Here is a 72,089-nt window from a genome sequence, read left to right as displayed (position 1 = left end):
GTAGTTCGTAAAAATAGTTAGTAAATTGCTACAATTATAACTTTTTAATTCAAAACATTGGTTACATTTAGAAAAATCAAATATATGTTTTACTTTTTCAAATTAAAAACTTTATTCTTAAAAAATAATTTTAAATTTAAGTATAGTTGTTCTTTAGTTACAATACCATTATTCATTCCAAAACAAATCCAAAATATATAGTCATACCAGTAAAAAATAATTAATTCGTTTTTTCACCGGTGTCCAAGATAAATGTGAACTATTTGTTCAGACAGTTAACTAATAAATTTAAGTAGAAGAAATTTTGATAAATCTATATCAATGTTATTCAAATGTCTTTAACTTTTCAACAAAACACGTTTTTTTTTACAAGTACTTCCGTTTATTTACAAATAAAAACGGCTTTTTTTTCCAATAAATTCTCAGAAAAAAAAAAAATGTTTTGTAAATAAACGAAAGTACTTGTAACAAAAAACGTGTTTTATTCAGAATTTAAAGACAGTTTATTACAATATTATAATTTTAACAATTTGTCCTCTACTAGTAAAAAATGCATTCATTAAAAATACCTTTACCTACTAATTATTAACAGATATTTTCTACTTTTTTATGATTATTAAACAAAAAATATTTCTTAAAAATCATCATCCCAGCCAGAATGTTCAGGCTCTACATTTGTGAAGTCTTCATCGAACTTTTCAAAGTTATTTTTGTTAAAAGTAGAATTGATTTCTGGTATGACTGGAGCTATCATCTGTCTACATTGTAGCTTTTTCCAGTAAAAACCCTTAACAAAATATAAAAATGGTTAGAGTGCAATCAAGTTAGTTAAGGAAGTTTAATCAAAATAAAAACAATGACAGGGCATTTATTAAACAATTGACAGGACATTTATTGTGTCTCTTAGAATTTTTATAGAAGTAATGAAAAATATTAACATCATTACATATTGTTACTATTTAACAAACAAGCTAACTAGTTTTTAGAGACAAAGTAGTAAAATACGAAATAAAGAAAACCTAAACTTTTGTAAAACATGTATTTACTAGTTGTAGTAAAGTTGAAACTAATTAGTTATAATTTATAATAACGTTTAAATAAATAAGAAAATAATAAGTTGAACATTAACTAATTTTTAAACAAAAAATTATTAAAAAAGTGTTTATTTCTTTTAAACAACAAAGTGCATAGAAAATATACTCAAATAGTAAGAAACTAATTAAAAAACTAACTTAATACGAAACATTACTTATTTAAGAAATTAAATACTATAAAATTAGTTTACTATATTTTTAGAAGCTCTTATACTGCATTAAAATATTTTTTTGTTTTTTAAACTAGGTTACTGATTTCAAGTTTTCATTGCAAACAATATTTGTAACTTGACCTTACTTTTGATTTGCTATTAAAGTATTTTCTAGAAATAGATGTTTTTTATTAAATACTTAAAAAACTTTTAATGCTTAACTACCTTATATTCCTTAAAATCGCTTTTAAAAATAAAAACAAAATTGTAATTCTAAGAAAGATAAACAGTGGTCACCATAAAAGACTTAAATTTATGAACAAGCTTATAAAACCGAAAATTACGTTTTTGTAAAAATTTGTTCCAAGATTTTCGTTTAAAACGTTCTGCATTAAACAACTATAGTCATCAGATAAAAAACCTTAAAAATTTCAATTAGAAACTACATGAAAAGTAGCTTTAAAATTTAAGTGAAGCTTTCGTTCATAGTTTTTGAGTTTTATAATATGAATCTTAAAAGCTTAACTAAAAATATTAAAGACTTTGATTGTTTTGATTCAAAGTTAGATGATAGTTTGTTTATAAATTACTTTGAATGATTTATAAAAAAGTTGTTGTGGAACTTTAAGCTTGTATAAGTATTTACCTAGCTTTCATTATGTTTTCTTGTACAGATTTTATCATTCTTTTAATTAGTTTGTGAATAAACTCAACAAAGAAAGGTATATTTATTGATGATAAAATCTAGCTGAATTGAATCTACAATGCCTGTGAATAAATGCCCTCTTGAGTGTTGCACATATGAAACACCAGACGTTGATGCTTCTGTAGCTGCTTCTTTACTTATCATTCAAAACAACGTTCACATTAATGCAAATTCTTCAAAACCAAAGCCTCCAAAAATGGACCGTCCTCGAATAGGAAGAGACTGCAATGAAGAGGGTTGGAACATATTTTTGCAAAAGTGGACTAATTTTAAAGATAGTATGGAAATGACAGAAGTAGAAAAGCATCGTCAACTGTACCAGTGCTGTGAGGAAGATCTAGGCGATGCTATTTTGAAAGGACATAATGATGTAGTGAATTTAAGTGAGCAAGAGCTTTTAAGGATGATCAAGCAGCTTGCAGTTATTCCTGTTTCAGTTGTTGTACGACGATCAGACTTTCTTATTACAAGACAGGATTTGACTGAAAACACGAGATCATTTGCTGCCCGTTTAAAGGGAAAAGCTAGTACATGCTCGTACACATGTAAATGCCCAAAGGATGGCTGTAACCAAATGATAGACTTCACAGACATTATCCTTAAAGATCTCATGGTAACCGGTTTAGCTGATGAGGATATACGCAAAGAGGTGTTAGGATGGGGTAGTTTAGACGTGAAAGATGTCAATGAGACAATTGGTTTTATTGAAGCAAAAGAGATGGCACGTGATGCAATGACACAACCTGCTGTTACTGCCTCAGTTTCCTCGTACAAATCCTTTAGGAAAATTACAAAACGACCAAGTGGTAAAATAACTTGTAATATATGTAGTAAAACATCTACAAAGTTTATTTGGAGCAGGAAAAATAACAAGTATATTGAGTGTTCTACCTGTAAGCAATGCTGGATTAAATCCAGGAAAAAAGATTATCATGGTGACAAAAAATGTGCAGATGAGACGAATGCACTTCTAGTTGGTGGATCATATACACAAAATTTTGATGAGGCAGTTGATGTTAATGATAGTGTAGTAAAACTTGATCATTACGTCTTTGATTGTTTGAATGGATGGAAAGCATCAGTGTCACTGAAACATCCAACAATTCAATTAAAAGCTTCTATTGATGAACAAGCATACACTCAGATGAATATAAAATGCCCTAGACAAAATTATTGCAAAATTAACGTTGTTACAGATACGGGTGCACAGTCATGCTTATGGGACCTTAATAGTTACCTCAAACATGGTTTTAAGAAGTCAAGTTTTATACCAGTTAAAAGGAAAATGTTAGCGGCCAACAGAGAACAGATCAAAATAACTGGTGCTATATTTATGGAATTAATGGCTAAAGATGTACAAGGTAAAGTTCATGTTGCAAAAGAAATGGTATATATCAGCCCATGTACTGACAGGTTTTTTCTTTCAAGAAATGCCTGCATAACACTTGGCGTAATAAATCATGATTTTCCTCGTATTGGTGCGACCATTGAATCCTGCACTGTCCATGAAGAACTGCAAACTTGTGATTGTATACCTAGAACTCCTCCCCCTGATAGGCCAAAGGAGTTGCCATTTGCTTGCATTCCTGCAAACAATCAAAAGATGAGAGAATGGCTTTTAGATAGGTACGCATCATCTACATTTAATAAATGTACTCACCAATTTTTTAAGAAATCGAAAGTTTTTAAGAAAATATAATCCTCCTGTTTGCAAATCTCAAAATAGTATCCCTTATCTTAGAAAAGCAAACATACCAACGCAGAAGATGGTTTTTTCTGGCAACTATGAGAGAAAAGATTCCAAGGAAAGTTTTGATTGTGTGCGCTCCCATAAAGGAATACGTTTCAAAGCTGGAGATAACTTTGACAAAATTTGCAAAGAAAAACCAGCTACCTTCCTTTCACCTGAGGACTCAAATTGCACTGATGAAAGCAAATCCTCTACAAATCAGAAAAATGGTGTATTGTCTCGTTTGGACCCTAATGATAAATCTAGGGTATTTGAAAGAAATTTTAATGACGATGGAGTGTTTCTAGAAAATTAACTGCGTCGTTCCGGTCGTGTAAGAACCCGGAGAAAGATTTATGATGCCGAAAGCGGTACATACAAACCTGTTTAAACTGTTGTTAAAATTAATGTTTTTGTACAAATTGTAACTATGTTTGTTGTAACATTTTAGTGATTTACGTTCGTTTTGAGTGTTGTTTCGTTGATGTTAGCACAGAAAACTGTATTTAAGTTTGCAATTTTGTAAATAATTTCTTTTGTTAGCTAGACGTGTCGTTTAATCTCCTTGGTGATAAAATCTGGGGGGAGATGTATAAGTATTTACCTAGCTTTCATTATGTTTTCTAGTACAGATTTTATCATTCTTTTAATTAGTTTGTGAATAAACTCAACAAAGAAAGATATATTTATTTAAAGCTGTTAAAAATTTTGTGCATTTTTATTTGAAATATTTAAGTAACCTTTTTCAAAGCATAAATTGAATAGAACAATTAACACAACACATTGCATAATTTTAGGTATTTTTGTTGTGCAATCGATTAACTTTCGTCGGTAAGTTATCTTGGTAAATTAAATGAAACTAAAGAAGACTCTAAACAAAAACTTTAAATTTAAGTTCGAAAAATGACGTAATTTTGTTTTTACAACTTTGTTTTAATTTGAATTTAACTAAGAAGTAAGAACTTGGTTGATTTATTATTTACTGTTTGATAGTATTTAAATTTTGTATTTAAAATAATACTTCAGTAAATTAAAGGTAGTTTAAGAAAACTAAAATAGACTAAACAAAACTTAAAAAATAATTAAAAAAGCAGCCTAGAATATACGAATAAATATAGAAATTAAAAAATCTAGTCTAATATACAATTTTTTTTCTGTTTTTTTAAACTGGGCTTTATGAATTTCAAAAATAAAGATTCCAGAATATGTAGCTAAAAAGTCTTTTGCTTGTCGAAATATGATATGGTAAAACTTTTGATAACTAAAAGTCAACAAACATTTTTTTGAGGTTTTGATGGTCTTTTGATAGTTTAGAAATGAACACAGTATTCATAGCTTTAAAAATAAGTTTGGTTTTATTAAAATAATCCATAAACTGTTATAAAAAAGTATCTATTTTACCAAACTTTTGACAGTCTATACACAAAAAGAAAAGAAAAAAACTTCAGAAATAAAACAAAAAAAAATCGAAACAAGCAAGTCTATAGTGTACAATAAAATAAAATAAAATAAATTACATCACCTATAGCAAAGTTTATTTCTCTTTTTATTCAATGTAATTAAAACTACTTACTTCGAACCAAGCATGGTTTCTGATGTCGTTTGTTCCATTTTGGAGGTTTCCTAGTCTTTTACTTGGATTCCTATGGCATAATTTTTTTACAAGGTTTTTCGATCGATTTCTTACTTCTCGCTAAAAAGTTTAAAAAATAAAGAGTAGTTTAAACACAAGTTTAGTTAAAACTTTAAAAAGTAGTCTAAGCTAAAATTTTATTTGTATACTTCAAAAAATACAATTGTTTTCTTTAGTTTAGCTATCACAAGCATCATTATGATAAGTATTACAGTAGCTTTAATGCATAAATTGTTTTAATGACAATAATTCAAATTTTTTATAAAGTGTTTTGGTATTTTTGTGTTTTTTTCATGATCAATTAACTACTAAGTATGCAAAAACCAATTTTAAGTTGATTTAGGACGTCAATAAAATTCAAAACAATTTCTCAAATATTTTATCATTAAGGTTTAAGCAATAATATTAACAAATGACAATAATAATAAAAAGTGTTTATTATGGATAGTTGAATAAAGTCTTGTTATTACAAATTCATCTTTGTACTGTAAATTATTCTTAAAAATACTTTTTGATTTCAAAAGTATTTATAAACAGCCTAAAAACTAGAGTTTTGTACCACTTAATATTAAAAAATATATTATAAAATACTTTTTTAGACATATGAATACAAACTAGATAATATACATTTGAGTTAGCTTTATTTTTTGCAATGAAGCTAGTTAGCTAATAATTATTATGTAAGGTAAGCATAGAAATTGTATTTTTATTTTCTGAAAAAAAAAACTAGGTGTTTAATTTCAGTTAAAGATGAAAGACTGTTTTGAAAAAAAAAGAAGTAAAAGCTATTCTTACCCAGCTTTAGGGCATATTTTTTTACTAAATTTATTGAAAACTATAGACTATTTAAATTTGTTGTATACTAAATGTACGAACTGTAGAATATAATGCTTTACTACAAAGAAACTGTGTATCAACTAAACTAACTACTTTAATTTTTTATATTTTTCTCAAAAAACAATAAATGAGGTCTTTAGTTTTTCTTATTTTTATTTTTCAATTAAACTTTAATAACGAAGTTGAAGCTTTGAAAAAAAAAAACAGTTGAAAAGCAAAAACTTTGTAAAACAAGTTTGAATAAGCAAAAAAAAAAGTTATAACTAAAAACTAAAGACTTTTTTTGTGCGCTAATACTTAATTTAATGATTATAAGTTTTTTGTAGAACTGTTCAAATATATGGAAAATAAAAATTGTTAGTTAAATAAAGTGTTTTCGTATAAAAATATTGTTTAGATTTTCTGACGTGCATCGCTTGTCTGAATCTTCAGAGTTTAACACTCTTTTATGTTTTATCTAACACTTTGAACGGGACACGCTCAAAATCTACCCGCGATCAAAATACACCCGCGTTCAAAATCCATCCGATCAAAATCTACCCAGTCAAATTCGAGAACCGCTTACCAATCGAGGGTAAGGGTTAGGGGTAACAGTGTCAGTGAAAAATAAAAATTAATAAAAAGTATGCAAAAAATGTATAAAATAAATTAATAGATAAAGAAAATATAACAAAAACTCGGGTGGATTTTGAACGCGGGTGGATTTTGATAGTATACCCTTTGAACATAGTTTTACTCTTATTTTCTATTTTCTAAAGGGAAAATTTCAGCGACAAAGTAATTATTTTTAAATATGAAATATAAGATTTACCGGCCAGTCAATTTGATCGATTCCTCTTTGAACAAGTGAGTATATTTTTTCCTCATTAACACTATTAAAAGGAGGAGTTCCAACTAGCATTTCAAATATCAGAATTCCCAAAGCCCAATAATCAACCGAAATATCGTGTCCCTTAAAATATATGTATTGTTTATGAAACAAATCTAAATAAATTTCTGATTTAATTGTATTTGGTTATTTTTTAAGCGCATATTATAAAATGACAAAAACATCTTAACTTTGTAAATAATAACCGAAATACTGCCAATAAATGAAGTTTGAAATTACTATGTAATGTACAAGTTAAGTATGAAAATATTTTTGTTGATTGGCTTATCAATATTTAAACATACAGTAAAGTAACTGACTTTGATCCCAAGCAAAAGTGCGTACCTCACTATTTAAAAAAAAATTTCAGGTTTTTTTTTACCAAATAATAGCTAAAATTTACTCGATTTAATAGGAATACGGTACATTATAGTTTTTTAGAGTTAATAACTTTTTCCAAAAAAGTAATTAGTGATATTTCCATTAAGAATATAAAGATCATGATTTAGTTATTTTTCTAATATTATATTTTAATTATTATGAAAGATTAAATTTTCTCATTAATTTTTAAGACTTTGTGCGTACCTTACATTTGTGCATACCTCTGAAAAAGTACAGATTATCGAGTACTCTACTGTTTGTAAACTTAATTTCAATACTATTAAATCTTGCTAAATATTCGTTTACAAAACATATTTCTTAAATTGTTTTAAATTTTTTCATGTTTGCTTTTTCGGTGATGTAAGAACAACAAGCACTTTTTTAATGTATTTAAAACTATTACTATACTTACTTACTAAACTTTTTCGTAAGTTTAGTAATTTAATTATAATGTTATTGAGCTAATTGAAAAAGATATATTTGATAACAAATGAATAATTTTTAGCAATTTATAAAGTTTAACTTATTCAAGTGCAGCCGTCATTGAGTTTAAAATTAGATGATTTTAGATTGAAAATATTAATGTAGCATTATTGTTGTGTTATAAACAAAATATGTTTTTTAGTTCATAATTATAAAGAAGCTGTACAATAATAATAACTTTTTTAAGATTATCAATAATAGTTTAAAACTATTGATTAACATTGTTTTTACACCTGGTACAGCGTTATTTCCGGTGCGGTGTACTCAGGAGTGCCGCAAAACGTCCAAGTTTTGTCACCTTCACGAATTCTTTTGGAAAATCCGAAATCGACTAATTTTAAATATCCTTTGTGATCCAATAGCAAGTTTTCCGGCTAACAAAACTAAGTGTAAACTTTAGCCAACAAACAAATTATAGGAAATATTAAAATAAACAATTATTTTTTAAAAAATTTTTAAAGTTGACTTTTTTAAAAGTTTAATTTTTAAAAAATATAATTTTACGCCAACAATACAGTTTAATTAAATATTTTTTTTCAACAATACTGGTTATTTTGTTAGAGTGTAAAAATGTAATAGTTTAGTTTTAGTTTTCCAATAAAATAGTTTTACTTTGAGATCTCTGTGTGCGATTCTCCTTTGGTGAAGATAATCGAATGCTTCTACTACACAAGCTGAATAAAATCTTGCTTGGTCATTATTGAATTTATCTTGCTTCACAAGTTGGTCAAAGAGCTCTCCTCCTGGACAGAATTCAGTTAAAAGATAAACGAATCTGAAATAAAACAAAATTAAACTAAGGCAAAAAATAAACTGTAGCAAAGGTAAGCAAAACACTAGATATAAGTTAGACATTTTAAGAAAGTAAAGAAAACTACGGGACGTTTTCTAACGTTTGAAATAAAGCAAAAACATGATAAGGATTAAAATGAAACAAAAACTTAAACTTTATCTAATAAAAACGTTTTGTAGACTTATAAAAAATTTGTAAAAATTTCAACAAAAAATATTGAGTGTAATGTTAGTAATGACAAGTCATATGAAATAAATGATAATTCAAACTCTGATAGTTTAAATTATAAACCAAATTACGATTCAAATCCTAATTTTCAAACTTCGATCGAAAAATCAAACAACGATGACTCAAACTTCGAGAATTTAAACTGTTACAAAAAAAATTACGATATTTAGAATTTTGACATTTAAAGTTCTAAGAAATAAAATTACGACACTAAAAATTATGACAATTGAAACCACAACAAAAACACCTCTGACAAATAATATTACGAAATCCAAAATTCAGTCAATTCATATACAACATTTAAATTTAAACAAGTAAAATTATAAAGTTTCAAATTCCAATATTTTAAATTAATTTTTTTTAAATAATGCACGACTATTCAAATCTCCACATTTAAAATTACATCAATATGGTTATTCTAATGGTATTCATCAGTGTGATTTAATTTAGTTACACTTTCAATTCTTATTTGAATTAATTCACTGTTAATTAAAAGAAAGTTTTGTTTATTGACGAGTGATAAATCTATGATTTAATATTTTTCAGCTTGAATCCAGTTTTTGGTTTATTTTATTAACGTTACTTTAATTTACTTAGTAATAATTCTACTTGATGCCACATATATATTTTTTAATTACTAAAATTTAACATTTATAAGAATATTTCTTTTTTTACTAAACATGATTAAATTCATTTAATAACTTGTCTATTGTTTTAATTTTTAATATTTTAATTTTTTTTGCATACTTTAACGGCTCGTTAAATCTGTAAAATTTCAGTTGGAAATCAAGGTATCAATTTTGCTTATCATATCATATTTTTATTAAGTTTTGATAATGTATGTAAGATTCTTATGCTAGGGGTAGTTTTTTAGCAACGACATATTTATTTAAAGTTTTTGTAGTTTAAAAAACGGTCTTTTTTCAAAGCAAAGATAAAACAAACTTTTCATCTCTCCCAGTGTGTATTAGTTTCATTATAAAATCTGAATCAAGATCTCTCAAAAGATTTCTCTCATTCAAAACGTAGTTTTGTTTTTCGTTTTCGACAATAAATTTCTGTAAAATAAATTTTATTAAAGTTTATTATAGTAATTAAAATTAACAGTTGATAGAAAAACTTAAAAAAAAAATTGAAAGAGTATTATATTTTTTATTAATTGAAAAAATCTATCTTAGTTAAATAAATATCTGCTAAAAAAATACTTATATAAAGAGAAAAGTATACAAACACACTTTTTCAGAATGAGAAATAGTTTAAAACGGAATTTTGCATTAAAACAATATTAGAAGATCGTTTATTTAAGAAAAAACGAAACTTTTATTTTTTTGTTATTTTAGCTAACCAACTAAGTCTTTAATAAAAGCTCTAAATTTTCACGCGTTCCTTTGTAAAGCATTTCTTAAGTACAACAGTTACCCGTTAAGTTTTAATTTTTTAACTAAACACTATGAGTTCAAATGCAGTTAAAAAATAGCTTAAAGCAGCTTTTTACTTGAAGATAAATTATAATTACTAGTGATTTCTTCAACGATTTATAGTTCATGCAGAAAAACGAAAAGTATAAATGTTCATTACAAAATCAATGAACACAAGAAGTTTACTTTTCAAGCATATATTAAATTAAGCAATCTAGCATTAAACATTGACATTTCTACACTAAATATAATACTTTTAATTTTACATTAAATATTAGACTTAAATTTCAAATTTTGGCAGTAAAAATGAGCAACTGTGTCTTAACAGGCACAAGTGGAGTTTTAGATGTAGAGCACCAAAAGGCATAATAAAGTTAAAAACGCATTTTGTCGGCATCCAAGTGACGACAGAAACCAAAGTTAAATTTTTCTTATATTCCAAATTAACTTTTTTTTTTTTATGCTATATCATTTTAAAATAATCAAAATACAGTGAGATTGTATGAAATCAAAAGTATTAACAATAATACCAAACACACAAAAACAAATTATCACTATAAATAAATTCTAATTGTTACCTACAAATATTAATAACATAGTAGGCTGCAGATTTAATGTCCCGAAAATCAAAATTTTGCTAAGTTTTGACTTTTAGACTAAGTTTAAAAAATGTAAACTAAGAAGCAGACTACTCTACTAAAGTATTTTAATTGATAATTTTAGCATAACTAGTATTACCTTGCCAATTTGTTTAAGAGCATAAACTAAATTCTTGTTGTTGGTCATATGACATATGTATACTTGTCCATATCCTCCTTTCCCTAAAACTTTTCCTTTTTTAATATAGTCTAGAAGGTTACTCTTTCTTTTACTTTTTGCTTTTGGCAGTTCAGGAAGGGAATCGTACGAATCCCGGTGATTAATTTTTGGAACTTTTAGTTGTGAGCTGCTCGATTGTTGTGGACTATAAGTTTATTAGTTAATTAAGCTAAAGTTTTGAAAGTTAATGGAAATAGAAAATTTTAAAATATATTTAAAATAGCATCTTATATTTATCGTTGAAAAATATAGTCAAATAAAAATATATCAGATAAAGTTGAAAAGAGTATGCAAACTTAGGATCTTTGTTACCAGCTGTGCTTGGTCGAAACCTTGAATTTCCACTGACTCTTTTAGGTAGCGTTCCAATATATTTTTTAAATGTGTCTTTGTCTAATGTAAGACACGTTACTTTTGCTGTGCATCTATTTTGTTTATTTTTCGTTATTATTCAACCGTAAAAAATACATATTTAAGTTGTTTTTTGTAACATTTACGTGAAAGAATGAATATAGATATATTTTAAATAGAAATAAAGTTTAAACTTAATGCTTAGAGTTCTCGTTCCTGTTTCATTAACTAAAGCTTTTTCTCCAAAGCATTCACCAGATTCCATCTCTCTTATAAAGTTAACTTCTCCATTTTCATTTTTAATCGCATCAACAGTGCCACTAGTAATTATATAAAATGTCGACCCCTGCTCACCTTGTCTAACAATAAATTGGTCTGACTCGTATTTCTCCTCCTTCATTAAATCAAGCATCTTGTGTAATGTAGATCGCGGTAACTTCTCAAACAACTTAACTTTCAACAGCGCCTACAAGATTTAACAAGGTTAAAAGTTTTTATTTCTTTGTTTTGTTTAAAGTATTTAACGACTCTTTTTCTTACATAAAAAGTAATAATACTTCAAGTTTTGTACTATATGAAAGCATTATACTAACAACAACAAAAGATTTTGCTACCTGAATCGGTTTTATGATGTTCTTAAGTTTTCATTACACAAAATTTTTTTATTTTAATTTTTATTGTTTTCTATACCATAAGCAAAAGTAATTTATAGGTAAACTACTGTTTTTAAAACTTCAAAAAATATTTATACAACTTTTAATGATTTAAGAATGGAATACTAAAAATTTAAGATTAATTGTAAAAACTATTAAAGCCAAAAAACAAACCTGCATGCGGTATTTTCTTCTCTTCTTTTGGTTCCTCATTGCAATTATCATATAAGTTTTTCTTTCAACTTCCCATAAGTGTACCTCAGTAGCAGCTGTAACTGTTGCAGTTCGCTTGCAATTGTACAATAATGCAAGTTCGCCAAAAACAGACCTTTCTTCAATAGTTGTAAGTGGCTTACCTTCCTTAAAAAAGAATAGCGTTAAGTATAAAGTATTTTTATTTAGAATCGCGGTTATTATTTAAGCATACTTTTTTGAACTGCGTCGCCGTATAATCTATTGCTGTTGTATGATGGCTAAAACATCCCAGCTTTGCTGATAGTAGCAGAAAACGATGCTACTCTAATAAGTATACTTAAAAAGAATATAATTAAAAGAGCATCTCTATTGATTTTAAGTAATTTCAGAGCAGTAAAAAACTAAAACTGTTTAGGAGCACTGTTTTTGAGATAAAGAAAATAAGTGAGACAGTTATAAGTTTTCCTTATTTTTTGTATTTAGTCAAAGTAAAAAAGAAGTTTGAAACTTTAAACTCCCATAATGTAGTTAAATTTTTAATAATTAGGTTTTTTTTTTATTGGTAGATATTTAAAAACTTCTTTAATGCAGTTTTTTATTAAAAACAATTTACTCACAATATCTCTGATTAAGCAGTCTAAATTAAGTAGTTAAGCATACATAGTATTATTAACTTAGTTGTTAATAAATGCTATAAAAGATATAAGCTATACCATTAAATAAAAAATCTTATCTGTTTTTTTAGTTTTATTTTTTCAGATTTTCTTCTTCATTCTTCAAATAAACACAATTATTTAATAAAGTTGTACAAATTTTTAAAAGTTATTACTTATATGAAATAAAAAAAAAGTTAAAACTCTAAACCTTGTATTTAGGTTTTTAAGATTTTTAGCTTTTTAGGGTTCTTGACAAGTCAACAGCGTTAGATTAAAAAAAAAAAGGTATATCAAAAAAATTGTATATACAATTCATGTACCACATTTCAATACGAGTAGTTTGAAAGTAAAGTATCAGCACTTGAAATGATATGCGAAACTGCTTATAACAAAAGAAAAAAGTTCTAAGGCAGTGTTTATCAAAGTATAAGGTCGTTTCTGATTTATTTAAAATCAAACATGGGGTAAAGGGTGAGAATCGCTGCAGCTCTTTTCGGAATTTTTTATTTCAGTTTTTTTACAGCGCGCTTTTGGATCGTTAACTATAGGAGTTAGGCTTAATACACAAACTGATGGTCGCATTTTTAGCTTTTCACGTCAGAAAGCATAGCGAAGTGTTAAAAACTTCACAGTAAATAAATACCTTTGCATTTTTTGGTAATTTTACCAAACATTTTCGGAAACTACTGTATCAATTTTTGTCAGCATGCTCAGATTACAACTGTATTTATTGATAGTCAAGTTTGCGTAAAATTACTGTCATGTTGTGTAATTTTATTTAAAGCTATGTTTGTTATTTACATAATAATACATGTTTGTTTTGGTTTGGTTTTTTTTTTGTAAAACTTAAGTTGAATTAACTTTCAAGTAAAACTAAATTCGGTTATATAAAGTATGTATTATAAATATAATATAAATCAACAAAAACAAATTATACAGTAATCTTCCTTTATTGTACCAACATATGTTTCTGTGTGTTAACGGATTAACATACTTCAAATAGTTCTGTAAAAAAATAAATACTGTAATGAAAGAATAGAAGCTAAAGTAGGTGTATACATGTGCTCATTAAAATTAAAATAATTTCTACAGATTTTTAGAGGTTAATAGTTAATAATAAGTAAAATACTTAATGTTAAATCTGACTGTTATAAATCTATATAACATTTGTAATTATTAAGTCTAAATTAAGTAAAGTAAACTAAAATACACAACAAAACATCAAATCATAATATAAACCACTTACAATTTACAATTAATCACTTACAACAAATCTATTTAAATTTAAATCAGTTATTCTTTCCATTCATGTAAGTGGTTTTTATTATGATTTGTTGTTTTGTTGTGTGTTTTAGTTTACTTTACTTAAATTAGACTTAATAATTACAAATATTATATAGTTTTATAACAGTTGGATTTAACATTAAGTATTTTACCTATTATTAACTATCAACCTCTAAAAATCTGTAGAGATTATTTTAATTTTAATGAACACATGTATACACCTACTTTAGCTTCTATTCTTATATTACAGTATTTATTTTTTACAGAACCCAGTTGAAGTGTGTTAATCCGTTAACACACAGAAATATATGTTGGTACAATAAAGGAAGATTACTGTATAATTTGTTTTTGTTTTATACTCCGGTGAATTTGTTTCACTAGGATTTTTTGTTAACAAACACTTCAATTTATATTTTGAATAGTTATAATACATATCATTTATAAAACAAAAGTGTTAACTTTTATACTATTAATTTGTTTTGAACGGGTATTTCAAAAATATATGTTTTAATATTAATGAGTATTTTCTTCCTGTGTCAGTGTTTTGAATAGTAAACTAGATAATTTAAAACTTTATGATTAAAAGTAGGTATATTATGGTCTGATAAAACTATTTAGTCAATTTACAGTAAGAAAAAATGACTCAAGATAATATAAAAGACAAATTAAAAAAGTAGTCAAAACAAAAAAAAAATATTTATTCTTATAAAGCATACTAAAAAAATTAATATTCTAGCTAATGCTATCAATACTATGTTTAAGTTTAAACTTTTGTAACTTGTAGTTTTCCTCTCCCTAATACGTAAAGATGATTTCCGGTTTTACCCTCAGATATTATGACGTCGTTAGTGAATTTCTTTTTTGGAGACATATATTTGACAATCTCTTTCAAATTTTCTTCAGGCATGTTTTTAAGTAAATTGTTCCCCGACAGCACCTGGTAATTGTAATTTCTTGGTTAGTTTTAGATTCCTTTTTAAACTTATCGTAGTTTTATAACCCTGGTTTAGATTCAAGATAAACTGTTTCAATTTAATTTGCAAACTACTCGCTTTGTTGACGTTCAGATAATAAAAAGTCTGTAAAAAATGTAGTACAACTAATACTTTTCTAATCTAGTTGATTTTGAGCACTAATATAAAAGTATAAAAACGCTTTAAAAACAAAACCATTTATATTCCCTTATTTAGAATAAAAAAAAATTTCTATGAATATATAAAGATGATACCCTCTCATTTTTTACAAGTCTATATTCTAAACATTAGTTTTAGCTATTAAGATTATTTATAACTAAAAAATTCTACACTCATACTTAAGCTAAAAAAATGACATACGCTTTCTAAAAAAAGGTTCCTAATTTTAAATTTGATAACTGTTTATTGTTTTTATTAACTTGATTAAACCACTCTTATATAAACAATAAAAAAATTTAAGTCTAAGTAAATTAAAATGATTAAAATACATTTTTAACACCTTCTGGACTGCTAATTAAATAAATTTGTTCAATGAAATCTTTGTTTCAATAGATCATCAAACCTAATAAGATAGTTAAATTTTTGTAGAAAACTGTTTGAATAACTCGATAACTTTTTTGGTTATTTAAGGAAAAAAAAAATTGGCATATAAACTAATATTTAAGTTTTTGCTTTATATATATATGCATGTATTTTTAATATCTTTTATTTTCAGTGCTTTACGTTAGACTTTATAATATAGATTGTTATGTTATTTTTTCTATCAACTAAAAAAATTATAGACTAAAGAAATGGGGTAGGAGTCTAATATGTACGAAGGGTCAAATATGCACAAAGACGCTTTTGCTTGAAGCGAAGTTTTTGCAGGAAGACACTTTTGTACAGCGTCAATTTTGCACGAGGGGTCACTTTTGCACGGGTTGAAAATTTTAGTAACAATTTCTTTTTTAATTTAATTATTTTTTTTACTATCACTTTTACCTCTTACCCTTACGATTGGTCAGTTTTTTTTTTGTTTTTTATTAGTTTATTTACTTGTTTATTTTTTCTAGTTTATTTTAATACTTTTTAAAGTTATTTTTTGTTATTTATTTTTACTATCACTGTTACCCCTAAACCTTACCCTCGACAGTAATTTTGTTTTTAATTTAATTTATTTATTTATTTTTTTTATCGTTTTTTTTTAATACTTTTTTATGTTTTTATTATTTCTTTTTGATCCTGTGCAAAAATACCTTAGGTGCATAAGTGACCCTTCGTGCAAATGTGTCCCTTCGTGCATGTTTGACCCGTTCCCAAAGAAATTACGTTACTTCTACAATAAAAAAGCTAAAATACTAGAGAAAAATGGCAATTTTTATTAAAATAGTCTGCAGGAAAGCCAAACATAGCTATTTTTATTAGCAGAAACATTGTTTTCGGAAGTATAAAAAATAGCTGAAAATACCAAAGTTTATAAAGGACAAGATTATACTGAAAAAAAAAATCAGAAATTAATGCCTAACAGAAAAATAGTAGAGTAGTTTGGTGTCAATTGAACCAACTTAAAAAACTAGTAGAATTTATAGATTATTACAATATACTTTTAGTTACAGCCTTTTAAATGCTTACATTGGTCATTAATTAATATCAATTTTAAAAAACAAATAAGTTTAATTTAAATAGAATTAAGTTTTAAAATTATTTATTTTTGTAACAAAACAATGTAAAACTTCATAAAGCATTTCATTATCTTTCTTGCTTTTATCATATTTAACTTCAGGTAAGTTTGCGGAGCTAATTCTTATCGGTGAATCATTCATAACTGCTACTCTCGCTTTCTGTTAAAAATAGTTTAGTTAAAATTTACAGTTAAAAGGCTTAAAAAAAAAATTAGCAAAAGTGTAAAAAGTATTAATGAAAAATCACGAAAGGAATATAGTTAATTGTAAATAAACAATAAATGCTAAATAAAAATACTTCTAAATCTTTTTACTATGTCTTGCGTAAACTAAAAATCTTTAAAAAAATGTTGTAGAATGATGTAATAATTTAGAACTTTTTAAAAGTATTATAAAAAATTAACTAACATTGACATTGACTGGCTTAACTGATTCTAATATTTCATTTAGTTGTTTCGTTACTTTTTCTTTATTTTTTATTATTTCATTCAAACTCTGCAATCGCTTTTTGAGGTCCTGTTGGTTTTAAAAGATTATTTAAACAATAAATTTCAGATAATTAATTTGCGTAAAAAGTTAATTGTTGAAGGGGTTTTATATTCATTATTAACATAAATGATATACAATAGCTTAAACATAATTTTTAAAACCAGTTGATGTCGTTGTCAACACTTTGGAATTAGTATAAAGTTTTTTATCGACAAAAACGTACCATACAATATAAAAATTAAAAGTATTTAGTAATCAAATTTATCAAGTTAACACAACTTATTCAAAAACTTTAATATAGACTTAGAAATTAATAATAAGCACTAATTCTAAATTAAAGTTTTTGAAATTAATAATATACACTGTTTGCATTTAATATACTTTTGTACTTATGCTTTGTTTCATCATTCTTTAAACATGTTATTTAAAAATTTTCTATATTTAGTTTTCAAATGCCAATATTCAAAGTTATGATTATATTTAAAAGAGTTATTGCTACGATCACACAGTCTTGTGTATGAAACAAATATACCATTTTTAGAAATGACAATATGAAATTTTTTAGGGGTAAAATGTTTTTAATATTTTTAACAATTAAAACCCCCTACTTTAATAAAAGTTTTTACTAATGGTTATTTTAAAGTCTGATGAAATCTAACTTGAGTCGATACTTTATACTTTAGAATGAAATGAAAGACAAAAAAGTATTGAGAGGTATGATTTAAAATAAGTATAGTTTTTTAAATGATATCTATCAGTAATAGTTTCAAAATGCTAAGAAAACATAACGGTTGTGTCAAATAACGAAAAAAAATGCTATGTTTTGAAATAATTTCCTAAAACTACAAGTATATTATTAAAAAATAAAACTGTAGCATTTTTATTATTAGTAAAAATATTAAAAAGCATTGCTAGAAGTCAAGCAATTTTTCACTAAACATAGTTTTAGAACAAGGTTTTCAAAACTCATTTTCATAATCTAACCCTTGGCACAGATTTTAAACATGATCGCCTTATTTTACTAAATATCGCCCATTTACTGTTTAAATAACCGTTCACTTCTTTTGTCCTTCCTAGTTGTTGCCCTGATATTCAAAATCATTCCTAATAGGGACGATTTTTCCCACTTTAGGAAATTCTGGTTTAGAATCAAACATTTTTGTTTAATTCTGTACTTATACGTTTTCTTTATACAAGCTTTAAAACAACTTTAGTTAGATTCTAACAAATATCTGAACAAACATGGTTATTAAGCTAAAAGTGTAAAAATGATTAAATATGGACTTTTATAGATTTAAGAATTTTTTTTTGAATAATCTAAATTTATTAAAAATTTACAGGCAATCTAATTTTATAGTTACTTGTTTTTTCAATCGAGTACAGTCTAAACTTGAGATACTAAAAGAAATGTGTAAAATTTTTTGAAAAACTAACTCTTTTTTCAATCGAATAAACTATTACTTTTTTACCTAAACTTTAAATAATACGTTGTTTTCAATATTTTATTTTTTGACTCTATTTTGATAAAAATTCCATAAAGCAAAATCTGTACACCAAAAAAGAGTATGTAAAAATTAAGTTCGAATATTTTATAACTGTAATAAAATATAATTTAGATCAGTTTTTTCAATGTAGAATGTAAAAGTTCACCTTATACGAGTCAACTTGAGTAAATCTCATTACTACAGCTTATATAAATAAACAACTTTTTTCAACACAAGAGTTTTAGGTTTATATTTAACGTTAGCTACACTAAAAAAGTTCAAAGTAAAATTAGTTTAAATATTTGTTTGTACTACAGTAGACACATCACAACAAAAAAACTTATCAACTCTTGTTTCGAAACAACTTCATTTAAAGAATTTAATGTTTAATACAAAAAAAAAATCAGCATAAATAATCCAAAGCTCAAAACTAAAAAATAAAATTGCTGTGAAGTGCAATTTTTAACAACTAATCGATCATTCTAGAATGATTGAAAATTTGAAATAATTTAAAGAAAGGAAAAAAAGGCTAGAATTTAAAACTTTAAATAAGCATACTTTAGAACTTTTTGTACCATTGACAAAAGTTAAAGTTAAGAAAATATGTCAAGATTTTATTTTTTTTTAAAGAAAAGACTATTTTACTAATACCTAAAGAAGTTCATAGCAAATGTACTGTTGAAGCTCAAACAAAGAAGTATAAAAATTACAGTAATTATATATTTAAAACACAAAAAAAAAATCTAAAATTTAAGCTAACATTTGTTTCTTCGTAAAGGTTGTTTTTTTCATTTTTTAATTTTTTAATTTCTGCTACTGAACTTTCATCTTTTACTTTTTGTGCTTCCTTTTGTTCCTGAAAACAACTTTTTACTAAAAAATAATAATTAACATAAATTTATTTGTATTGTATATATTCAGTCGAAATGACTGAAAAAAGTATTTAGTTAAAATGAAATAATCAATAATCAAGTTTGTTTCCAAAAAGTTTTAGTAAATAGTATTTAAGACACAACTAAAGGCATTAGGTACAAACTTAGTTTAAACTTTATGCTAACATTTAAAAAAAGGAAAACGTTTGAACTGATTTTGAAACAGATTAATGTTCAGTTGTCGGAAGGTAAGTTGTTGTATTCAAAAACCATTTATAACTTAAAACTATTGCATTTTTTTTTGATTTATCTAATACTTATAGCTTTTCATTATCAAAAAAAAAAGTGAAACTGTTGTTAAGAAGACCTATTAATATTTTAATTGATTATGAAGTAATTACACAAGGTTATAAAAAGGTTCGAAGAGTTGCTGATCATATAGGACAATACAAGCCGGTAGACATTTCCGATTACTTGCATGAATCTCAACTTTGTTAAAACTGAAAAACAGAGAATAATATTATTTATCAAGTTTCTTAAGAGGTCATCTTTTTAGCTTGAAATCGATGCCAAACTTGAAGTTAAACACAGAAACAGCAGCAAACAAAAAATAGATTTATTGACAATTTATAAGCTTATTTTCGTTTTAAAATAACTTCCTTTTTATAACCTTGTATTAGTCTGTCATAAAGAACTTAACTTTTAACAACTTTCCTAAAGATTCGGTCTTATAATTGGTAACTTTTATAATATTTTTCAGTTTTAATGTACGTGACTTATTTTAGGACATGGTGCACAAAAAACTTTAGGTTATCTAATCGTTCACCACTTTGAAACAGCTTAACGTATTGTTCAGGACAAGAACGTAAATTGTTACAAATATTTTGTTTAGGGTTTTTTTCTTATTGTTCGTATTCTTAGTGTTTAACTTCAAGTTTAACTATATCCCTCAATTTACGTAAACAAAAAACTCAGGTAAAACTTGTATGGGTCATATATTTAAAAAATAATAATAAGCTTGGAAAAAAAACGTTATAAAACTTAATTATGTAAGTCTGTTAAAAATAAAAATCGTTTAAAAAATAATTTATTTTTTCTATAAAACCATGAAAAAAAGAACCAAAACCGTGCATATTTGGAAATTCTCTGAAAAACTTATTTAAGCATTTGTTATAAAAAGAATTTTTTTTGAAAAAAAAAATTAATAACGTTTTTAAACTCAATTTAATAAGGATGTGAAAAACAAAAAAATTTAAAAATAAAAATTATTTTTGGAGAAAAGCGTTGCAAAGTAATAATTGATAAAAAATATTAAACTTTTAAAGGGGCCCCACTACAAAAATAAAACCCCAGTTCAATGAAAATTATTGTGAAAAGCTTAGCAAAAGAACGTTCTTTAAAATTAAAAAAAAGTTTCAAGTTAGCACTAAAGAAATTGAAAATAATTGGTTTTAAAGTTTGGTTAAAATATAAAATTATAAAAAAAATCCATTCAAGCCAAGTTAACGCTCGTATTTTCACCTGATGTTATTTTTCTAACTTTATTGTATAATTTGTTTAATTAGTAAATTTATAAATTGCAAAAATAACATTATATACAGAAGAAAAAAACTTGATACAAATGAACAAAATGCTTCATAAAATTTAAAACATACTATTGATTACAATTTAATTGATGGACTGTTTCTAGATTTGTTACTGACACTTTGAAAAAAAAAACTTACATAAACAAATAATAAGTATAGATTTAAATTTCAAAAGAAGTATGTTTAATTTATTTGTAAACAATTTTTGATGTAATTAAATACTATAAAATGAAAATTCTACAACTAAAAAAAACCATTTTGTTAAAGAATTGCAAATGTTTTTAATTTGGAAAGTTGTACCATAGTTTATTTTAACAATCGAAAAATAAAAGTAGTTGTAACTTTGAAATATTTAATTAATTTTATAAGTGAAAGTCATTAAATTAATCATAAGTTTTTTTAACATAACATATTTGAAAAAAAAATTGCTTGGTAAAAAAGCTATAAAGTTATAAAAAGTTATTATATAGAAAGAAGCTACAACTATGAAAGAAACAAGAAAGTTGTAATGTAATTCAATAGGCTTTCACTTAAAAATTATTAACACTACTTCATATTTGTTTAGTAATTTACAACAGAATAAGACAATTTTTACGCTTCAAATTGAAATAGTTAATGAAATGCTTGCTTATATACAAATTTTACTTTTCAGGTGTAGGTATAAATAGTCCTACTGTCTACACAAAGCTTGAGAATAGCTTTAAATAAGCTGAAAGAATAATAAGTTATTTTTTAAAACTCTATTATTTTTTTGTTCAGAGTGTAATCTTTTTTTAGAATTTAAGCAAACAGTATAATTAAAATAAAGTATATATAAATAAACAAAAATTAAAAAATTTCAAACAAAAGTGTCTTAAATGATTTTTGTACTGTAAAAATACCCCTATTTTTGGCAAGAAATAATAAAATATTTTTGTTTAAATTTTTTGAAAATAACAATTTGTTTTTCTTTTACATGAAATACCTAACTGTTCTGTTAGTGGCACCCTATTTCAACTTAAAATAAGTTAAAACAAGGTGTAGGTATAAAAAACAGTGGTACTGTTTTAACAAGTATTTCTACTTATTAGGTAAGTTAAATAGAAATTACAAATATTAATAAAAAAAATTAGATTAAATTATTTACTAGGATAGTATAAAGATGTTTGAATTCATTTGAAAAAAACTTTCTGATTACAAGTTAAGTACTATTGTTTAGAAAATTTATTTTTGTTTTTAGTAATTACTTAAAATACTTACAATTAAGAATGATAATTAATGAATAGATAAACGTTTCATATATTTTATATAATTTTATTTAGTATTTTAAAACTCTTATAGTTTAAATGTATCTATTATAGTTTTATACATCTGGAAAATTTTTAAGAACTTTATTATGAATTAAAATAAAGCCAATATATTTCTTATACTTAATAATTAAAAACAACTAATTAAACAATAAGAACTTGCTGCTTATATTAGGAAGATGGTTGTAACCTTAAATCATTTATAGTAAGTTATTGAAGCAACTACTTTGTTTTGCTTTAGAGGATGGTATATTTAAAAAAGTATTTTGACGACTATGAAAAAAGTCAAACAGTTTTAGAGATTTGAAAATATTTAAAAAATACTGCTGCTACTAGGTCATATATAAAAAGACAAAAATGAAAAAGGTACAGATCTTTCAAACAATAGTTTTTGTTTAATTTAAGCTGAGTTAAAAAAAAAAATTAAGTATTCAACAAAACTATGAAATGAAGAATGTAGTGATTTCAAGTTGCAAATAATTTTTGAGTTTTTTTTGTTCTTTCTAACTAATAGGTTTTTTATTAGAGAATAGAAACATTGAGTGAAACGTATGAAAAAGTAGAAATATGACCTTTTCTAACATGGTATGTAAAATTAAAAAAATCTATACTCTACTAATGTTGTGATTTTATTCAAAAAATATTATATAATTTATTTAATAGCTAACTTTTAATTCTTTTTGCAGTTTATTAATTTCAGTTGTTAGTCTATCTATTTCTGCGGCGTGGTATTCATTTGTTATGCTGCTTTTTCCTTTTGATTTTCCAAATACCATTTTATTTAAAAAATACCTCGTATAAAAATTACAAATTTATTACCAATCAAAAATTACTATTGTTTCAGTATTTCAAGTAAAAATCAGTAAAAATTACGTATTTCAACTACAATTAAATTATTTTTGACATACAAAAAACAATAAATCTGTTTAGACTGGTTTACTAGAACAAAAACTTTACTTTGTTTTGCAACTGTACATATTAACTTTTAAGACGTTTGTATTTTTTGAATATTTACATTCTAATTAAAAAAATGCTTAATAAGAACAAAAATCAGTCTAGTAATTGTCGTAGCCTAATAAAATAAGTTAATGTTTAACTGGTAAACACAACAAAGGTCAACGTCTCACAATATTGATTATGTTTGTTTTATTTATTGTTTTATTAATACGTAGAACTTTAATGATTAAATATTTTGAAGACTGTTTAGTAATTAAATAAATGAATTTTATAAACTATACATACAGTTTTTTCTGGCAAGTTACGCACTCTCGTTTAGCTACGCCATTTGGAATTCAGTAAAAAAAAATAAAAATATTATTGTAAATTTGTTCAGTTAACAACATTTATAATATTTTAGATATAAAACTCATATAAAATTTGTGAAAAATTCAGTTTTTTATTTATTTTTCAAATTTTAGGTTTTGACAATTTGCTACCTCTCGTTTAGTTACGCATTTTTGCCGTTGACACAATGTGCGTAGATTCGCGAGAATTGACTGTACTTTGAATTTATACAGAAGAAACTTTTGCATTCTCAAGTTTTTAGTTAGAGCAAATTTTTTAGTTAAGAATGTTTAAAAAAATGTACAATTTATGTTAAGACCTTACTAAAAATGAATATAGTTTATATATATTTATATTTTGAGGTATAGTTTTAAAGCAATAAAAATTAAAAAAACACACGAAAAACTCTAAAAGTGAATAAGTATACTAATTACCAAAAAAAAACTAATGATTTTAAAATAAATAAAGAACTTAAGCTTATGATTTAACTTTTTCGACTATTTTAATAAAAAATAAATCAAGAATTAAATAAACATATACAAAGATAAATTGTAAATACATAATAAAGTACTTTACTACTAATCTAAAACATCATAAAAGTATAGTAAAAGTTCTACAATTCAAATTTGATCTGTGCCATTACTCAATAACAAACATCCTCAGATACAAAATAGTTGTAAGTACAGTCGGGAATAAAGTACGCACCTTGAACACAAACAAAAGTTGTACATAACCGTAAATGTATATCTTCAGTTTACAAAATATTTTGCTCGTTTCGCACAAATAAATAGCTGATATCTACTTAGTTTTACCAAAAATACTTTCTATTCCAGGTAATTTTAGAGATATGTTATTTTATCAAAAACGTGTCTTTTGTGCAATAATCCTACAAAGGTAGTATTTGTTTCTCGTTTAAGTTCTTTCGTTTAATATAGCTTCAAAAAAAATTGTTCACGATTTCCGATTCACTAATTTACGAAATTAAGTGCGTATTTAAAAAAATTAACCTTATCGATAGCATTAGTTACATGATAATTTAAATAAACAAAATTAAAATTCTTATAAAAACTACTGAGGGGTTACATCTCTAAAAATAAATTAAAAATTTCTTTTTGGTCTGACTATTTAGAACATGGTTGTGAAAAAAGTTTTTAAAATATATTTTCTAAATATAAACCTTTAAAATTACTAAAAATTACCACACTTTATTTATATTAAATTTTCTTTTAGCCATATCTCAAACAAAAAAAAAAACAAAAAAACCACTAATAAAATTCTTATGTAAGTATAATTAATATGATAAGAATTTTTTTTTTGGAAAAATATTTATCAATGTAGAGAATAAACAATAACTAACAATTATTAAAATTTTATTTGTCAGAATTAGAGTAGTCATACACCGTTGACATCACTACTGTACACTACTAAATATATTTAGATAACATCTCTATGCGAAGTTTTTATATTGCATTTGTTTGATTGGTGTTTTTAGTGAAACACCAATAAGCTCAAGCTGAAATCAACTTAGAAAGCTGACTTCAGACTATCAAGCCGATAGGTATTTTAGTCTACAGCTTTTCAACATGATAGTCTAACTAGGGACTTATGACTTTTATATGAATTTAAAGGATTTCACACTATTTTTTTAAACTTTGTAAGATATTTTTGAACTTTATCTTTTTTTTTTCAAATTCACAGTTGATTACATGTAGACACCGTTTCGACTTTTCCTCATTCATAACAAAAAAAAAACTGTGCAAAATAACTAAAATTAGTGTTAAACAACTAAATATATAAGAAAAATTAAGTAATAAGGTATATAAAACAGCTATACATTAAAGATTATAAACTACAGTAAAATTACAAGGTTAACAATGCTCATTAATACATGGTATTACCCACACATTAAGAATTTTAGATTAGTTGTACATATTTTTATTTTGTATACATTTTTTACCATCTATAAATACTAATGTGAATTGTTAACCTTGTAATTTTACTGTAGTTTAAAATTTTTAATATATAGCTATTACCACAGATGTTTTTGTGTTAAAACTTTATTCTGACTAACGGCGTTTCACTGCTCTCAAATAAATTTCAGAACAGATCTACGGAGTCTCAGAAAAGCTCTTATGAGACTCCGTAGATCTTTTCTTAAATTTACTTGAGAGCAGTAAAACGCCGATAGTCGGAATAAAGTTTTAACACAAGAACATCTGTGGTATATATTCCAATAAGCTTAGCTTATCAGGATCTCTAGGATTTAACGCCTTTTAATGTTACATCACATATAGCTACTTATATATTTTATTACTTTATCTGTCTTATATATTGAGTTTGTAACACTAACTTTTGGTTATTTTGCACAGTTTTGTTTTTGATAATGACTGAAGAAAAATCGAAACGGCGTCTATATGAAATAAAGGACTTTATTTTTATTAGAAAAAATATACTTGAAATTAACTGGTAAAAATTTGTTTTCAAATGTTCACATAAAACATTAGTTTACTAAACGTAAAACAAAAACGCTCAAAATATTTGGTCTTAGGACCTGGTGCACAAAGAACCTTTTGGTTATCTACTCGTTCACCACGACACCTTTTAACTACAAACTAGTTTTGTTTGAAACTTCACATCAGTGTTAAGTACTACTTTACCTAAATACGTAAAAATAATCTGAATGATCCCTTGTGTGTTTATGACGTAATATTCATTAGTAAATAATGAACTAAGTTGGTTCTTTTGCAGAAATTATTTTTCATTTCACTATAAACTTCTTCAGTACTATATTACCTTAATACATAAAAAAAACTGTAATATATATATAATGTTTTTTAAAGTTTTAGTCGAAATAAAAGATACTTTTGATGCAAAAAAAAAGTTTCGTGATTTTTACATATTTGATAGTTGTGTCTAAGTTGTACAGTATAAAATACACCAACTTGATTTTTGCCCTTAAAAGTTTTTAATTTTAATTATTATAAGTTTCAAAAGAGTCGAACAACTTTTTTTTCCAAATTTTTTTTTTAATGAAACTAATTCTTAATTGTATTACGTCATACAAGATATCAAACTGGTAAGTTGCACAAGTTGAGGTAAGGTTTAGAAAACAGAATTTGTTACTTTAAATTATTTACTAAAACTATTTTTTTATAAAGATTTATCGTTGTTGTTATAAGCATATAACATAATAAGTTAGTTATAGCTATCTAAAACGAATAATGTTAATAATAATAATAATAACAACAATAATAGTAATAATGATAGTATTAATAACAAATTACTGTAAATAAAAAAAAAAACTTTGAGAAAAATTTATATAAAACCAGATTGAATTTTGACATTGAATTTCTGCCCGCTATATACTATTAAGTCGTTGAAGTTGTTAAGAAATCTGAAGTTGTGGAGACTTTAAATCTTAGTTATAAATATTTAAATTATAAACTTTAAAATTGTTATACTAGACACTTAAGAGATGTTAAAAAAATATAATTACTGGTTTTAGATTCAAAGGCATGTAGTAGAATACTAAGTTTGTTAATTTTTTGTAATTAACTCTATTAATTTAACAGTAAAAACTCACGTCAAATGGAAGTTTTGAGCGTAAATTGTTCCAACTTCTACAAGAGAAACTTTTATTTAAATTATACAGAAACCAATTAAGATATGAAAATATTATATAAAAAACAGTAACTTTAGAAAAAACCTTGAATAGAAATCGATCGGTAGGGATGTGATTTAGACGATATGCAAATGATTAGATAAAAATTTATTTTGATGATAACTAAAAAAAAGTAAAACCTTTTCATTCGATCGGATGGGAAATATTTTTGGTAAACATTTATAATATTGGAAATGTTTAGGTGAAATTGATTTGGGTGGCAATTAGTTTGAGTGGAAATCAAATGGATTAAAATTGATTTGGTAGAAAAATATTTTGAGTAGGAAATCAACAGATTGAAACTATTCACGTTAGAATTGGCTTGGGTGGAAGTTGATCGGGCTGGACATGATTTTGGTAAAACAGATTTTATAAAAAACTTTTCAAATTGGAATTGATCGGGTTTAACTAATTTAGGTGGAATTTGGTCTTCTTAGTAATTGATAAGATTGTAAATGATCTTGAGATAATTGATCAGGAGGAGATGATTTGGGTGGGAACTGGACGTTTACCGACAAAGACTACGTACATAAATCAGTTTAATAGGCGTTATCTAATTCATAGTCGAACATTCCAAATTAAATTTAAATTGATTTTAATAAATCTTGATATAATGTAAATAGAATCTAAGATAAGAAAAACTTTATGCTTTAGAAATTATTAAACAGCATGTAGCCCCGGTATGGTGTTGGGTACTACTGTCAAGGACATTAAGGGGGGATGATTCCTTTTCTAAGCTAAACCCTTTAAGTATTTAAGTTCAATGCTACCTTTGAATTTACCTGATTTATTATGATTCTTTTAATTTACATATTATGCTGTTTAATTTATTTGTTGATAATATGTTAATATTATTTATACATAAATAACAAACAAAATTTTACTTAAAGTAATAATCAGTGAGTACAAAATAAATTAACTTTCTGTTATAATAAAAAGTTAACAACTCAATAATCAACAACATGTTCTAAAAATAAAAATAAACTTTCTACCGCCAATGGCGGGATTATATCATTAAAATAATAAAAGCCATATTGATATAAGTTTATATTATTCTTAAATTTTCTAAAAAAATTAGTTTAGCATTAAAAGTTTAATAAATATAAGTAATATTGAAGTTTATCATAGAATAGTATTAAAAGTCGACTTCTTAAAATTAGAATATAATTATTAAATTAACTGAATTTTCATTTCAAAGTCGGAGCTGTATGAATTATAATCAATCAGAAAAATAAAAAGTGGGAACTTACTCTGATCGGAATTGATGGGATTTAAACTTTGAATGAAAATAAGTAGTTCCCTAGTAAGCAAGAAATATAAAGTTTTTATCATTTCAAAAATTAAGCGTAAATTTTTAACTTTAAGTTTTTGGTATAAGTTAATTTTAAAAACTGAGACGGGAATAATATTTATTTTAAGTCTCTTAAACACCAAATAATGTCAATTGAAAAATGCCCATGTATATTGTAATTAACTTGACTTTAATTTGAAAAAAAGTAAGCACTTAAAACCAAATTGAAATATTTTATTGCTGATTTAAGTTTAGCGCTTAATTGGAAAGACGTAATTGTACCTCAGGTATACAATAAACACTGTTACTAGTTAACAAAACTCTTAAAAGTCAGAATATAGTTTTGAAAAACTAAGCTGTTTACAAAGTTATAATTTTATAATGCCTTCATGTTGATATCGGCCCCTTTTTTGGAAACCCAGCTTTAAAATGCTGCGCATTGTGCAAAGTTAATGACAAGTTTTAGGATTTTTTTTAGTATAAAAAGTACCGAACTAACTATACCATCATTTCAAAACCAAAACTAAAAAAGTAAAATAAGACACATACTCTCAAGTACGTTTACTGTTTATTAGTCAAGTCTAATTATGAAATTCAATATAAACAAAAAAGTTAACTTGTTAATTTAACTTGACGAGCTAATAACACTTTCTAATGACTTGTAAAAAAACTCAAACCTTTAATCTTCTCCTATAAACATTTTTTATTACTATACTCAAATTTAAAAAACGCCTTAGATGTAAGAAAAAGTTGCCCCGCATGAAAAGTTTCAGGAATAAAAACTACAGAGGTAAACTACTAGTTTAGAAAAGTTATATGGCTTAACTACACCACAATTTAACCAATGAAACAATTTTAAAAACCAAACCACAATCATCTAAGAAAAGTTAATTTGTATTAGTAACTAAATAAAAAATTATACGTCAAAAAGTTCTACAAAGCTTTTATTTTAAGCTCATTATTTTTCCTTTGAGTATTTTCAACAACTTCTTCAGCAAGCAAGTATGTTGACATACAAGAAAGATTTGATAATTTAAATATAAAAAATATTAAAATATTATGTCTGTACTTTGTACCGGTAAAAAAATAAGTTCTACTGAATGCAAAAAAAATTGAATACGCATACAAACGGGGTGCGAGTAAAAATATAGACCTCAGCAGGGGCGTGTTTTGACTGGTTTCCTAAAGCCTGTGAGAACTCAGAAAAAAAAGGTGAAACACCAAAAAACTATGTTTAAGAAGAAATTTTAAACATGTTAAGAGATTCGCTTGTTCTTTATAAGTAAATTTTTAAACATCAAATAACGAACTCACAAGTTTTATATATTATATAATTTAGGTGAAGTTTTATATATCATTAAAATTTCATTACTTGCTGGTACTGAGCTTGTTATCAGCTTAAACAGATTTTTTATTAAATGTATGTTAAGTCAATATCAAGTTATGCTTTTTTGGAGCCTACTCCTTGAAGGTGAGTAATTCTGACTAAACTTCATAAAATTTTCAGCTGAAAATGGAGTTAAATTTGTAACTTTTTACATTTTATTTACACAAAAAAACTTATAGTTGGTAATAAAATAAGCTTACGAAACAACTAATTGATGATAAATAACAAAACGTCTTTTTTAAACGTTTGCCTACACTTTTTTATTTGTAAAAATACGAGAAATTTTTTTTAAGTTATAAAAAATTAAGTTATTTTTATACTTTTAATAAATAGTTTATAAAATTTTCTAAGTACATAAGTACAGTAGACTACCGCTTAAGTGCGAAAATCCCGACCAAAAAGTGCGTACTTAGCATGGGTAGCGCGTACTTTTTGACGACATAGTATAATATGAAATTTAGTTGTTTGTTTTCTTTCTTACAACTAGCCACATACTTTGTTTAGTTAGAGGAAAAGTACCAAACTACATTGTGTTTACCAAACATTTTCAAAACATCAATGTGTGTACATTTGAATTAAATTATGACTTTACTATGTTGTATTTGTAGGTTTTTTAACTTTGTCATCTAGATTTATTTATTTTATAGCATTACAGCTCAAATATCATTATTCTTTTCACTTTTCTGCAACCACTACATAAGTATTTAGTTTATTATTTTATAACAGGACTGTCATAATCTTAGGCCACTTAGACTACTCAGGATTACTTACTTTAGTTTAAAAGTTGTTAAAGTCTCAGGCTAACTCAGCAGGTTGGCCATTCTACCTAAAAACATAAAATAATCTAAAAAAACTTGATGATTGAAAATTTAGGTAAAAAAACTGGAATTTCGTTAAAGTTCTAATACAACATCCATTATTTTGATAAATGAATTGTACATATGTCTCCCGTGATAATATAAGGGAACTTCTCAGGATTTTAAATGCTGAAATGATAATGGATTCTCGCAAAAAACCTGTGAATGCAATTAATCAAGTTAATTGTTTATTTAAACTTGATATGAATATATAAATATTTATAAAAAATATATAGAAAATTTAGAACTTTTTTTGTCTTTCTGGATAAGTTCGTACTTAAGGCGAGGTGCGTACCAAAAAAGTGCGTACTTAAGCAATAGTCTAATGTAATAATTACGGTAATTTTTTGTATAGGTTTTTCTTCAAAGTCTGCTTTAAAAGCATGCTCTGTAGTTTTTTGAAACTTATTTTACTTGTTTGATAATGATTAAAAAATTTGAAATATTTAAAATAATTTTTTTTTATACTACTTGTAGGTTTTAGTAAGTAAAATGTATAACAAAAAATAAAACTAGCTGACCTATCTTAAACTATTTAATATAGACTTTTGGGATTATTGTCTTTTTATACCGAAATGTAAATTTTATAAAAAAAAGAGGTGCAGTATTTTTGATAAAACTTGTGAACTTTGCTAACTTAGGTTTTAATAATTTATTATATCAAAGAAAAACAATTGTTGTGTTTCAACGAAAGCAAATTGTAGATCTGTGATAAAGTAATAACAGTAAAAATGACAAATAATTTAAAATTTGTTTAAATTAGATTTTTTGTTGAGAGAATTAAAACTTAAGAAAAGATAAAAAAATCATTTAAAAAAATATTAATGTTAAAAAACCTTTAGAAAAAAAAAATTAATTGTTAAGTAATAAATTATTGATTTTCAATCTCCCCTGTTGATCGGTTACTGTGTCTTATTTGTTTCAAATTCAATAGTTAAAACTTAAGTTTGATGCATATATTAATAATAAATACATTTAGCAGAGTTAAATGATCAGCTTTAATCTGGTTGAGTTTAAAATTTAACGAGTTTAATACGATAGAATTTGATATCATTAAGTTTAATATGATATACAGTCACTTTCCTTTTGAGTTCGAACTTTTTGAGCTAGCTTTACCACTTAAGTTCGCAATTTCTAACCAAAAAAGTTTTATTCAAAATGCAAACCTGTACTTGTTAAACTTACCTTTAAAAAACTCTTTTACTGCCTAAGTTTTATCAAAAATACAGTTTTATATTTAAGGTTTTTTAGCTTGGATGAAAAACTAAAGAAAAAATCAAAAAATAGTAATAAAAACGTACAAAAATTAATTAAAAAATAAAACGATACAGAGAACAGTGCAGTTTACGTCTAAATTTCATGATTAAATATAAGTTAAAAAAAAGTAATAAGTCCTATAAATCTTAAACATCAAAAAAACGAACAGTGTAGTATACATTAGCATCATTTATAACTGTAGTAAAATTCTCTAAAAAGCAATGTTTAAAACTAAATATTCACTAAAATCAAATTAAGGAGTTACAAAATACGTATACTACAAATTGTTTTCGTACTAAAAACTATTTATTCTACTTGTATTTTAATAGTAAAACATAATTAATAGCTTCAATAGAAAAAATGTTTTTAATGAATGTTTGTTTTCTATTTCTAGAGATTTTAACTCTTTTAATACTATTACTGGCTTTTAATGTATTGAAATAAGCCACTTTGTAAAAAACTGATCACGATTTCTTGTGTTCGTACTTCTCGTTGAGTTTTGTTCAAAGCGCAAACTTAAGACGAAGGTAACTTTAGTTTAATACTATTAGGTTTGAGATGATCGATTATAATATGAATAAGTTTGATATGATTTGTTTTGTATGATCAAGTTTAGTATGATCCAGTTTAATATGATACTTTTTAATACAATTGAAATGGACGTTTTTTATGGTCATGATTTAGAAATGAGAGTAAACGTATAACGTTATATTTTAATTGTAAAACTTTTTAAAATTGATGATTATTACAATTTTAACTATAATTTCTTATTTAAATTGCTTACTTTTTACTGAGTGTACTAGTTATCATAATGTCTGTACCAGTTTAAGAAATTTAAAAAGTTTCCTTTTTAAACCTAATATTTAAAGAAAAAAATATAATAAAGCTAAAAGTAAGAGCTACTCCAAACGTTAATCATTAGTTTTATAAAGTCATACAAATTTTTTATCTTTTGATTACTTTGATATTTCATTTTTAGTAAGTTTAAAAATTATTAACAAATTAAACTTAAAACAACTAATCTAAAAACTTTCAATTTTTATTAGTTTTTACTTGTATGCAAACTAAAAGTTAAAATATAGACTTTTTACCGTAATAACTTAACATTTAAAACTAACATTAAAAATATTACGTGTTCTTGTTACATATAAATTAGATTACATCAAATCGAGACAAAAAATGATAATAAATTAGTCATTCGTTACTGCAACACAAACTAGTAAAACTGTATAAACTTTTACTTAGAAAAATTTAAATAAAAAATTAAAATACTTGATACTAAAAAATAAATACCAAACAAAAAAGAACTAAAGTTTAAAATAATTGCAAGCACTAGACTGCATGACAATCAACAACAGTCCATGTTAAAATCTGCGAAATGCTTTTGTCCTTATTGGGGCTATTTAGGCAGACATAGTTAAGACGAACCGTATTTCAATTGAAAGCAAACGTGGTTTAGTACTTTCGCACTAAATCGTTTGTTTATGGTTACAAAAAAAATAAGTGACGAAATAAAATCGTTGACAACTCAACCTCTTAGATATGTTTTTTACGCCATAAATAAATAAAAATTTCGTTGCATCAACTAGTGGTTTAAAATCAAAAAATGTTTTTCGAAATAAGTAACCTTTAACAACTTTAATTAACCAAGTAAACTTTAAAACTTATTTAACTGGAATTACTTTTTTTAGATAGAGTGTTTCTTAAATGTGCCCATATACAAAAAATATAATCTTATGTTTAAAAAACTTTGAAAAAAAATGCAAATCAGTTTATTAACAGTGAATGATTTTATGAGTCTACTTAGTAAAACGTTAGTTAGTATAACAAGCTACATTATTTAAAACTTTTAAGGTATAGTAACACTTATGGGACTTACAGTAAAGTTTAAAATAACGCTACTTTAAAGAAGTTAAGATGTTAAAAAAGATGGTTATAGAAAAATCTTAAGCATTTTCATTATTAGTTGTATTATGTTTTAAAAAAATTAGTTATAAGCAAATTCGTACCTTGATTAATTCAGTAATGTGAAAAAATCAAATTGTCTACTCAAAATATAACAAAAATCAAATCTTAAGGTATTATTGACCGTTTTTGTATCGCTTTTAATTTCTAAGCTGTTGCACATACTAGACAACTACTTCTTTTTAAAATACTACTTATATAAAAATTTTAAAAGCTTTTAAGTACCTGGTAAAAAAGGTATTGTCAATATTAAGCAAAAATCATTTAAACTTTTGTTCTTATTGATTGATTAATAAAATAGTTTATGTAAGAGACTAAAAATTAAGTTTGTAGAGTAAATCAAAAAGAAAAATAAGGCAAATAAACATAGAAAGTATGTCAGTTTTGTTTTTCAACTGTACTAATAAAGATTTTTAATTCTATAAATAATAAAACTTGTTACTAGCTGATGTAGGTGGCAGAGCAAAAGATAGCATAAAAAGTTAAAAATACTATAAATAATCTCGATTAAAAAAGATATGTTAAGTTTTTTTATCATTGTTATACAGTGTTTATATAAACTATTTGATAACAAAACATTCACAAAAGTTGTTGTTATGGTTCTAAGAACGTAAGTTCCGTTCTGTTTCCTAGCTTAATTTTGTTTTTTACAGATAATCAAATATTTTTATATACATTTAAGTGGAAATCTTTTTTTAAACTTAGTACTTTATTTTATTTATAGTATGTTTTGAAACTTTAATAATCATTCTATAAAAAGAACAAACTAATAATTTTCTGCCCAACGTAATTTTTATTGGTTTTTATTTTTGATTTTCACGTTTCCAGCTTTTAATAAAAGAAGTTTAAAGTCATAGTAGAATCAGTTACATTGAAAAGTTTTTAACCACTATCAAAAAATCATTACTTGTACAAAAAACAACTCGCTAGTTTTTTTGTATGATTGTCATAGTAAATAAAATGTTGATCACATAAAATATATAAACTAACAAAATTGGGCAAATATTGTAAGCTTAGTGTAGCTTAAAATTATTTTTTTCGCTATTCAGCTTATAAACAGTTATTTTATTTAAATAAATTTACTGTAACACAATATTTAGATTAAAAATTTTCATTTTAGTTTCTAATAAAATAACTTTATAACATTTTTGTAAAGATGATGGTTTAATCTAAGTAACCAAAAGCTAATAAAGTTTAAAATCCATCATCCCAACCAGATAATTCAACAGGAACTTTTTCATCTTCTTTTTCAAAGTCATCAAAATTTCTAATATCTACATTACTCATAATTTCTGGCACCCAAGGCGCATCCAACTGCTGAAGTTTTAAACTATCCCAATCGAACCCCTGGTAGTTTAAATTATAAATATATTATATTTTTTACTTAAGTTGATATATTTTTGCACATTATCGGTAAAATAATTATATAGTTAGTATAACAAAACAACCACTATTTTGTTATATTTGTAATGTATTTTTTTCCTCCTTAAACTAGACTTAAAATTCTATCTTTTAAAGTTGCATAAAAGATTTTTTTTAAATTTAACAACAATGTTCTAATAAATGTCTAAACTTTTATACTTTGTTTTTTTTAACTACTAAATTGATATCAGCATGTTAGATAAAATATCAAAACCAGGGTTTTTTCTAAACTTTTTCAAGTGGCGTAGTACTTTTTTTTTTCTGTCTTAAAGAGAGTCTTTCCTGTATTATTTTTTCTTAAACTTTAATAAAACCCTTAAGAAAATATATTATATATCTAATATTATGCTATATAACTTTTTATCATAATGTAAACAAAAATATGTATATTTAACTAAATAATTAATAATTATCGTCAATGTTTATTAATTTTTGTTTTTGTATTTAATTTTCTCAAAAGTTTATTTAAAAAATAGTATTTCGCTCAATGACCTTATCATTATGAATAAATCCATTTTTTTAACAAGTTGAATTTTAACTTCCTTTACATGTTATAAACAGTTTTTTTAGCTAAATTATTGAGTATTAGGTAATTTTATTTATAGAAGTTGAAATGCCACTTTAAATGAAATGATTTTAGAATTAAACATTACTGATGCAATTAAGTATCTTTAAAAAAATATTTATTTTTAATTAAACATCCATATAAAGAAAAAATTTAACTGTCACTATACTAATGTCGTGGCCGAATAGTTTAAAGGGAATGATCAGTTTTTAGTGGATAACAAGCATTGAAACTAGATAAATAAAACTATAATATAAACAATTATTATCAAAGTACCTTACAACATTAATTAATCAAAATTTTATTTGTAAAACTCACTTTCACCCTTTACGGGATCTTCAGTTACAATTTAAATCTTATCCAGATAGAACAATAAATAGAATGATTCTATTTGAATAAGATTTAAATTGTAACTGAAGATCCCTTAAAGGGTGAAACTGAACTTTACAAATGGAATTTTGATTAATTAATGTTGTATATTTGTCTCCTTATTTTCAAATAAGTTGAGAACTACTTTTGTTCAGATTAGAACCTCAAATATAAATCTATAAAAATATCATGGTAAAATAGTTCAAAATTCATCATTTATTGACTTAGTAATTTTTATTAGATAAAAACTTTGATCAACTTAATAAAATGTCTGCTTTACAAATAGGCTATAATTAAAAATGACATCACAGTTAAATTTTAGTTTAAAAAGTTTCATCTTAAGATTGAGTTTAGCATCAGAAAATAGTGAAACTTTCTAATGTTTACATACTTAAATATCAATATTCGGCATTTAAAACTTAGCAAAAAAGCTCAACCTAATCTATTAACATATATAAAGTTTCTGGTTAAAAAAAGTTTTTAGTGAGTAATCTGTAATATTTTTTATCATTTTTTCACGAGTTGCACAGGCTCCAGAAAACCAGTCAAAACACGCCTCTCGTCGAGACTAATTATGATTTATTTAATTGTTTATTGTATTTTCTTTTTAAGAAACCTTAAACTAATTAAAAAAAAAACTAATGGCAGACTTTTTTGAATAGTTAAAAACTGTTTTAAATGTTTAAGGTATTTCTTTGTTATCAAGTTTCATAGAAGGATCTATATTGAATGATTTAGGTGTATCTCTTCCTATAGTCATTTAATAACTAAATCGTTGTTATTATAACTTTAGTGTAAAAAAGTACTTTTATATTGTTTTCTATTTTTCTGCAAAGAAAATAGTTACTTAAAAAAATTTTTAGCAACTTTTTTAGCTAACGAGTTCTTTTCCGTTTGGTAACTCAATTAAACTTCTAGTAATTTTTTAAAAATTCTTTTCATAAGACGAAAATACAAATGGTTATATAAGTAAAGGTATACTATTTTTTAGTTGCGATCATTTAAAGTTCGATTATTGGAAACTTATTTATTTTAAAGTTGATCATTTTAAACTTCATCATTTTAAACTTTTTATTGTTGAAAGGGTAACAATCTATTTTATACTTTCTTTATTAAAAGATATAGTACTTTTTAGAGAACTTATAGTTTTTGCTTATCATATATAATAAACATACAAATTTCCTAAAAAATACTATATATTTTTATAAAGAAAGTATAAAATAAGCTTTTTCTAATTTAGAATTTTTACTTTAACTTTATTTAGTAAGATATTAAATGCTTAATAAAAAAAAAATAAACTGTAGTACATCGAAATAAAATAAAAACTAAATTAAACAACTTTTAAGTAAATTTATTAAACAACCAAGCCTAGGTTAAATTCAATGCAAAATATTTTTTTTAAGTTATAGTTTAACTTAGATTATAAAACAACAAAATTTTGTAAATTAAAGCTTAAATACTATTAAATGAGTCATTTGCTAAGACTTATAACATCATAAAAAAAACTAAATATTGTTCCAAATGTAGTTAAGTAACATGTAAATTTATAAGGTATTCTGTAAAATAAAATAAACAAAGTAGGAAAAAGTTTCGAGGAAAACCATTTTTTAAGTAAAAACAAACACAAACTGTAATATTTTTGAGAGAAATTTAGTTTTAGTTTCAATAATTTGTTATGCATAAAAAGATAAAAAGTTTAAATAATAAAATATATAACTATCAAGTTTAAAATGATCGAACTTGAAATGATTGCGAGTTAGAAAAGATCGGCTCTAGGATATATTTGATTGATACTGATTTATAGAGACAAAACAAAAACTTAATAGAATATATGAAGAATTAAAAAAGATCGTGTTAAATTAAACAATGATAAAGCATGTTTTTATTTCATAAACTTTATAAGAAATTAAAAAAGTAACAGCGAAAAAAAGTATAACTAGCTTATACTTTCGTTGAATTTATTACTTTTATACGCATGTTTTAATACGTACTAACAAATTCTAAATAAAAACGTATTCATATTTTTTAACTTAAAACATTCAGAACTTAGAAACCATACTAAAACTTAAACAAACTGTTAACATATTTCTTGATAATACTTTAACTAAAAAAGTCTAATTGTCATAGCTATTCAATAGCATTTTAGATTTTTTAAATATGTTAGTTGTTGCAACAAATTACCAATAGAAATACCTCGCAAGTTTTAGTAAAGTTTTATGAACATTTTGCTAAACAAAAATATTTATTTATAAGATTCTATTTAAAAGCTGAAGCAGAAATCTAGCACCGGTTTGTTTAAAAGTGGAAAACGTCATATTTTGTAGAACTTTAAAATTGCAAATTTACAGGTTTTAAATATTATATAATTTCAAACAACTACAGCAGTTTTTACTCCATTTAAGCTAAGCTATAGATAAGAAAGGTTTACAACATTTTTACCCTAGTTGTATCAATGTTTTTTTATTTGTAACTATCATTAATTTAAAACATATATTATAAAAAATTAATTGTTAAAAAGTTATTTTTCTTGAGCATATTAAACTAATACTTTTCTAACTTAACTTATTTTTACTCGATACGCTTCTAACTTGATAATTTTTATCTTAGTACGTCTCTAATTAAACTTTTCTATCTCAATAAGTACCTAACTGTTTTTATTTTCTAATATTGTTTTTCTAAGCCCTTACGTTTAAAAAAAGTTTAAATATTTTAAAGATAAATAAAACTTAAATGAGATTAAAGTTAATTTAGTACTAGAGTAAATTTAAGTTAGAACTAAATTAGAAATTATTTTTGTTTTGAATATAGAGGCCTTGAATAAAAAAACGTTAGATTCATGATGAGCTACTAAAAAATGTATAAACGTATCGAGTAAGAAAAAATCAGTTTAAAAACGTACTAGTTAGAGAAGACAAAATTAAGAAGATCGAGTTAAAAGTTTATCGCACTAGAAATGATCGAGTTAGAAATTTACAAAAGTTGAAACGTGCAAGATAAAAGTTTTGAATTCTAAATGATTAAATTAGTGAAAAAAAGTTTTAAATGATCAAAAAAAAAGTTTTTAAATTTTGAAACAGCTTATTATTTAAAACATTTGTTTCAATTAAAAATGTCTTGAAACTTGTATAATATTCCATCTTTACTTAAATCCTAGTACGCCGTATATGGCATATTTGCATTATTATATTTCAGCTAAAAGGGTCTTCAGAGCTCTAATCAACAATTAAAATAACATGAAGCACACAAATATACAGTAAGATTAAGTAGTGAGAAAGTAGGTAGTAATTAATTAGACATAATAACTATATATTTTCAAAGTAAATTTAAGGATAATTAGCTGGAAAAGTATGTTTTAAAAAAGTTGGTAAAAACACTTGTCAAAATTAATTGTTAAAAATAAAAAAATACTCAATAGTAAATAAATAAATAAAAACTTATGGTAGTAAAATAAACATAAAAAAGGTTAAACAACAGTTCATAAATTAGAATTAACAAGATCTAAAATGGGGGCTAATGAAGTTAGTTCTTTTCTTATGTTAAGTGGTTATACTCTCTCTGCTTCAGCAATGGCCATTCTTTCAAGACGAAAAATGGAACAATTATCTGTCTTTCTTGGTACTAAGCGGTTAATTTTATATAGCAATTGCAATTTAATTTCAGAGAACTGGATGTTATTTGATATAGCAAGTTTAGACAAGGCTGTCGCTTGAGATTTCTCGAGAATAATATGTGCTGTTGCCATCTTGCTTCAAAAGAAACTCCGGTTAAACCTATATTTCCTTATCCCTGACGATAGCTTTTTATATACCCTTAAAAAGGCATTCACCATTAAATTGTCAATTGAGCTTAGTTCTACAATTGCACATTTTATCCGATTTGCTTGCTTCTCATAAAATCTTTAAATGGCATCTTTTTCTAAACTAAATGGCAATAGCTATATAAAATTAACAGCTTAGTACCAAGAAAGACAGATAATTGTTCCATTTTTAGTCTTGAAAGAATGGCCATTGCTGAAGCAGAGAGAGTTTAACCACTTAACATAAGAAAAGAACTAACTTCATTAGCCCCCATTTTAGATCTTGTTAATTCTAATTTATGAACTGTTGTTTAACCTTTTTTATGTTTATTTTACTACCATAAGTTTTTATTTATTTATTTACTGTTGAGTATTTTTTTATTTTTAACAATTAATTTTGACAAGTGTTTTTACCAACTTTTTTAAAACATACTTTTCCAGCTAATTATCCTTAAATTTACTTTGAAAATATATAGTTATTATGTCTAATTAATTACTACCTACTTTCTCACTACTTAATCTTACTGTATATTTGTGTGCTTCATGTTATTTTAATTGTTGATTAGAGCTCTGAAGATCCTTTTAGGTGAAACATTGTCAGCTGAATAACAATCTGTTGAATAAGCTTTTGATAATTAAGCTCTCTAGTATTAAGCACTTTAATCCATACAGTTTTTTAACTTATTTATTTGTATTATACAAGGTTTATAACTATATTTAATGTAATTACAAAAACTGATATTATATCTTATTGATCAGTGTACTAAAACAACATAAGGCTTACCGAAAACCAGCGATGATTTTTAATCTCATTGATCCCACCCCTCAAATTACCAATTCTTTCCGACGGGTTCGTTCTACACAACCGTCGAATTAAGTTTTGTGCAGGTTTTTTTACTTTCCACTGAAATTAAATAAACTTTTTAAATTATTATTGAAAGTTAACTTATAGAATATTAAATAGAATATTTTAGATTCATTTAAACTTATTTTTTTATATTTAAAGCTTGTCTCTAATATTTTTGGTTTGGTTTGTTATTTAAAAAAAAAAACACAATGTGCTTATTTTACTATATACTTTTCTAAAACTACTTTAACTTGTTTTAGTTAGGAGTTTTGTAATTCAAACATCTTTAAAAATTTCGTATACAGACTTTAATCATAATGTTTATTAAAATCCTTATGGTGACCAAAAATTTGTTCATCTTTTTAACAATAAAATGAAAAGTATAAAGTTTATACAGTTTTAATACACAACTGTGTGTCATTAAACATTTTTTTGCTTAAAATAACTTAGAATGACAGTTAGAGTTTAAAGGGAAAATATCGAGTATATTTGATTAAAACGTAAATTAATGATACTATATATTTTAAATCTTGTTTGTCTTTATAATAAACTAAAAAATATTTTTAATTTTCATTAATCAGTTATCTTGCTTTATTTTAAGTTAGGGCTTTATAAAAAGTTAAACAAAAGTTAGTTCTTAAGACTATGTCATTATATAAAACGCATCAACGTAACTAAAACTGCTATGCATTTATTATGTTTGTAAACATCATAAGTGTACTTATTTTGTTTAAAAAATTACTGGAAAGTCTATTGCATCAATCCCCTTTAATATCAATCTGTAAGTTCTCATTGGATCAGAAGAAGTAAAAGGAGGATTTCCAGTTAGCATCTCAAACATAAGAATTCCAAATGCCCAGTAGTCGACTGCAAAATCATGTCCCTGAAATGCAGAATACTAGTTTGCAAAACTATTCATACGGTTTATTTAAACCAATTCAAACAAAATTGTTACCGAAGTGTTTTTAAAACTAAATGATCATATAAACAATTTAAGTTATCAAATATAGGATATACCTTAATAACTAGAATGTATAAAACATTACAAACATAAATTACAATTAAAAATTTATTTAAAAACTAAAAAACTACTCAAGGACAAAATAACTTATACAGATCTATTGAAAAATGTTTTGGAGCTGAGAATTTAAAATTTGTATACTTTTTTCATACAAAGTATATAATTTTTTTTTGTAAGTTTAGCATTTTTCAAAGCTTTTAATTGAGCTAGTTAAGTCTTAAAACTATATTATTTAATTTTTAAACAAAAATTATGAGTAATTTTAATTTATTTATACATTTTAGTAAGAAAATTATAGTTTTGTTAAACAACATTGATTTTTTTGTCAGAAGTCTTAAAGCCATATGTATATTTAAGAGCAAAAGTTTATAAATGTGAGATTTTTTTTTGACTTGATAAAACAGTTACTTAAGTAATAAGCTTTTGGATTTTAATTTAACAAAGCGTTATTAAATAACAGTAAAAATAAAATTTAGAAAAAAATAGTTAAGCTCCCAGACTAACTTTGTTCAAAACAACTTCAGGTGCTACATATTCTGGTGTTCCACAGAATGTAAACGTTTTATGACCATGATTTATTTTTTTAGCAAATCCAAAATCTACTAGTTTTACATAGCCTCTACTGTCTAACAAGACATTTTCAGGCTGTAAGAAAAAAAAAAAGGAATATTATGTGAAAAAAAACGAATGAAAAAACAGAAGTGAGTAAAGATGAACATAACTATCTTAAATTTGTTTATTAATTTATTACTATTAACAGTTTCGTGAACTAAAATATTTATAAAGCAAATGTATTTTATAATACTTCTTTAAAACACTTCACTTAGTGTTTATTATATGTTTAAAATAACTTATAAAAATTCTAAGCAGTATTTTAGAACTTTTTTATTTATGTACACATTCTATTTTATTATGATAAATAAAAAATAGCATTTTACGTATGGTAAAAATAATAAGTTAAATTCATACAATTTCAAATTCAAACTCACATTTTTTATTTTCATAAAAAATAAGCTTAACTTATTAGTCAAACAACTTTTATAATATGAAAAATAAAACTTATTAGAAAAATATTCTTAGATTTAGAGATAAGAATAATTATCCTGGTCTTTAAATTTATTTTAAATTATGTATTCTATAAATATGATAACTAAAACATGATTAAATAAATTAAATTAAAATATAATCTTAATTAATATATAAAAATAGCTTACAAATGAATAAAAATTAAGAAAAACTTATGTAGAACATGAAACAATTTATAAGTTTTACTACACTTTATTAAGACAAAAAAGTAAGTTTATTGTTTTCTACCTGGTAAAGTCTGTTGCTGTTGTTTACGACAATAAAATGGTTATGTTTATTTTCAGTTCGATTCAATTAATTATTTTATTCAAAGTGAAAAACTCTATAGAGCTTTAACATATTTTTTGTGTTATTTAAACTTAACTGCTGTTTTGTCGTTATTTTTATGTAACATATATAATTTGACTTTTGTTTTAAACTTTAAATTAAAATCATTTGAAAATGATGCAGTAAATAGTTTATTAACTTTTAAATCTCGGTAAATGATCCCTCTAACGTGGAGATAGTCGACTGCTTCAATGACACAAGCAGAATAAAACTTAGTTCTTTCTTCATCGAAACTGCCTTCATCGCGTAGTTTTGCCCACAGCTCCCCTCCTAAACAAGCCTCAAGCAGCATGTAGACATATCTTTTAAATAATATTGAAACTTAAGATTTAATACGTTTTTGTCAATATAATTCCAGGTTATAATTAAAACTATGATAGAGTATAATTATAACATATTCATTTTCTACTATAAAACAGCGACGTAGTTTGAACGAATTTTTATTTCTGTACTTTTTTAAAAAGTGCATTTAATACATGACTTTTGTAAAAAAAATCCTAAGATTTAGTTATTCCGAACTAAATTAGATCGAAAATATAAAAAAAAAGCACTAAACATAGTAAACTAATAACTTTTCTAATTTTTATTTATTTTTTCTATTTGAATAAAAATTCTATTTAGACTAGCCTCAGCATCTTATAAATCACTCTGAATTAACGTAGGCTTGGCAAAAATCGAAAGATGACTAACTAGTGCATTTCAAAAGTTCCATTTATACTTTTTGTAGAGTTTTTATCGGAGACAAACAGAACATCTGTTGATTAGGCTACGTTTCAAAGACATTTGTAAGCTTGAAGCGATGGGTGTAAAGTAAACACTGACCTTAATATATACTGATGATTGAATAGTATAGTTTATAGAACGACAATAAAATATTCTCAAAATGTTTGGTTCTAGGACCTAGTGCACGAAGAACCTTTCGGTTATCGAGTCGCACACCTATTGGATACCTTTTAACGTCTTGTCCAGGAATAGAGCTTTTAGAGGATTTTACCAAACTACATTCCTCCTTTTGCTAAACGCTTTTGGAAAAAAAGCTTATAAGCAAAGTGCACACGGTGTACATAAAGCAAGTGAAGAAACAAAATATAAAGAAGTAGGGTCGAAAGAATGAAGCTTTTTATATTCATTACACTCCTGTTTTTATAGATTTGCTATACTTTCTATCTGCTTTGTAAATGCCGCTATTTTGGTCCTGTTAGTATGCTACGCTAAGCTGATTTCGACTACCGGCGGACTATTTTATACACTTTTGTTGTTTTTATACGAACAATAAAAGGTTGTAAGCTATTTTTTACTAAAAAAATAATGTTATACATACAAATATTTAAGTACGATTGTAGTGTTGGTGCTCAATCAAAAACATAACAACGTTCTTCATCAAAAAAAAAGTTACTTAGAATATTAACAGCTTGTTATAAAATTTATAATTTAGTAATTTTAGAAAACTTTATATTTTTAAAGTTTTATAAGTACAAATTTTTTAAATATTTAAGCAAATATCAGCAACAGTATAACTAGATAGGTGGTTTTTAGTTTTATTATTTATTAAAAATAGTTGCATTAGAAAAGAAAGGAATATTAAAGCTTTAATTTAAAAAAACTAAACTATTATAAAATGTAACACGCTTTAAAATATTGTCATTACTTAAAGATTTCTAGTAACAGCAAAAATACTTTATGCTCACTACCGTACCTATGTTATATTGGCTTGGACAAATAAACTTTTTAAAACATTACAAATTTTAAAAACTACTAAAAGTTTATTGTAACTATTATTAATAAAAACTAATCATAAGTAAAACAAAGAATTATTAAAAATCTAACGTAGTTATAACTACCTAAGAGGTGATCGTTAATAAAAAAATATTAAAGTAGTTTTAGAGTAGAGACAATGCTCAGATGAAAATAATTGAACGCAATAAATTCCACATAATAATAAACTTATTAGCATTTAGATCAGTAGTCGTCAAGCTAATCAAAATCTGTGTACACCAAAATTCAAAAAATAAAATCGGTGCACCCTAAGATCTAATTTTAATAAGTGCCGCTAGTGGTGTTACTACGTAAACACTTTAACTAAGCATTTCTCCTTTAAAGTAATAACTCATTTTACATTATTTCAGTTTATATTTACATGCAAACCTTTTAACAACAAAAACTAGAATTTAACATTTGATCCTGTTTTTAATGAACCTTTCTATTTGGTTTACCTTGTTTGCACAATGATATTTTATTTATATGGCTTTGTCTTATATACTTATTAACTGAACACATCTCCGCAATCACTACAAAATTCTCAGTACAGTACTCTTAAAATGTTTTATTTATAAATTTATTCTCGCTTAAACTAAATAAACATTATTAAAAAAACTGGATGTTTTTTTTGTAGTCTAAAAATTTTGTGCACCTCTAAATGAGTTTTGTGTACCCTAAAAGTTTTGTACACTTCAAAATAATTTTCATGCACACTAGTGTGCTCCAGTGTACACCTTGACGACCACTGATTTAGATAATGTATTTAAATTGATTGTGAAAATGATATTTTGGTTACAATTTGTTAAAAAGCAAGTGAAAAATTTTTAGCAATAAAAGATAAAACAATTTTATTTAATGCTACTGATATTTTAGTATAAATCTAACATCTCGTTTAAAAAATTGCTTGAGTTTATTTTTATTTCCTTTAATACAATAGTTTTAGTTTTTTACAGTTAAATATGGTAGTAAATACTACGTTTTATAAATATTTTGAATTATTTACAAAAAAAAATTCAGTTATTTTTGTTAGTAATATTTTATTTAAATAATTTATAAAAAACGTCTTTACTCAAATTTTATTCTTTTTGAAAAAAAATACGGTTTACAGAACTAAAGTATTATTTTTTCTTTAGCTGAACAACTTCAAACATATTTTATATTAAAACTACGATTAAAGAAAATTATTTGTTTCTGAGTAAGCAGCATTTGCTGAACAAATACTTAAAAGTAATAAGCATTTAAAAGCATATTTAACTCTTTTTAAACTTATGTAAAAATTTTAGACGAAAGTTATTTTTAGCAAACGTTAAAGCTCATAAAATATTTCTATTAGTTTTAGTCTAAAACATGTACTAAGTTTAGTTTTATTTTATTCTGTATTCATACAAGTTTATGTGTAAAAAAAAGTAAATACCTTTTAGAATTTCTAAACCTTTTGAGTTTATTTTTATTATTATTTAATTTAAAAGATAAGCAATTAACAATTTACCTATCATCTCTAAAAGTTTTGAACAGTTGCACAATAAACGGATGATCTGCATCTCTCATTATTAGTTTCTCTGAAAATATATGGGCTTCTTGCTTAGTTTCCAATATGTGTACCTTTTTAAATCTTAGTTTTGATAAAAGCTCCATGAAGCAAAGTTTATAGATAATTTAAAAAGCTTTGCACATAAGTTTCAAGAATTAATGATAAACTTGGTTAATCAAAAAAGACTTCTTTACGCATTGAAATATTCTTAGAACTCAAAACAAAAATTTTTTAGATATTAAAACTAAGAGTTTATACCAAACAAGCTATTGCTATTGCATGTTTGGTATGAAAAAAACTACAAAATAAAAAATGAGTACTTATATCTATATATGATAATTCAAAGTAATTTTAGTTCTAACTTTTTTCATGCATTTAAGAGCAAAAGTTTGTTCTGGTTTTAACTTGTTTCTACATAACTCAACTCTACCGAATCCTCCTACGCCTAACACACCAATAAATTCTAAATCTTCTAGTTTCACATCTTCAAGTGAAGATCTTGTCTTTTTTTTTGGCATTTCAATGGTAGCTACACTAATAGTTCTTGAAGACGAGCTTCGAGAGTTTCGGTTAGATGTTCGTGATAACGACGTCACTAGTCCTGTTTCTATGTATTCCTAAAGGATATAAACTTACTACTTTTTAATCAACAGCTTTTAACAAACTTTAACTTATCACGTGAATAGTTTACGAAAATTGATACATTCAAGGATATACGTTAACCACTTTACTTGCTAAAGAATTAAACTTTTAACTGGATTTCCATTAAGATTAAATTAATAAATCTTATCTGTAACCGATGGGTGCTAAGAAAAAGTAATAATTAAGAAAAAATTCAATTTCCTGTGTTTTAAAAAAGCCGATAAAATGTAATATTTCTATAACGTGACTAGTATGTTTTTATTCAAAATCATGTTGAGGGTTTCACGTTAAAATAGGAAAATATTTCATTTTTGCATTCATATTTTTTTTTTAGAATTCTTTTTACGAGTTTTGGAAATCTTAATTTTTTTAACATAAAACTCATTATTTTTGTTGAATATTATCATGTAAAACTTTGTTTTTATCTAGATGAAGTTATTTTTTAGGGCAAATAACGGTTTACTTAATTAATTTCTGCCATTTTCTAAATATATATACATATATGTAATGCAATTTTCAAAAGTGCCATTAGGTAGACTTTAGATCTACAAGTGCCTTATTTAGAACATATTTTAGCACAGGATTTTCCAAAGGGGGCGATATCATTCTTTTTTTGGAGACTTAAGTACGTCGGGGTAAATAAGTAGTAAGGAAGCAATTTAAAAATTTTGAGCAGTTATAGAATTGTTACAAAAACTATCTTACAAAAGATATTCTTGGGTTTTCATGAAGAAAAAAAAATGATGGATATGACGGGAGATTTGAAACTAGCATTAAATATTTTTGGGTTTATAGTGAAGAGTAAAAAATATGAAATACAATTGACAAAAAGTTTGAAATTTGCACTACTTACTTTTTAATTCACTACCAAGGAGGCGATTATGAAAATGAGTTTGAGAACCCCTGTTTTAGCAGAACTAGTATGATGTAACTAAAAACTATTACAAATGATAAAAAAAACTAATAAAAATATTTTCATAACCGGAAAATAGAAGTTATTTAGTTTTACAGGTTAATTAAAGTTTTACAAAAAAAGTTACAAAATTATTACAAATTTTGAATTTGTTTAGATAAAATTTAAATCCTTATTTTTTTATAGCTCAACACAAGTAATCCAACTATTAGCTTCACACTTTTAAAATTCATTTAAAAAAGCAATAGTTTTTAATTGACCTTACTGAAAAATAAAACGCTGTTAAATATTGTTAAAATTTATAACAACTATTAGAAAGTATATTGTTATAGTTACTGATCGAGAAAATATAACTAACTTGTAATATATAAATACTTATGACTTAAAACTTTACCTTGTCAGCAAGATTTCCAATAAGTTGCAAGAAAGCTTCTTTGTCAAGAGTTTGACACCTAACCTCATTTGATAATGCTATTACATTTGAACTCCGTAAACCTTTGAAAATAATATTGTTATATAATGCATAAACTATTTAGCAACTAATAGAAACAACTAAAACAATAAAACATATAAAAGTAGTACTCATTTTAGATTCTTGACAATAAATTTTAAGATAAGTTTACACTAAAGAAAAAGTTTAGTTCGGATTTTCTAGAAAATAAGCTAAGAAATATTCAGTATTGATATACCTATTTATTTTAGAATATATATAATCTCAAATTATTTAGAATAGTTCTGAAATTTATTTTTTCGAACGTTTTAATATCACATAACTGTTTATTTTTTATCAGCTTGGGTGGTTCTTTAAAACATATATTTTTCAAATGTTTTTACATCAACACCTTTTTTAATGCAAATAAATATACACCAACCACCATTGGTTTCAATATTTTGAATGTATATGTACAGTATTTAGGTAAAATAGTTGCGTTTAATTCAATAATGGTTTTAAATTCAAAAGTTATTCAATTCTAGGTTAAAAAGAGTACTTTGCTTGTTTGGTTTTTCCAAATAACAGTCAATAACTGATGATCTACTATGGTATTTGTCAATTTTTTCGAAAACTGTGCACAGTAAGTTACTGGAATATAAATTATGACCACATTAGACTATAAAAAACATATAATTTCAACAAAATCACTATTTTTATATGATTTTAGTGTTCAAATAACGTGTTTAGAGTTGTTAATTAATGTTAGAATTAGCTTTATATAGTATAGTTTAGACAAAATAATAGTATTAACATTGGTATTTATATATTTTACGTGAAAAGCAAAATAGTTTATATCCAAAATACTATGCAGTTGCACATTGTAAGAACCATCGGTCTATTATACAATTCAAAACTGATTAAAATAATAGAAAGTTAATGTTTTACGACCAATCTATTATGTAGTAAAGACATCAAGTGGTATACAGTGTCATTCTATTTTTTAAAACACGCAAGAAGTACTACAACTATCGCATAGATGTATTCTGATACTCTAAAAACTTGTCAATGAAGGTTTTAAAACACTAAAACTTATTGATTAAAACAGTGAATCATTGTTAGCTTCTCAAAAATTAGTAAGCTATTACGAGTAAATTTTCTTATATTTGAGTCGCATTAAGCAGAAACTACTAGATTTTCAGATAAAATTATCAGAATATTAAACAGTAATAAGTTCAACATACAAGAAAGTTGGAAGTTATAAACCTAGAAATATAACCAAGTTTCGTCACATGTTGCAAGTTTGATTAACTTTTGTCTCATCGTCATAACCATAAGAGTAAAAAACCTCTTTGTTAAATTTGAACCATTGATAGAATGAAGTTTTTTTTTTGGTTTGACCAATACTTTTAACTTTAAGAAAATATCTGACAATTTTAGAGGCTTTCTGATGATAGTTAAAAACATTACTACTAGTAAAAAGCTGTTAAAGGCAAAAAACTTATTTTTGTAATTTTTCATTAAAATTGACAATTTCAAAGAAGACATTGAGTTGTGATAATTTAGTTACGTTAATTTTTCTGACTGCCTAAAAACGTACACTTTAATGTGAAAGTATTTATTCACGTTTAGTTTAATAAATCAACAGTTTTTCGTGACTATTTATGCTCCATAAGTCCTAATAAGGACAAAACTAGGTCGCAGAACATCGCATGGATTGTTGTTGATAATCGTGAGGTTCAGTTTAATGTTTATTATTAAATTATAAACAAATAGCTTAAGAGTTTTTATGAATATATTTTGCTTTTTATTTTTATATATATAAGTATTTAAAACTCTTTAAAGAGTTACAGCTAAACTTAAAATTTTAGAAATTATTCAATACCTAAAATCTTTATATTGCACACTTTTTAAAACTCACTTTAATTGATGTTTGTTTTATTTTTTAATACAGTTTGAAGCTTGCTAAGAACTAAAATGAATATTTTACAAAAAAGCTTTAATAGAGGAAAACAAGTCTTAGATGGTAATTAAATACAAAGAAAATGTACAAGTAGCAGTTCTTGCAATTCAAAATGAGTTATATTTAATTATACCAAACTGTTTTATTTTTATTTAAAAGGGTTGAAATTTGTAGATAACAATGCGTGCTAAATGTATTTGTAGATTATCAGACAATTATTGCTATTTTTTAGCTAAAAACTTCCGTTCCCTTAAATAAAACAAATTTAGTTCATATAGCTATACAATGCGACCTTATGTTAGAAAAACTGTACGAAGTATGTTGAAACTTTTTAGTTTTTTTTAATGAACTATTAAAAAATCACTAAAAGAAAAAACTTTGTAAGATATTAATATTTTTAGTAAAGTATATCAATAGAATTATAAAAATGTTCCTATTAAAAATAAGTACTTGTTAATTTTCCTAATTTTAGAAATACTTTTTTATAAAGTTTAACTTCATTAAAAAGTATTTCAAGTGATAGTACACAAAAAAAAACTTCAAGCAATTTAAAAAATTATAATCTAAAACTTAATTGTTAAACTTTTTTGTATAGTAAACTATCTATCAGTGCGTTTTATCTTTTAGCAGTACATAAAAACGTTTACCACTTTCACTTCTCAATGCTTTTTCTCCAAAGTAATCCCCTTTTCCTAAATTTCTAACTGATCTTTCATTCTGACCCTCTTTTACTGTTATCTCAACTTCACCTTTTTGTATCACGTAGAAAGTTTTACCTCGTGTACCTTGTCTAGAAATTTATTGTATATAGTTTCAAAGGAAATAAAGTATTTAAGAAAGTTTATGTTTGTTAGAGTGTTTAAGACTTTTTTTTGCATTTGTTTAAATTTTGACATTGAAAATTGTCTTACTTTTTACAACTAAGTTAAAAAGCAGTTAAAAAGTAATTGTTTAGAAAATATCGTAATACAGTAATATTATGATTGTTATTGACTATAAGAACTCAAGAAATTTAAAAAAAGTTGTATAAAGATAACCGATATGAGTTTTATAACATGTTTTTTCATAAGAATAACCAATAGGTTTAATTCCGAAAACCGAAAGGTTTTTTCGTATACCAGCTTCTTAGACCAATTTTTTAGCGTATATTTTATCGTTCAGTAATACTGTCATTATTGTACAATAAAATCCATTTCTTTATGCAGAAATACACTTATAAAAATTAATAAGTTTAATTTTGTTAATTAGTATTTTACTTTTGTTTATCTTTTTTAACGCTAGTTTAAACTTGTTTGATATACACCTAACTAATTGCCTTGAAACAAAAATAAAATATCAAGTATGAGAACTTTCAAAAAATTAGATTTTTTTTTTATAGCTAATATTAACAACAGCAGTTTTTGTAACAACAAGTAATTAAAAACAAACAAAGGACAATGCTATATATTTTATTAGTTTGTATCTATAAAATGTATAGAAAGCTTTCAGCTACATAATCTTCATACAAATATTACAAAATAAGTATTAAAAAGTGTTAATTTTTTTATTAAAAAACATCATTATTTAATGATTTTTCTTTAAAAAAAATCTAAATGAAAATGTGAACTACTATCATTAAATATTTACAAATAGGTGCTTTTATTTTTATTAAACTGTTTTAGGTATAAGTTTTATTTTGTACTACATTTCATTTGATATAAAACTAGTGACTGAAAAAATAATCTAACTCTATTTAAAAATTCTATGCTAAAATTCTACATATATTTCTGTAAGAAAAAGCAAATTACTGATGATTTTTAACTAAACAAGACAACTTATTATTGTCGTAAATATACTAAACTATTTTACTTTTAGAATAACTGTTTTTGTATGCACATACTTTATTCGGCTAATTTATTTGCGTACCAAAACATATGATTTGGTTTTCCGAGGGCATGCTTGTATATGTCTTTAAGGTTTTACAAACTATAACGTTATCTGTGATACCTTATTTTTAAAAGCAGTTTAAATTTACAAGTCATGAAAAAAGGCAGAATAACTTTTGGCTTAAAAAATGTTATTTTCTTAAAGATAAAATATTTTAAAGTATAAGTTTAAATGAAGGTAAAAAATATTTTTACTTGTTTTAAAAAGTAGAATCAGGCGTTTAGCGTCTATTAATTTCAATTATAAAAAGTGTGTTTAAAAAACTTTCAAAAAACCACATTAACATAATTTGTACTAAAGTTAGAATCATAAAAGAATTAAACACATTGTAAATTAACAGTTTAAAACAATTTATGAAACAAGTCGCATTGTTTAATTCTATAAAAGTTCTTTAAAAAAACACAATATTTATCAAAAATACTAAACTTGTGTAAGTCATATTTGTAATTATTTGAATATACTTCTTTAATTACTGATTTCTCTGTTCTGTTTTGACGTTTGATAAATAATTTAACTACTGTAGTAATTGTAAGTATTATATATTAGTCTAAGATATTTTATCTTTCTTTATTTGTTTAAATACCGTAAAGGTTGTGTAATGTGATTATCAGTTTTGTCGTACAATATGTACAACTTAAACTTATTTTTGAAATAAGATATTTTTTCATTTTAAACAGTATTAAAGCTATTTTTTTAACAAACTACAGTAACTTAGTCTACGAATAAAACGAAGAGTCAGGTACGTACTTTAACTCATTGTTAAGTGTATGAAAAACATGATAAAACTTATTAAATAAAGACAAGTTCACATAAAAATGCTTGTTTAATAAATATATACTTTTCACATGAAAAAATATTTAATAAAAAAATTCTTATTATAAATTCAACAAAATAGTTTTTTAACATTAAAAGTTCTCTGAGTTTAGTACCATATATTGTTTTATTTTTGAAAGTTCCAAATAATCTTAACTAAAGTGTTATAAGTTAGAAGCTATTTTTGCTACAAGACTTAACTTAAAAAACTATTACAACATTGTATTTAAAAATTTGTGTAATTAACTTTTGGTTAGTTTATAAACAAACAGAATCAAATTAGTAAGACATAATGGTTTTTTTGTAATTGAACAGTAAAAACTAATGAAATAAAAAAATTCCAAAACTAAATTAAAGACGAAGTAATTATTTTAATAAAAAACTGTTTGTTGTAAATTATTGTTATTAAAGTGATAATATTATCGATAATAAGGATATATTAATTACTCCAAACAAATAAACTTAATAGTCCCAAAGTAAATTAAGAAAGCATTTTTGACATACTTGTTCGACTAGTACAGTTCGTAGGAAGAATAACAATTACTAAAGTAACTACTTTTTTAGAACAACTTCTTGAAAAAATAGTAATAATTTTTTTGAATACAAAATAAAAAATATTATAAAGAAAGTTAATCATATTTAAAAGAATAAGCTATCTAGAAAACAAGTTTATATAATCGGAAAAAAAATATCTACTAATAAGCTGCAGACATACAAAGTTTGTACCTATATCTCGATCAAGAGCTAATAAAAGTTAGTATTTATACTGCTCTTCAGAAATTTATAAGTTACACAAGACTAATCAGAAACATACTAATCGATCTCTCAATTATCTATTTTTGAAATATAGTATTTCAAAATGGCAGTTTGTTCTACAAAAAACCTATTAGAACTATAAATGGTTAAAAAACTCAGCATCAATTGAAAATAATGCACTGCACCGTGTTATATTCGATTGCAAGTGCTAAAGAAAAACAGAACAATTTTTCAAACGCTTTACTGATGATACTGTCTTTTCGTCTGAGACAATGAGAATTACATAAATGTTAAAAGTATAATAAAATTTAAAAAAAAGTTTAAACTTGTCTTTGAAGAGATTACAACTATAATTGGTAGTGACCGGTTTGAATTATTAAATGTCAACAACATTATTGACGAAACAGAAAAAGGTGGCTTTTTTGTATAAATATTATTCATATATAGCATCATAGAACCATTTGGACAAAAACTTGTGTTTGTAAGTAAAAATTCACACGATCCATTTACGAATCAACCAAATTTGAATTGAATGTTCCAAAATTAAAAAAAATTTAAATGTAAATAGAGAATTTTTGAAGTTTTTTGATTACTATATAAAAGGTCTATGCCAATTTTTTGTTTTAATACTTTTCGTGTCACTAAAGTTTAAGCTTTTTAATATTTAAATAAATAAACTTAAGTAAATATTTCAAGAAAAGCTAGTACTTGTTGTAAGGAAAATAGTTATAAACATGAAATTTACCCATTAATCTTTCTTTTAGTATTAATATCATTATTAATACATTTAAGTACATCATTTTAAAGTGTTAAAAACCTTTAAAAACTGGAACGTGGCTTCTAAATTCAAATAAAAATACCTGATGATATAATGTCCCTTTTTGTAAACGTCTTCATCTAAAGCGTCCGCTATCTTCACGAGCTTTCTTTCTGGCAATGTGCGGAACAGTGGTACTTTTTTTAAAGCCTTTAAAACATAAGTCATGAGTTTTTAGATTATCCAGTATGTCTACGGTTGAGCTAATAGATTAAGAAAACTTAACTCAAGTTCAAAACTTATTTACATTTAGAAATTATTAATTGAATATTTAATTGTGCTAGATATATTAAAATTATAGAATATGAAATTTATCAGTACTACAATGTATTGAACTTTATTGTTTTAGAGTTATTTAAAAAGCATTGAATAAATGTAGAACAATTAAAAGTAGAATTTTACTCAAGTTTATTTTTAGATCAAAATGATACTATATTTAGACTATTTTTTTAATTTAAGTTTTATGTTTAACGTAGAGATTCAAAACGATTTGAATTTAGGTTTAATCGAAAGATAAAGTATAAGAATTTGAAATGATTAAAGTATAGTCCTTATTATAATTTTTAAACCTCTGTAAGTTCAGTTTGTTTTACGTTAGCAGATGTCATCATGATAGTTTGATAAATTTTTCTTTCAAGCTGCCATAGTTTAGAAGTTGATGTTGACGTAACAGTGGCTGTTCTACTACAATCATACAAAATTGCTAGCTCACCAAACACAGAACCAGCTTTTATTTGACCTAGTGGAATTGATCCCTATAATAACATACATATCAGTAATTTTTTATAAAATACAAACTTTATGATTTATCTTAAGAAAGTTTGCAAAAGTTTTAACTTGGAGAACACTTAAAGAAAAAATGGTAAGTTTAAAATAAAAATTTAGTTCATGATGACGTAATGAAAACAATAAAACGACCAAAGCAGAACTTTAGATTTACTATATACATTAAAACAAAGTTTATTAAACTTAATTCAACTGTGTTTAATGAAATAGAAGTTATACTAGTTGTGAACTAAAATTAAATTAAAGTCTTTTATTTAATCACATAACGGTAAGTGCTAGCTAAAAAGCAAAAACTTATTTTTTTAGACAAAATTCTTCTACTTAATAAACAATATTTAAACTACAAAACTAAATACAAAATATAATTTTAGTTTTAGACTGTCATGCTAATAATCTTACACTCGTAATCGTTCTATAAAATATTTTATATGAAAAAGCTTACTTGCGAAACATCTAATAAGCCCGATTCAAGAATGTACAATCGATCACCAACATCCCCTTCTTTTATAATAACACTGTTTGAGGAATCTTTTACTACTTTCATGTAGTCAATCATTCCCTCCACTTGTTCGTGTGATAAATGCATTAAGAACTCGTTGTTGTTGATAGCCTAAAGCAAATTTATTTTTTTAGTACGCTATCTTAATAGATCTAAAAAGTTTATATGGAAGTACTAGTCTGTAAAAAAATAAACAAGTGAATTTTCGTAGTATGTATGTACAACACAATAACGGTGTTTATTATGGAAGCCGATCATTTCTAACCCGCGTTCATTGCTAACCTGATCATTTCTACCCCGATAAATTCTTACCCGAACATTTCTAACCCAATTACTTCTAACACGATCATTTATAACCCGATTACTTCTAACCCGATTACTTCTAACCCGATCATTTCTAACCCAACTGTTTCTAACCCGATCATATCTATACCGATCATTTCAAACCTGGTCTAATCTGATCAATTCTAACCCGATCATATCTAGCCCGATCACTTCTAACCCGATCATTTCTAACCTGATCAGTATACTTTTTATTTTATATTAGATTTCTTTATTTACAATATGTTTTCAAGATAAACTAAACTTTACAAAAGTGTTCATTTTAAACTGATGTTTTTTGTCTTAAACAAAACTTAGTGTTAATATTTTTCAACGCAAAATATCATTTTAATAGTAGTTTCAAATCAAGTTATTATACTTTCAATTTTTTATTTTTTGACTTTTTTCTTTATATCAATCTGCTAAAATCAAACTTTTTTTTTATAAGATTTACTACACGACAATCATTCTAAAAAAGGAGAAATTAGAGTCTTCTTGCTTAACATTTTTTTTCTATTTCAAAATAATTGTCGTATTTAAAAAACTATTTATAAACTTTTAAAAAGTTCTGTTTTGTAGGGTTCTTGAAGTAAGTTGTTATAATTCTATTTAAGTTGAATATTCTTCTCAATTATTTAACTAGAATATTTTTAACGTTAAACGTTTTTTTTAAGTTAAATCTTTACGAATGTAATTGTCAGACACAAGGATGTTCATATTGCAGTCTAAAAGCTATGCTGCAAGTTTACTGCAAACGTTGTACAGTTGTTGAGTAATCTATTACTACATTGCAGTCATTACTTTCCATTTTCAGCTTAAAAACATCCTTGTGTCTAAAAACATTTGTTCTACAACTTGCACAGACCTAGTTAGACAATGTTGAATTAAACATTACGTGAGCCTGAACTTTTTTGTTTTATTTAACAAAAAATCATATTTTTGAGATACAACCTTTTTAAATAAAACCTATAAAGTATTAATGTTAATTAACAAAGAGAAAAAGCATGTAGTGTCGACTGACTGTCTACCTTTTATTTAATTAATAAGTATCTACCTAGACCCAGAGCGAAAAAAAACAATCACACTTAAGCAGATTTGTTTGTTAATACAACACGTGCGAAAATTATCAAATCTCGTCTAGTTAATCTTCTTTAAAATTTGCAGTTAAGTTTATATACTATATGAAAAGTATTATCATTTGATAACATTTATATATATAGTTTATTGAACAATAAAAAAAAGTTTGCTCTAAAAATTTGGTCCAAGTACCTAGTGTACGAAAAAATCTTTCGGTTATCGATTCATACACCATTTGGATACCTTTAAACGTCTTGAATTGTTTTGAATACTATTAGATTAAAACTTATGCTGATATATTTGTTATTTTATATTTACTTAACTTAAAAGAGTTAAAAAAACGTAAGCATAAACGAAAAAACAACAGAAAAAAGACTTTATAAAAATAAAAAAAGTTATATTTAAATTAATTACAATAACGAGCAAAAGGTTGTTAAAAAATAAATGTAAAGTAAATATTTCTAAAGTAAATGAAATAATAAAAAAATTTATATCAACTTAAGTACTAGTTCAAGTCGTAGTTAAATGATTTCGGATATTATATAAACTTCAGTGAGAGTTTTTAAGAAGATTAAATTAGAAAAGATTTAAGTACCGTTGGACTTTTAACATTAATAAACAAATCTGTTTAAGTGATTATGTCTAAAATTTTTAGTTTTCCACTAAATAAAACAAATTTTTCTATATTGTTTGCTGTTTGTTTTAATTCTATTATCTTAACAGGTCTTTGCAAGTGGTAGAACAGTTTGTGCAAGTTTTTATGCTTAAAGTGGAAAACACAGGCTATAAAATGGTATAGATAAGTCAACAACTATACAACGCTTGCGCTAGACTTACAACAAAGCTTATGGACTGTAATGTGAAAATATTTGTATCTGATAATTACATAAGTAACAGTTTAGTTTTTTAACTTACTTGTATTAAAATGATGTTCTAGTTACCTAAAAGACAAAGATAAAAAACTTAAATGTAGTTAAGACAGTTAAACAAGGCAGAATTTCAAAAAGAATTAAATCATCTAGTAAATCATATTAAATCAAAATAAAAGTTTGATTTAAGCAGGCTTATCTGAAGAAAAATTCAAAATAAGGAAAACTATTTGAAATTACAATAAGTCAAACTACAATTGTGTTGATTAAAGCTATATTATATTAAATTTTGTTTAGATAGCTTAAACTAAATAAAGAAAAAAATTGTTAACATTAATTTGATTTCAAAAAAAAACACAGATTAAAAAAATCTAAAAAACAACAAATTTTTACTGATCGGGTTAGCAATGATCGGGTTAGAAATGATCAGGTTAGAAATAATCGGGTTAGAAATAATCGGTTAGAAATGATCGGGTTAGAAGTGATCGGGTTAGAAATGATAATAAACCGTTTAATATATACATGGATAAATAAAGTATGAAACATTTATATTAGATATTATATTTATTCAGAATTATAACATGTTTTTTATTTTGTATTTGTTTTTCATGAAAAATAATATTTGTTCGTTTGATTCATAGAGTATTTTAAGTAAAAATACAAAGTAGTGCAAAATTTTACATTCTTTTTTGTTAGTACTGGAGATTTTTTTAGTTAAACAAAAAAAAAAGAAACTTTATTAAATAAAAAAACAAAAACTCTGTTAAACTAATTGTAAAAAAAACTTGTACGCTTTTAATGAATTCTTCATCATTGTTAAGATAACAGTTTAATTTTTGTATTTATATTTTAAATTTAGGCGGCCTGCAAAGTTTTACAAAAAAAGTCGGTCACGACAGAATTTTATGAATAAACTCTACTTTCTAGGTGTAAAATATTACTGACTACTGCCTTGAAGCCTTAACTCAATTTAAACTAATATATAACATAAATCTAAACAACAAAAGAAGAAATAATAAAAAAATTATGTAATAGTTTGTTAACAAAGATCCTAACGAACATACAATAAAAGAAAAAAATAAGAATTTGTGTGTTTAATAATTATGAGCCATATCTATAATAGATCAATGTTTGTTACACTATTAATGTGTTATAATTATGGCTTATGTTTAGTATATGCCGATTACCCATATTGATCTTTTTATTTTGTATACTTTTTTCAGTACTTATTTAATTGTTTAAGCGGAGAAACGCGCATCAATCAAATGAAAAAAGTATTGTACAACTAATTATTTAAATTAACCAAACTTTGTTAATATTAAATAAATCTATCAGGCTAAAATGAAACTACTGTTTTTTTTTTAATGTGTAACTTGCCGAATTAATTAACACTCATTACAATTTCATTTGTTTAAATTAAAAGTAAAGCATTACTTTGATAAAGTAGTTTTTTTTTTGTATTACAAACCTCTCTTAAAAATTTTTGTTGTTGAGTACTTTTGACAACTTTTACAAGCTCTACAGGTGATTTTTCTAATGCAGTACCGTACACAACATTCTTCCTCCGGTCAGTTTCCGAGCTTACAATGTTCTTTTTTCCAGGTAAAACATCTTTTTGTTTATTTGTCGGTAGTTTTTCGTCAACCTACAGCAAGTAACGTTTAATTTTTTTCTTCATATAAGTATAAATATCAAAATTGAAGCAGTTTGTTAATTGTTTTATACTTTTAATTTTTGAAGGAAAATCAAGAAACTATATTTTTTAAACAAAATTAAACTAGTTGTACAAACAGCTGTACTTATCAAAATAATACGTTTATAGACAATTAGAATTCTACAAAAAGTTTGGAAAATATTCTATTAAATGATCGCTTTTCTCATTCATTAATATGTAATGCACATACAGTTCAAGTTAAGGTGTTTTTATGTACGGTGCTGTAACTTAATTATTGTTCAGGGCTTTGAATGCTTAGTGACAATTTTAGTTTCGTTCTTTGGTGTCTTTCGGGTTTGCTTGTAAGTAGTTATTATATTTTATAAAATTTTAATTTGTCATATCAAGTTGTATCTAAATTTACTTTCGTTATAATTTAGAATAAACCATTATAAACATTTTAAAATTTCTGTTACCCCAGGTTTTTATAGCTTTGACTACTTTAAACTATTAATTTATTAACTCAGTATTTAATGTTTGTTGCTTTACTTCTTTTTATTTACAATAGATTAATTATTATGTATTTAAAATAAATGTATAAAAAAGTTAATTAAAATGCATCACTACTTTTTTTTCCAAATATAAAAAATTAATAACCTAGATGCAATTAAATAACTTTTTTTAATCTTAATGTATTAGAGCGTAATATGGTGACGTAATTATTAATACTTTTTTTGAATTCTAACGACGGTTTAATCTTATGGTTCAGTATTTCTTGAACTTTCATGTGAGTGCTTTATATAATGAGTTTTAATTTTATTTCTTATTATACTTAACTTTATCATAATTTAGACTTAATAATTAACTATTCAAAATAAAAATTTAAGCGTTTGTTTACAAAATATCCTAGCGAAACAAGTTATTTGGAATATATAATAATAACAAATTATAAAGTATCCTTCTTTTATTACACTGACATATGTTTCTGTGTGTTAAACGAGTCAACACTTTTTAACTATTCTACTATTCATTTTCATAGCTCAGTTGAAGTGTGTTGACTCGTTTAATACATAGAAACATATGTCAGTGTAATAAAAGAAGGATATTGCATAATTTGACTTAATAATTACAAAATAGTTTTATAACAGTCGGTTTAAAAGCATATAGTGTAGCTATTATTAACCATTATTATACAATATTCAATAGTATTTATTCTTATTTTTAATAAACACATACTTATACCTACTTTAGCTCCTATTCTTTCCTTACAGTACTTATTTTTTACAGAGCTCCGTTGAAGTGTGGTAACTTGTTAACACACAGAAACATGTGTTAGTGTAATAAAGAAAGAGTACTGTTTAAATTTATTATTATATCTTTTTATATAAATATATTTTAATTATTAGATAGAAAAAACTTAAGTTAATGTTAATTAAAACTTGTGTGAATTCCATCTCATGCATTTTTAGCAGAACTAGTATTTGCACTTGTAGAGAGACTTTTTACATTTTAGTTACAGAACTAAAATTTAATACTCTATTTAACTACTTTTATATTAAAATAATTTTTTGGTGATAAACTTGTATATATTCAAGTTCTTTATAAGGTTACTTTTTTGATTTTTGGATATTTAAACTTTTGGTCAAAAAAATTAAACCTAAAAAATCAACCTTTATTATCTAAAATATTCAAACAAGCAAACTTTATATAACTAAAAAATAAATTTAGAATTGTTACTTTAAATATAAAAAATCTGAGATAACTTAAAAACAGTAGTTCAAAAAGTAAGGGGCAATTAGGCGATAATACCGTCCCTTTGCTATATTTTTTGCTATAGAGCAAAACAAGTATATAACATAAAACTTGTTTAAAATGTTTTTCTGAAATCTATTTTTTATGCATGGTGATTAAACAAAAATTAAGTACTTACAAAAGAATTTTATCAAACAGTTAAAAGTATAGTGAATATAGATGAATTGAAATTCATTCGTGAGTTTTTTATTAAAATTAGTTGTAAACTAATGAAAAAATAGTACTTTTTTTCTAGTTACACTAAAAGAACATAAGTAACATATTTTGCTAGATTTGAAGGTAAAAGTTTAAAATTAATATCAAGCTGTTTTTTCTAAGGTATTGGGCTACTAATATTTTTATCAAAAGTTTTACTTTGATAGAAAACTCAATGAAATTTCAGAACTAAAACAAAAATTGCTACTACCCGTTTGCTTAAAAAGTATTACTGTTTATTATTTTATTTTTACTAAAACGTTTATTTAAAAGTTTAAAAATAATATTTGGAAGAATTAAATAAAGAGTTTAATATTTTATATTTGAAAAGTAATAATGTCATTATATTTTATCTACATTGTAACAACACATTTTTAAATAATAAATCACTTAAAAATTTTTGTCCATTGACGTAAATAGTCGAGGTAAATTTTTCGTGACGCTCATGTGATATAAAATGCGTTAAAAAAGTAAATATTTTAAAATTATATCTGTATTTCTAAGAAGTATTTGTTATATGCTTCTAAGTTTTAGATCGGTTAGTTAAGTTTTTGAATACAAATTTGTTTTAAAAGTTTGATCAAATAACATTGTTTTTAAAGTATAATTGATTAAACTGGATTAAATTTTTGTAAATAAGTACTTTTTTTGGGCGAATGGATTCAAGTATTTCTTTCAGCTTGATAATTTCTTTTTCCTTTTCTTCTATCTTCGCTGCTTGATCTTTGACCACACCTTCTAAATGCTGAAAAAAAATATCAAAAAAAAGTAAAGAATATTGTAACTTTCGTAATAACAGAGATATATCAAAAAGTATTGGTAAGTTAAGAAAGAATAATATTTGGATCATAGCTGAGAACTACAATTTTTTCACACCACTTTATAAATCTCTAAAGTTAATTTAAGTTGCATAAAGATTAGTATGATCGTAGATTAGTAAAAATTAAAAAAAAACTCTATTGACTATTTTAAATGATTTTTCATTAGTATATTTGCTTTAAATGTTTATTAAGTTTAGAAAAAATAAAGTTTGGTTAAACTTTTATGAGCATTTTAATTTTCATTAATTAATAATTAACCTAAAAGATTGGCAAATTCAACATAAGTTATGAGGCTTTATCCGTTTTTTTTTTTTTATGAAGCGAGTAAACATTCATGTAAACTTTGAAAATTTAACTACAAATAGTAAGAAACTTGGCCTATTTCCTATTTTAACTTGTTTTTAATCTTTTTGTCTTAACTTAAACAAAGAACTTAAGTAGATAAAAAATAATATTGTTTATAAACATTTAACTTATCATAACTGACATGATGTGAAGGTATATTCTTAAAGCTTTATTTAACAACAACAATTTTGTGATAGTAGTAAATAAACTGTCAATTAGTTCTTTAGATGCAAAAAAATACTTATAGTACTTATTTATACTCTTATCTAATAGTAAAAAGTAAAGTTGTTTTTTATTTAAATAGTAATAGTATTTAAATAACAACCATTAACTAATTTTAATAAAGTATATTTACCTGTAGTTTTAGCAAGCAAATAATATGCAAATACTAAAGTTTTTGTTTGAATTTTAAAAATAGAAATGGTTACTACAAATCTTACATTACTTAAAACATTTTTTAAAATTAAAAATTAGTGTAAAAGCTTATGTTGAGAAGTTATTTTAAAGTACTATGTTATTTTTTCACATTTTATAAACAAAAAAATATATATATACAAGTTCTATAAAGATAACACAATAAGGCGTTAAGTCTTAATGATGCTGAAAAGCAAAGCCCATCCGAAAATTAAAACAACTGTTTTTGTATGCGTAACTTTATTCAACTATTGATGTTTCGCTGCAATTAAAATATGAATTACTCTACAAAGTCTGTAAAGTTTAACGGATTTTAGAAACACTTTAAGATAATAATTTGTTATTTGATATACCTTTTTGCTCTTTTTCAAGGCTGGTTAAAGTGCTCTATACTTTATAGTCAAAATATAAAAAAGTACACACCTCTGAGGAAGACTTTGTGCATAAAGTAGCTTGTAAAGTATTGTCTGTTATTTTATACTATACAGATACCACCTAATATGTATAAATTTTAATTGTCAAAACAATGTTTCACATGTTTGAAAATAAATCAAACGAGATCCAGAGTTGAATAATAAAATCTGTAATTTTTTTTATATAAACATGAAAAATTATAAAATGTACTATATATAGATATAGTTACACTTAATATATAAATACATATTATACACAGTTTTGCTTTTCCACTTTTCTTTGTTTTACAGTAAAAAATAGTTGTTACAAAAATTTTACAAGTATATATTTATATCTTTCTTAGAGTTAAATTAAAAAAGAAGTAAAGCTTTATTGATTAGCATCAAGAACTTAATAAAATAAACATATAGTATTTTTTATTATTAGTTTTGGTTACACTTTATTTTACAGCATTTCAAAAAAACCCTAACTGATAAATAAAACATTTGGATTGATTAAATTTTATTTTTGTTCACTTTTGATTAATTTTAATCTTGTTATCAGTCTAAGGTTTTCCGTAAAATAAGTAATACTTCTTCCGGTACCATTGCAATTAAAGTTGTTATTACATGGAATAAAATAAGTATAAAATAATGACTTCTGAACGGCTGTGGTTTAATACTTATAAATCTAAACAGATAATTTTAAACATCAATAGCCTTTAGTATTATAATTTTGACCGTTTTTTAATGAACAGTTCGAAGTATATGCTGTACAATAAAGGTTCATTTTAACCTTTTCCAATGTTTGTCAGGACTTCAAATTAAGTGATAATTCTAATAATTTACAATAAGTAACATCAATAAATGATAGTATACTCTTTAAGAAGATATAAAAAAAAATTCATAGTTTAAACAATGTCAGCTTTAAGAATAGTTTTGTGTGAATAGTTGTTTAAGTAAAAGGAACAGGAATAAACTTTAAGTAGTTTAAAATTTGTTAATACTTCCAAGATTATCAAAAAATTATAATCAATGTTTTATGTTGTATTATAAGTTTTTAAACTTGTAATATAAGTTTTACATAGAAATTTTTACGTCCTACTGATATTAATTTTCAATAGTTCATATTGTAATACTCAAAACAGTCCAAGTTATTGATCAAATGCTGACTTATTGCTGAAATACTATTAGTTGCTTTTTCGCACCCTCCTAAGCCAATTCACTGTTTCACATTCTATTTTTATTGAATGTTGATTGAATATCTTAACTAATTTTTACTTGTTCTACCTAAGAATATTAAAACAAAACCATGTAAATAATGTAGATAACACAACTATTTTTGTTTAACTTTGTTTATGTGACAACGTTTCTCTGATTAACAGCTCTTCTGACATAAAAAAGCACGTCAGGACTAAAAATATGTATGAAGACCACGTCAGGACTAAAAATCTATAGATAAACTGGTAATCTCTAGTTTACCAACAAAGGAAAATGATAGACTAGTTGTAAGCAAACTATTTAAAGATGGTCCAGCATATGTATATAATGCATTCGCTATTTTCACAGATGACAGTCAGAGATATTTATTTTTAGCTAAAATGAGTAACATGACATACACGTAAATCTGGAAGTTACTATAGAAAATTTAATTTACAACAAACTAAGATTTTAGATGTTTTAAATAAAGGGTTATTCAAAGTTTTTATACTAGTATTTTAAAAAAATTACCTATAGTTGTAATAATGTTCCTTATAAGAAAATATTCTTATGAAACAAAAAGTAAATTTAATCAGCTGCCATGCTTATAGAGCAATTAAAATCTGACATATATTTAAGAGTTGACTTAGCAAATGTAGTAAACATATTTTTGGTTTTAGGATATCCACTAGATGTTAACAATTCTAAAACTACCAAACAAAATACACATTTAATTTGTTGAAACTTTACTTAAAAATATCCTGTATATCTAAAGTCATTATATCCTCCGAAGTGTCCAGTGTTCTCAAAACTTCCGTACCTTGGCAATATTTTTAAGAAGTTTTCTTAGAAAATTTATTAGGAAGTAAACCAGGTTTTCGGCTCTGTTCGTTTAAGAACAATTTTGTTTACTGATCGATCTCTAAGTGGAATTTACAAAGAAATTTCTTCCACCCAAGAAAAAAGTAACATCAGTTATAAAATTAGTTGTCACTGTGGTTGTGACTACGTGGAAAAAACATCTCAAAAATTTCACGTAAGAATCGATCAGCATGTTCCAAAAATCTTGAAAAGCTGGTATGATAGTCCTTCGGAAAACCTGCAAAAAAATACTTCTCTGCGATTGGAAAACAACTATTGAACAATCAAGAGTGGGCGAGAAATTATAAAGAAGAGAACTTTTTAGTTTTAATAGGAGCGGATAACTCTTTTCAGCTACATGTTCTATAAGCCTTATGCATTCAATCTTTAAGGCCAAGTTTATGTAAGCAAAAAAAGTTTGTGTATCAAAACAGACATTTTATATTTTTATATCTTTATATATAAGTAATTTTTAAGTAATTTGTTTCTTAGATATTTCTAAAAACTGTAGTTTTATTTTTATTGCTAGTTTTTTTTTGCCTGTCTATTTTAGTATGGTTTTACTCTAACAAGTTTTGTGATACAGCAAAGTTGTTTACTATTAGTATCTTATTAAATTTAAAGTCTACACTTGATAACTATGCCATTTTATATTTCTAAATTTTTAATGTTTTAAATACATTACAGGTTATATAAATTTCAAGTTAGTTGAATTTGTAAGATAAACTTTTTTCGAAAAGCTTTACTTAAAAGTACTCAAATTAATTTAAAAAATGAAATCTTTTTTGTTATAGTTTTTGAATAAGTTATGCACCGGAAAAAGATGTTTAAAGTTAATGTATAATTTATAGTTTATTGAACGACAAAAAAAAAAGGCGCTCAAAATATTTGGTTCTAGGACCTGGTGCACAAAGAATTTGACCGTAATTAAAACAATTTAACCAATATCAATGAGGGCTGTTAAAGTTTAGTCAGTTTAAGAAAAGTGCATAAAAGCGATATAATATTCAAAACAAACAACAAAAATAAAATACCCACCCACAATAATAGCAATGTAATCTATAAATATTATGATTTTGTAAACATACATACCTTTGCAGAATAACTAATAATTAGTGATCTACTGAATATAGATCCAATTCTATTTAAATTAGAAGCCCCACAACGTTAAATACTAAAAAAACACTGACGTTTTTTTTCTATTGTACTGATAGGAGAGAAGGGAAATTTTTTAGGTGATGGGCCAGATTTATCAGAAAAACTTTTTACGGATAGGACATATTAGAAAATAAATCTCTGCGGGTCGAAAAAATTTGGAAAACTGTACAAAAAAATTCAAGTTTTTAAACGCATAGACCTATTGAAATAATTATTCTGTTTACTAAAAATTAAAATAAAATTTATTTCATATAAAAAAGCTGAAGAAAATTGTTTTGCTCAAGTAGTCTTTAAGCTAAAAAATACGTCGCAAGCAAGAGGTTTCTGCCAGAAGTTCCGCCCATGCGCTGTACTTTTTCCATCTCTATTTTATAAGTATATTGTAGATGTTAACTAAATTACCTAAGATAAACAACTACAGCAATTTTAGTAAATCCGGACACAATGCCTAAGTTTACCTGAAATCATATTCACAGTTTTCTATCATGCTTTATAAAATGTTTTAGGTAATGTTTAAATCTATGTGATTTTTTTTCGTCAATATTTGTGTAGTCTTATATATTTATTTTAATTTGCATTTATATCACTAAAGTAAACATTTTGTAAAAATGTTTAAATATTTTTTAAGACTAAACAAGAGAAGCCTTACTAATATTAAAATCAAATACAAACTGCATTAAAAAAAGAATAATTGCATTCATTATACCTAAAAAACACCAATCTAAGTATAAACTACATTTTTAACACAAATATTTGGCTCAAAAATGCGTACTCCCTAGAAAAATTACTGTAATAATCTACTTCTGCATTTTTTTCAAAACTTAACTTAATGAAAAGAAACAAAACAAAAATGAAGAACATAATTTTTTAACTAAGATCAGGCCGTATCCTGATTATGATCTAATTTTAAATTAGGGTCTTGCCGGATCCAGATTTTAGAATTAAAAAGACTGCATTCTGGTTCCGTTAGATAGCTAGTATTTTTTCTAAAGTACAGTCATGAAATATCTACTAAAATTCCCGAAACAAAATCAGTAAAGGCGGTCGGGTTAATAATTTAGCATTTGGTCAACAGCTGACCATCATTTTGGATTGATTTGAAATTCACAATATGAATAGCTTAAAAACAACAAGCTCTCAAGCTGTAATCTAAATTCAAGGATACAAAGAAATAAAACAAATAAAGTCTTATGCTAATGTTTCAGGTAAGTTTGAAAAAGTATTAAGTAGTTTAAAACAAAATAAGTTACACCAACACACAAGTCGACTTAATGACTACATCAAATTTTCTATAAGCAGTTTAGTAATTTAAAAGAACTAAAGTTAAGTAACTTATGTTATTTTTTTATTAGAAAAAACAACTGTTAAAAGTCTTTAATTTTTAAATAAATGTTCTACAAATTGATGAGCAATGCTGTGCGAAAAAAAAAAATTTAAACACGCAAAAATTTGCAAATGGAAACATAGCCCTTATAACAACATATTAACCTATTTTCGTGATTATTTTGTTTGGTTAGCCTGTTTTTTTTATAATGTTGTATAATTACGTCATAGTTAAACTGAATTCAAAACTTGAATAATCTTCAAAAATGTTTTACATTTAATTTAACTTTTGACAAAGAATCAAAGACACGATTCGAAAAGTATGTAATTTTATTGAAACGAAAAATGTAGTTGCAGTCACCTCTTGCGAATCTACGCATATTGTTACCACAGCAAAAATGCGTAACTAAACAAGAGAACGTAGCTAAATGAGAGGTAACAAGTATACATACTATACTCTACCTTTAACACCATGTAATACAATTATAATCCTACGTGGGAAAGAAAAACAATAGCTAAAAATAAGATACTTATTGAGTTAAAACATTGCCATAAATATTGTAAGGAGTGGAAGACTGTAAATTGTTTAATGTAAAATGGGGGCTAACACACCTAAAAAATAAAAGCCAGAGAGTTCAAAAGGTTCCTTATGGAAAGCACAAACTAAAAATGCAAAAATCTCAAATTTGATAAAAAGCTATCTTCTATATTTTTCAAAGTATTTACTTTAAAAATTTTTAAATGCTTCTTTCATTATTGAAAAAAAAACCTGGAATTCTATAAAAACCTACTTTAAATTTGACAATTTAGGAAAAAAACTGGTAAAACCTAGAATTTGAAAAATTTTGAAAAACTTGGAATTTTGTACAATTTTAAGATTTAAATAATAAAATTTAGATTTGATATAAAAAATCTGTCTTTTTTTTCTAGAACTCTAAAATGCGTAACTATACAAAAGTGCGTTACTAAACAAGTGCGTAGTTTCGCGAGAGGTGACTGCATATCAAATTTCAAATGGTATTTAAATAAAAATTAGTACTGTTATATTCAAATTAGCTTAATTTATAACGGCTCTGCTTTAATTAAAATTTCATTTAATCTTGAAACTCAAGCTAAAATGGCTATGCTTCTTGTTAGTCTTAATCGCTTGGTTAAACTGATACAACAGTCGTCATAATTATGTCTGCCTGATGAGTTCTAATAAACGCGAAAACTGTCGCATGACCTGTTTATATGGTCAAACAGTGCAGTTTAGTGCTATTAGTTTTTAAAGATGTTAGTTTTATAATCCTTCTTTGCCGTATACAAATAAAACAATATTAATCCAGCAGTTTCAAACTAACAATTAGTTGATCTCTGGCTCGATTAGCTACTTTTTCTAATTTTTCATTCCTTTCTTGTAATTCTTTAACTGTATCATCACTTTCGTGAGTTGGGTTGGTGTATACGTTTTGTTGTGAGGTAACGACAACTACATCATCGCCATGTGATGACTTAAACGGCCAGCAGTTCATCTTATCCTTTCACATATGAGGTTTAAATAATTCTAATGACTTCTGTTGTAAATTAGAATTTTTACGTTTACAAGTAGTTAGTTTAATAGACTTACCTTCTAAATTGTTGTTTTTTAACATTTATTCTTAAGTAAAAGTTTTTTTATCTTTTAATAATTAAGTAATTATCAAATCAAGCTAGGATAAAATTAGCTAATTTTTTAATTTTATTAGTTTCGCAACTGATTTGAAATATTTTGACTTTTTTTGTTACTTTTGCTCCACTACGTTAAAACTTTCAGAAAATAGTTTTTTATGAATTTTTTTATGCTTTAAAAAGTTTTCCTGTGCAGTTTTAATAACAACAAACCAGATAATTTAGTGTACAAAAACATTGAAAGCTTCTATGGTTAGTGATCGTAAAAAGTTATCAAGATAACTTGATTATAAATAAAAGAATATTTTAAATATATTTTGAATAAAATGTTTACTAAAATTTCACAAACACTTTTGTTTTATACCTTATTTCTATTTATTAATTTAAGAAAAATTTGTTAGTTTTAAATTTTATATGTGTTTGAAAATTGATAACATATTTTTGTTTGTTCAAACTTTTAAAATAAAAACTTATTGAAAAAATTAAAACTTTGTCGACAATAACTATTATAAAGTTTTATTTGAAATAATAGTTATTAAATTATCAACATTTTTTTTTGCTCAGTGATAAAAACTGAGTGTTTTTTTATATTCATTAAAACTTTAAACAGTTTATTTCATACAATTCTATTTTAAATAACTTTCTATGAAATTGAATCAGCTGTTAAAATTTAGTTTAAATTAAATTAAGGAAAAAGTTTCTAAACTTAATCTTGTCTAAACTCATCGTACTGTTTTTATTTTGTTTAAATAAACTATTTTAGCATAACATTTTCAAATTAACAGTATTTTTTTTAACTGATCTATAAATATATAAATAAAATGTTGATTTTAAACTTTTACTAACTATTTATTTAGATTAACTTCAAGTTCTATTGTTTGTGCTATCTATGTTAGAACAAATTCTTATAAGTAATAGTTTGTTTAACTTGAGCATGCTTAAATATAAACCAATCAATGTTAAAACATATTGTTTGTTCAAAAAATTTTTAGTGTTCGCAAAAAGACATCTTGTATTGATTATCTTTATCCAACAGCAGCATATAACGGACAACGTTTTTTTTTAAGTTGCAAAAGAAATAAACATAAACTATTAAGAGCTTGCAAAATTAAACCAAAACTATTAATGTTTTAAATGTGAATGGTAATAAAATATACATTATGCAGTCAAAGTAATTTTTCGAAATTATTTCTAAAAGTCAATATCTATGTTATTGTTCTGATGAAACGCTTAATACGTAGAAACTATAGTAAACAAGTCGAAGACTAGTTATTTGTTTGTATTTTAATATGTTAAAAGGTTACATTTTTTTTATAAACAAGTTAAGTGGTAATGACAATTTTTCTTAGAAAAAGCTATAACATTTAAAAAAGTACTTCATTGAAATTTTTAACCT

The 72,089-nt window shown here is 24.7% G+C and overlaps 3 protein-coding genes across 3 annotated transcripts; all 3 read right to left on the bottom strand.

Annotated features, from left to right (window-relative positions):
* Positions 1-5,194: 5,194 nt before the first annotated feature.
* Positions 5,195-23,408, bottom strand: LOC145836625 (cGMP-dependent protein kinase 1-like). Its single transcript, XM_082944411.1, has 12 exons — positions 23,301-23,408; positions 17,324-17,431; positions 16,967-17,074; positions 15,050-15,217; positions 12,320-12,505; positions 11,722-11,958; positions 9,850-9,962; positions 8,496-8,658; positions 8,117-8,257; positions 6,963-7,103; positions 5,255-5,374; positions 5,195-5,203 (listed from the first exon to the last, which is right to left on the bottom strand). The coding sequence occupies exons 1-12, from the start codon at positions 23,406-23,408 to the stop codon at positions 5,195-5,197; spliced, it is 1,602 nt and encodes a 533-aa protein (XP_082800537.1).
* A 12,120-nt stretch (positions 23,409-35,528) lies between these two features.
* On the bottom strand, positions 35,529-56,715 carry LOC145837132 (cGMP-dependent protein kinase 1-like). The gene is made up of 12 exons (XM_082944899.1): positions 56,545-56,715; positions 55,886-56,071; positions 55,360-55,466; positions 51,652-51,794; positions 49,006-49,106; positions 47,419-47,673; positions 47,015-47,127; positions 43,907-44,069; positions 42,859-42,999; positions 42,076-42,216; positions 41,271-41,390; positions 35,529-35,681 (listed from the first exon to the last, which is right to left on the bottom strand). Exons 1-12 carry the CDS (start codon positions 56,686-56,688, stop codon positions 35,529-35,531), a joined length of 1,767 nt encoding a protein of 588 aa, XP_082801025.1. The 5' UTR covers positions 56,689-56,715.
* Positions 56,716-59,723: 3,008 nt separating this feature from the next.
* Positions 59,724-70,557, bottom strand: LOC145836624 (uncharacterized). The gene is made up of 4 exons (XM_082944410.1): positions 70,387-70,557; positions 63,173-63,274; positions 60,337-60,513; positions 59,724-59,732 (listed from the first exon to the last, which is right to left on the bottom strand). The coding sequence occupies exons 1-4, from the start codon at positions 70,555-70,557 to the stop codon at positions 59,724-59,726; spliced, it is 459 nt and encodes a 152-aa protein (XP_082800536.1).
* Between the last annotated feature and the right edge of the window lie 1,532 nt (positions 70,558-72,089).

The sequence above is a fragment of the Thalia democratica genome, chromosome 5 (assembly GCF_965202585.1).
Source record: "Thalia democratica chromosome 5, ktThaDemo2.hap1.1, whole genome shotgun sequence".
Taxonomy (NCBI): Eukaryota; Metazoa; Chordata; class Thaliacea; order Salpida; family Salpidae; genus Thalia; species Thalia democratica.
The sequence above is the reverse complement of the archived record's forward strand: the minus strand, read 5'-3'. Positions and strand labels throughout refer to the sequence as shown.

Bases quoted from the DNA above. Each gene is read 5' to 3' on its own strand.
- LOC145836625 (XM_082944411.1), bottom strand. From the start codon at position 23,408: ATGGTATTTGGAAAATCAAAAGGAAAAAGCAGCATAACAAATGAATAC. The intron at 12,506-15,049 runs GTTTAAACTTAA...TTCTTTTTTAAG, and splicing joins GAAAACTACAAGTTACAAAA to GAAGGTAAGCCACTTACAAC. The intron at 8,258-8,495 runs GTAAAACTATTT...TAGTTTTGTTAG, and splicing joins TCGCACACAGAGATCTCAAA to CCGGAAAACTTGCTATTGGA.
- LOC145837132 (XM_082944899.1), bottom strand. From the start codon at position 56,688: ATGCATTTATCACACGAACAAGTGGAGGGAATGATTGACTACATGAAA. The intron at 55,467-55,885 runs GTTTAAAAATTA...TATGTTTTAAAG, and splicing joins AACAAACTGAACTTACAGAG to GCTTTAAAAAAAGTACCACT. The intron at 43,000-43,906 runs GTTAATAAACTA...TTTTTCTTACAG, and splicing joins TCATTTACCGAGATTTAAAA to CCTGAAAATGTCTTGTTAGA.
- LOC145836624 (XM_082944410.1), bottom strand. From the start codon at position 70,557: ATGAACTGCTGGCCGTTTAAGTCATCACATGGCGATGATGTAGTTGTC. The intron at 63,275-70,386 runs GTTAGTTTGAAA...ATTTTTTTTCAG, and splicing joins GAGCCAGAGATCAACTAATT to CATTTAGAAGGTGTGGTCAA. The intron at 60,514-63,172 runs GTACTTATTTAC...TACTTGCTGTAG, and splicing joins AATCCATTCGCCCAAAAAAA to GTTGACGAAAAACTACCGAC.